This window comes from Corvus hawaiiensis, chromosome 27 (assembly GCF_020740725.1).
Source record: "Corvus hawaiiensis isolate bCorHaw1 chromosome 27, bCorHaw1.pri.cur, whole genome shotgun sequence".
In the NCBI taxonomy this organism is placed as follows: domain Eukaryota; kingdom Metazoa; phylum Chordata; class Aves; order Passeriformes; family Corvidae; genus Corvus; species Corvus hawaiiensis.
The window spans coordinates 874,037-944,422 of record NC_063239.1 but is presented as its reverse complement, the minus strand read 5'-3'; the positions used below and the strand labels follow the sequence as shown (position 1 = coordinate 944,422).

The following is a 70,386-nucleotide window of genomic DNA, read 5'->3' as shown; positions in this document are numbered from 1 at the left end:
GAGAGACTTTCCAAGGGCCTGGAGGGACAGGACAAGGGGGAATGGCTTCCCACTGCCAGATATTGGGAAGGAATTCTTCCCTGGGAGGGTGGTGGAGGGCTGGGATGGAATTCCCAGAGAAGCTGTGGCTGCTCTTGGATCCCTGGAAGTGCCCAAGGCCAGGGGCTTGGAGCAACTTGGGATAGTGGAAGGTGTCTCTGTAGGGGCACTGGATGATTTTCAATGTCCTTTCCAACCCAAACAATTCTGTAATTCCATGATGCAAATGGACACAAGTCCATAGCCCGGGCCAGGAATAAAGTGCTGCCAAACTGAATTTGGGCTGGAGGTGGGTGTGGGCAGTGGGTAATGCCAGAGGCCAGTAACTCCCTAAGAAAGCCACCCCAATCCCCATCCTCCCAACTCAGTGCCCAGCAGAGCCCTGCCTGGTGCAGCACAGACCAAATGGGAGCTGGATCTCAAATCCTCTTGGCAAAGCTTTGTCTGGATTGTCAGGAATTGGGGTTGGCAGCCTGTTGTCAACCTTTTGTAGAGATTGGGACCACTCCTGATGGAACTGATGGACTGCAGGTTATTTTAGTGTGCAGGGTGGCTCAGTGGGCTCTTCCCCCATCGACATCCATGCTCTGCAGTAGAGAACCATTGACTTAATGCAGTGCTGAAAGGTAATTTTGCTATTCAGGGTGATGGATACAGCCCAGAAACAAGGGTAGAAAATGGTGTCTATTTACAGGCCTCTCATCAAGATGTATGAACTATAGAATGAAACATTTTCCCAGCGACAAAGCTGAGTGTGAGAACTGCTGACAGCTTGGAGCAGGGCCTGTGGTGGGGCATGGAGAGGCAGGAAAGATGGATACAGCAATTATGATGAAGGCAAAATCCGCTGACAAATTGGCTGGTTCCCTTTTTTTCCTTCAGTTAGGAGTGACAAATGGTTTAATTTATATTACTTCCTGCATTAAACAACAGCATGGCCAACTGCCTGGAGATCCATCTATGGATGGATTTTAATGTGTTTTCTTTTTAGAGGTTCCCAGTGAATTTTGCTTTTGGTTCTAGTCTGTTAGGTCCCTGCAATGTGGTGTTTGCAAGAAGGAAGGATTACAGTGCAATTAAAATTCCTTGTCCTTTTTCTTTCTCCTTTCTGGCATTCCCATGTGAGGAGTGGATTGTTTCTGTCTGGAAGATCCAATTAAGATTCAACACTGAAAGACTTAGAGGTGGCCTGTGCAACTCAACACAGGTGGAGCAGGAGCGCTGCAGGATATCTTATTTATTTCACATTCTTAAATAATTTTCACTTGATGTGACAATTAGAAATATCATAAACATAGATAGGAATAACTCTTTGGTTTACAGTGCTGAAAATGCTGCCTGTACTTTCCAAAAATGGGATTAACCAAATCTAACTTGCTCTCTATGCAGAAGAATGCAGTGACCTTTCTCAGTAAGTATTAGCATTTTAGTGGGCTCTGATTCAGTTCTCCCAGACAGTGCTGAAAATATTAATCAGGTATTATTTTTAACTGTGGCTACAGAAAATAGCTAATTTCTAGGAACAGGAGTATAGTGAACAGAAACTGTGAGCGCTGCTTTTGTTGGGTTTGGCTTTGTTTTCTTCTTTGGATTTACCCACTGACACATCCAAGTTTTTCTCAATGTGCCTGTTTATCAAAAGCAGCCCCCGATGAATCTCCGTGTACAATTTTGGTCTGGGCTGTGTTGATGAGTGTTCAGCACCCTGAACCCACCCTGGCGTGAGTCCCTGTGCCAAACCCCCCAACCCTTGCCAGGGACCTGCTTGTAACCCTCAAATCTGACAACCCTGAAAATCCTGCTGTTCCCCCTCTGTAAAATGGGCACAAAGGGATTTATTTCCTCCCTTGCCTTCTTTGGACTGTGGAGATTTGGGCTTTGGGGCAGGGGCAGCTGAGAGCTTTGGGCACAGGCGGCACCAGTGATGCCCCAGTTTCAGTTCTGTCTCACCACCAATGGACAGCAGAGTTGTGTCAGCTCCAGCTCCTTGGGATACAGGCTGAGCCTAGAGTGCTCTGAAGCCTACTTTGTGGCCAAACCAATACAGCAGTGCATCCTCTGCCACTGGTTTTGTTGTTTCTCACTGGGATTTGTACAAGAATTCACAAATTATGCACATCCAAGGGCGTTTCCCTCAGGTTTTTTATTTATTTAATTGATTCATTTAAGTCCAGCTATCTGAGAGAGGGAATCCCTCAGTAACACAGAAAACAGGACAAATCCAAGGCAAAGGCAGATTTCAGGAGAGGCTTGGCAATGGGTAACCAAGGCAACGAGGTCCCTTTTGAAATCAGTGCTTGCTGCAGCCCCCCCTTTCGTGTGCAGAATGGTCAGCATTAAAAATTAGGGAAGACAAGGTGAGATATGTGAGGCAGACAAAAGCATCAGGCAGGGGGTCAGTGGTGCTGTGTGGAAGCAGGACCAGGTGGGGATGGATGATCACTGCTGGTGGAGTCATTGCCTCTCAAGTGGTGAAAGAGGCTGGTTCTGCTAATCCAGAAACAAAAATAGAGATTGCAAGATTTTTGGCAAAAGTCTGCTCTGTTTTTACACTGTGAATCTGTGGTAGAGCTCAGACAGCAACTGTTTATTCATAGATGGGGGGAAATGTAGCCCAAAGCCTTCACTGAATGGGGAAATTCCTCTGGGTCTGATTTTAATCGCTCAATTTGACATGCGGATAAATGGGAGGGAGACACAGGGAGTGTTTTAGGCCACTTTTGTGCTCCCATCATCTGTTAAAAGCCCCAGGGGGTGAACAGGTATTGTGGCTGCTTTAATTTACATTCACACTGTGATGTTCTTTGGCTGATCATGTCTTTCTTTTCACTGGATATCCCTTCAGCATCTCTCCTGGTCAATATCGAAGTTGTGATTTTAGGCTTTTAGGGAATGATCTGTGGGATCGGGAGAGGATCTTGTATGGATGTATCTGAACCAGACCTTAGCTTTGAGGTTCCTTACAGTTGCAGGGGGCTGCTCTCTGTCCCAGTCAGTCCTTCTGGACCAGCATTCCCCAGGGCTTTCCCGTATTTCTGTGGGGACAATCGGACCTGCTGGGAGATGGGCTCAGTTTTGCCCCAGCACATATGGAAACTGTGACCCCTGGAGCCGAACCAACCACACCGAATTGATTTCACACGAGCCCCGTCCAGGTGCTGCTGAAGTTGTGTCAAACCCAGGCACAGGAGCTGAGTCAGAGACTGAGTCCAGCTCTGCAGGAACCTCATGGCCAGGCTTGGAGCTGGTCCTGGACACCTGAGAACCCCTTGTCACCCCCTTGTCACACTGCTGGCCAGTGGGATCACAGCCCACCACCAGCACAGCTTTAACCTGCTGGAAGTGGACAAATCCACAGCTGAAAAACTGCCTGGAAAAAGGCATTAGGGGAGGGGTATGTACCCACAGATGGTTTTATTGCCCAGTGCTTTTTGTCATATAAAGTCAGCCCAATCTTTTTATTGTGCAGCCAGGGGTGACTTTTTGGCTGCTTCAGCACCTGGAGAGTGAGGGGGTGGATGGTTGTGCTTTGTCTTCAGCTGGGCCTCGTTTCTGGGTGGTTTAAGCTAAAATTCAGTGATCTCCAGCGAGAATTCCATGGCGAGGAGGGGATGTTGGTGCAGTGGAGCTGATGGGAGCTCGCAGCCCTGCAGGGCGAGGCCGCAGAGCCCCGATGTCTGCAGGAGCTCTCTGCCCTCTGGAGAGCTGCATTCTGCTGCCATTGCTATAGTAACTTTCTGCCTCCTGATTTTGTTATGAATGGCAGTGGGAAAGCCTCCGTGCAGGCTCCAGCTGATGCCCTGCTGTTCCAAACATCCTCACGGCTCGCTTTCCTTTTTAACCCCTGAGTGCACGGCGCTTTTTAGCCGGTGGTTCCTTTGTGAGCTTGTGCTTTCTTCCTTTGTCTCTGCGCACTCCACAAAGAGCCGTATGTCCATGGCACACAAAGACGGGGATTTTGGAAGCTTTGTACAGTTGGGTCTTCGCAGGAGGGAATGCTGGTGGGCATTCTGGGGAGGTAGCAGCTTACAGTGGTGTTTTTGCAGGATGAACTAGAGCCGGTGGGTTCAGCAGCTGCTCTGAAGGCTGACTTTGTGCTCCTTTATCACGGTCCAGGCGTCCCCTCTCCAGACACAATGCAGCTCTTTTCCTTCTGCCAGCACTGCTCTCCCTCTGGGAGTTGCTGCTGCCATGGAAAGCATCCGAGAGCAGGGGTGGCTGTGTCCGGTGGGAGCAGAGGGCCGATGTGATCAGTGCCATTTAACAGAGCTGTCCCACCGAACGGACGAGGCTTGTTCAGGTTAAAGGAGGAGAGACTCCCCCAGAAGTGGGGAAGGAGCTCAGGAATTTGCCGTTGCTGTCACATTAATGGTCTTTGTTTAGGACAGGACTCAAATAAGCTTGAAAATGGCCCAGTGCTAAAGGCTGCACACACACAGGGACTCCCAGAAGAACTCCCAAAGTCACAGGTGAGAGAGACTGAATCATCTCCAAGGAGGGGACAGGTTTCCAGTGACCACAGTGACCACATTCCAGTGTTCTCATAAGGAATCAAACCCAGCTTCCCAACTTAATTATTCCTAGAGATAGTGGTGACTGTTTCCTCCCAGCACCCTGCACTTTATCCTCAGTCAGAGCATCTTTTCTATCAGACCTGATCATTTATTCCCCCCAGGTGCTGGTGAAGCATTCTTCAATATTTGCCTTTAGCTGGCTTCTGCTGCTGTTTATTAAAGCTAGAGAGTAGAAATATATTTTAGGCTCAGGGAATGTGTCCTGCCTTGAGTTGAAAGAGAGAGATACACTGAAAATGATGTGCTTTAAAATCCTACTCCTCCAAAGTGACTGGACTTTGATGAATTTTCTGATGTTGATGATGTTTCAGGTAATTCTGTTGGTGCTGAGTTGTGTACGTGTTCTTATTAGCAAGTAACTCCTTGCCTTAACACTAATATTTCTCAAACATTATTTTTGAGATGCTGATTAATTAGTACCTAATGCAGTAGACATCATAAGTAATTTCATTTTGTTATTATGTCTTTTTGTCTTTAATCCCCACATCTCATTTTCTAACCACTAAAGAATTAATGAATTTTAAAAATCGAAGTATCCATTTATTCAAGTTATCCAAATATTTATAAAAAATTTATTCAAGTTATCTTTACAGGTAATTAAGTGATTCTTAAACTGCAGCTCCTCATTTTGAAGTCAGAACTTTCTCTGCAAACATTTCCTTTGATCCTACAAAAGTACAACTCAACCTGCTTGGCCTCCAGAGGAGATGCTCCCTATCGGATGGAAACCTGAAATTTTACATTTTGATTCACTCAATTTTATTTAAAAAATTGTTTCATGTTGATCTCAGATCTTTAAAACAAAATCCCAGCACACCAGGGCAGGAAAGCTTGTTTTGCACAGAATGTAACAGAAATGCTGCACCTCCTGGTACTGCTCCCCTCCAAGAGTTAGTGATACCCTGTGTTTTCATTCCAACGGGGGTTTTTGGGTGATTTTAAACAAATACTTCCATGTATAAAGCAAATATTGAAGGGAATGCAACTTGTACTCTTTTTGAAACACTGGTACCAAGTTTATGGGATGCTAAAGCAGCATCCTGGGTGCTCCCATCCTCCCTGTGGCCCATTCCAAGTGCTCCAAGCTTGGGAGCAATGGGATCATGGGGAGGTCTGGTTTGTCAGGAGTGCCTTCTGCAAGGCTATGGAGTGGAAAAGCAGAGTCCAGGCAGGAGTTAACTCTCTGGGTGATCTGTAAGGCACACAGATTTATGAAATAAAAGCTTGTAATGCAGTTTAATAAGATTAGATTTATTTAATAAGTGCAACATGAGGACATTGGTTCATGGCAGCAGCAACTGCAATGCCCCAGACTTACTGGGTGCTGCAGAGCAGCACAAAGAGATCTGGGGCTTCGGGCCTGTTACTCTGTTCAGTCCCTTTTCTTACTACTGATGCTATTCCTGCCTGGAATGGGGGCTGGAAACTGTGAGGGCAGAGCAGTGGCAGAGGAGGATCCCCAAACAGGGCTGGCTGCACACAACAAGAGCCTGGCCAAGGGTCTCGCCTGTCTCAGGCTGTTGCTGTGGTTGGAGTTGAATTTGAATTTCTATGCCTCATTTCCCATGTGTACAGTGAGGCCAATAATGCTGCCTTTGTCTGTGGGACTGTTTAAAATGTAATGAGATGAAATTTTCAGAAATGACAAATGGTTTTCAGGGCCATGTGCGAGTGCTGGGCTGAAGGCTCTTCAGAGGGGCCTGGGGTCTCCTGCTGGGCAGCGTGGCCTGCTTGGGTTTTCAAGCTGTGTCAGCAAAATGAAGAACCTGAGCAGTGCAGAGACAGCCCAGGGCACATCGCTGCTTGAGACTGAAGCTTGAAGCTTCTTCTTAGCTTTATATTAAAATTCAGTGACACTACATGTCTTTCCAGTTAGCACTGGCTCTCCCAGACATCACACGAGGAGAGGAGAGGAGAGGAGAGGAGAGGAGAGGAGAGGAGAGGAGAGGAGAGGAGAGGAGAGGAGAGGAGAGGAGAGGAGAGGAGAGGAGAGGAGAGGAGAGGAGAGGAGAGGAGAGGAGAGGAGAGGAGAGGAGAGGAGAGGAGAGGAGAGGAGAGGAGAGGAGAGGAGAGGAGAGGAGAGGAACCTTCATGAAAACAAAAGAGAAAAGGGAAGTTTTCCTTTCATGGAGTTTAATGACTTGGTTTGATTTTTGCTTTGAAATTTTCCGCATGAAGTTTTTGTTTAATTGTTTGTCCTCCCTGTTCTTCTTTCTGATATTGAACCAAATCCCAGTTCCCTGGGAACACTGATCATCAAGAAAATCTTGCTTGAGACCTTTGGAAAAGGCTGCTGCTTCTGTGTATGTTTATAATATTATACAGCTCATGGCCTGCTGCAATAATAATGTGAAGCATATATGAACCTTTAGTTCTTTCTGTTTCACTTGAAAGTTTTGCACTGCTTGGAAATCTTTTTTGTGCGGTTATTTCCCGTTTCCCCATTTTTTCCAGTTGGAAATGATACCAACCTGACACTATGGCCCAGCTTAGCCATAGTGTCCACTGGATTTCCAGGGTAGCAGTTATGTCTTCTCTATTACTGTCTCTGGTTGGCATTTTTATTGCAGAATAAAGCAGGATAGTCTGTTTATTTCTATCAGTGGACTCAAGACATTTTCCCTCTCCTTGGGTTCACGAGGTCAGTGATTGTGTGCATGTAAACACGACCAGCAGTGCATTCAGAGCTGTTTTTCAGAGCCTACCTGTGCAGACAGGTGCCCTGTGTTTAAAATAGGCTCTAAAGCCATCCCCAAACATGAGGTGAAGCTGCTTAATGCAGATTAAGGGTAAGATGCTTTTGTGCTATGAACTGGCAGAGATTCCAGCCAGTGAAGCTGATAAACAGAACCATCAGCACAAGCAACACCTTCTGAACTCACCTGGGCGTTTTCATCCAGCATCCCTTCCTCCCTGGGGCCTGGATGGGCCCTCTCCCTCTTTTCTTTCAACTTGCAGAGCTCAGATATCCACAGTGAATCTCTTGACAAGGGAGAGGGGAAGGATTTCTGTGCTGGTGGGATGTGCCTGTGTGAATGTGTGATGAATATTCTCAGCTCTGATCCAAGTGTGGATTCTGTCGCTGCCTCTGGGTGCTCAAAAGTGGCTCCAGTGCCCAAGGAAGCCTTCCCTGAGCCCAGCATCCTGTACTGTTAGTGTCACCTGGCAGGTGATGTCCCAGGATGTCATTATATGATATTTAAGTATTTCCATTCCAGTAAAAGGGGAGGCAGTTTCACTGAACGGGAAGTGCTGTAAGAATTGCCAGGGAAGAGCAGGGACAGGAGAGAGCAATTCTAGAGCAGCTGAAAGGGAAGGTGAGGCTGGGCTTCACCCTTGATGCAGTTGCTGTATGTTCATCCAAGTAGAAATTGTTTTTGGTGAGCCTGGGCTCCTTCTCATGTTGAATTTACAGCTGACTTTTATTTTTAGTGCTGTTGTGCCCTGACTCAGAGGAACCCAGGGAGCTGCAGCACTCAAAGTCAAGTGGGTGAATCACTCACAGACCGAGCTCTGCTTTATGACCCTTGCTATTATTTTTGTCATCATTATTTATTAACGTAGCGCTTGGAAGGTGTGTGAAGCCACGTGGATCATAGCTCTGGCATGTCTGCAACGGGAAGATCTTATCTGGGGAGGTGGGGAGCAGCCAGGAGATCCCAGTGACAGGACATAAACTGATATTCACTCATTTTGCTTTTTGGCCAGCACTCCCAGCCTTGGAAGGTCAGATTTTAAGCCGTGTTCCAATAGTAAAGGTTGCCATTATTCATTTTGGGTCCTTTTGGGACAATGCTGGCAAAATTTTAGATAACTTCTTGTCCCCAAATCAATGGCTATTTCCTGCCCAGTCTCAGCTCCACACGGATGTCAGTGGTGGTGAGCCAGGAGCTGTCATATTCTGAGAGAGGTGTTCAGCGGAAATGTTAATATTTAATGCTGCCTTTTTGTGGTTAGATGATGAGTTCTCTTAATGACACTGTCTGGAAGAAGCATAACTCAGTCATCAGCTGTAATTCAGCTGTGGTGGGGCTTCCAAATGTCACAGGACACTTACGGATCTCAAGGAAATCAACAATTTTGGAAATTCTGTCTTAAATACTCAACACTTCGGAGAGATTCCTGTTGCTTCTGTCCATTATCACCCTGGGAATAGCTGAGAAAAATCTGATTTCAGGGCAGGCTGGTGCCTTTCACACGCTGAATTAGTGAGGAGAGGTTTTGATTGCAGTGAGGGTGTCCACTCCCTCTGGAAGTCACTGGGAATTGTGGGCCTCATTTCCATTTGGGCCTTTGGAAAATCCTCTGGTAATCGACTCAATATTTGTACTATTGGCTGTGGGCAGGGTGTTTGCATGGACTAAAACCCACTGGCAACAAAATTTGAGTGGCAGAAGTTTGCCAGGGCTACTTTATGTTAGCTGAGGTCGCTGAGGACAAAACCGAAAGAAAAGTGAGGCATAGGATAAACAGAAATAAAAAGGACATAGAAGAAAAATTATCTTTGTCTCAGCATTTTAATTGACTTTATTCATTTATCAAAATACTTTCTGCTGGTCTTTAATGTTCCTGAAATTATGTGTCTCGTCTTTGAGTGCTCACTGCCAAGAAAAGCTGTCAGCCACTCCAGCAATTATCATATTCCAAAGGGAAGTTGGTTAATGATTTCTCTGTGACAACTTGGTCTTTCAGTTTTTGTGCTCTGCCAGAACAATTTCCAACCCAATGAAGCATTTTAGGATTTGGTTGGATTCTTAATACTCAAGGAATATTCTGGAAATAGCAGTTATTCAGTGCCACCTCTTGATCCTGAGCCTGTGCCTTAGAAAATTCAAATGCCAGGGAGGGATGCAGGGAGCAGCAATGGGTAAGGCAACACCCAGAAAGAGGGAAGGCAGCTTTCCCAGCTTCTGGCCAGGCAGGGAAATTAAGATTGTTCCAGTGGCACATGCAGCAAGTTCATGTTTTTAAGGGCTGCACGCTTTTGTAAGCAATGCTGGTTGCAGAGTTCAGCACAGCCTAAAACAGATCCTTGCTCTCAGCATCCCTAAAATGTTGTTGATTTATATTCAAGCTTTGTTCAGCCTCTCTTTGAGAATCAGAGTGGTTTGGGTTGGAAGGGACCTTAAAGATCCAGGCTGGAGGTCTCTAAGCCATCCCTTAAATTGGCACAGTGGCTTGTGCCAGGCCTTCTTTGTTCATTTTCACTGGAGAATTGACTCAGTGGAGTTCTGCTTCTGCAAATACCCAAATTTCACTGGGATCCTGCCTTGCATGGTAAATCTTGCACCCACTGGAAGTATTAATAATCAATTATTTGCAATAGGAAGAGCCCCAGATTTGGAAGTAGTTGCTGCCATTTAGTTTAATAATGGCAATTTAATGGTGGAACATACTGCTGTACTTTCTGTCTGGGTTTTAATTGTTAAATAATGAAGAAAATTCTGGATTTGCAGCAATTATCTCACCTAAGGATGGAAGGCAAATAAAGCAACATCGAGCTTATATTGCCTTGTTTTTAATTCAAATCAAGTTTGATTGTTCAGCCTTGGAAGTAACTGTGAGAATGAAATGGAATAAAGCAGCATTAGACATTTCATTCATGAGAAGTGGAATCAGAGAATCCCAGAATGGACTGGGTGGGAAGAGACCTTAAATCCCATCGAATCCCACTTCCTGCCATGGGCAGGGACACCTTCCACTATTCTAGGTTGCTCCAAGACCTGTCCAACCTGGCCTTGGACTTCCAGGGATCTAGAAGCAGCCACAGTGTCTCTGGAATTCCATCTTAGCTGCTCACCACCCTCACAGAGAGGATTTTTTTTCCTAATATCCAATCTAAAACTGCTCTCTGTCAGTTTAAAGCCATTCCCCCTTGTCCTGTCACTCCAGACTCTTGTAAAAGCTGGGATTTCTTGGCCAGATGGAACAGGAAATCAGAAATCACTGGTCACCATTGGTGCGACAGGGGGATCAATCCTGTGCTCCTGAGTTTTTCCAGTCAGATTCCAGGGCTCTGTACATGAAGGGAGTCTCGGTATGAGAGTAAAGAGACCAAATTTTCCCCTTGTTTGACAAGGAGCTAGCCCACTGCCCATCTTTGTGCTCACATTTCCTTTCTATCAGTGTAAAGTTCTTTTTGCAAAAGAAATTTGTGCAATCCAGGCTCTTCCTGCCATCCTTCTCCTTGTCTCTGCCAAGGCCAATCCCCAGGCAGGAATTGTCTCCTCTCATGGGGTGCTGAGTGCTGAAGGCAGGGAGTACTTACAGCACTCAGCACTTTTGTGCAAGAGCATAAAAGGATCTTAAATTAGGCCAATTCTGCCACTCTCCTCTGCAGTTTCAGGTAAGCTCTCTATTCATCACTTCACTTTTCCGGGGTGTTATTCCTGCTGCAAGTCACTTGCTCAGAGGTGTCCAGAGTTTTAAGATGTTAAAATCTGAAGATGTGTTTCTACTGAGTTTCTCTCTTTTGTTCTTTTTATCAATTAATATTATCCACACACCATATTACAAATTTAACCCATTTTCATGTGTTATTAAATAGTTTATCTGCAAATAAGTGTTCAGCTTATTCTGCTCTGCACACCCCTATAACTGATAGAGCAAGATCTAATTAATGCTCATTACAGGAGCAGAATATAAAGCTGCTGCATGGAGACTGAAGCTGCCAGTGTGATTCCAACTGCCCTGATTCACTTCTAAGGTTGTGTTTAGGTTTCTCCAGTGTTTTCCCACTTTCGTAGGGCCAAGTATGAGCTGTTTTCTGAGGAATTTTCATATCGATGCAGGGTTTATGAAATTCAGATGAGGGTCAGTGTCATTCTCAAAGTAATTTATGTGGTTCTCAGTGAAAATAGACACCCTGTGGGATTATTAAACACATGGATTATCAGATCCCAGTGATTTTTCAGGAAAATTTTGTTATTTCCATGCTTAGAGCATGGGCATATCCAGTTGCTGGCTTAATATGTTACCACTCAGGAATTGTTCTGTTATTTAGCTGTGAACTCAAATTGAAATATAAATTCCATCATCCCATATTCTCTTTATGATAACAAATTTGATGGGAATCTGATATACCTGACTGGGAATTCTGGAATCTTGAACAAGGCTTGTGTGTCAGGCATTATAGAGGTTCAGTGGGACTCATGCAGGCAATAAATTTCTATGTCTGGTCCCAAATTCAGAGTGATTTTGGGGGTCTGAGTTCTCACAGAACTGGCTGGTGCACCTTTACTCATGCTATGACTCTTCCTGGAGGAAGAAATATTTGAGGAATAAAGCTGTGGAATCATATAGGCACATTTAAGTGTTTCGGTTCAAGTGTAACAGAATGAATAGAATTTGCTACAGCTGGGAGTTTTGCAAGATCTGATATTTGGGTTTCAGAGGTGGAAATAAAAACTTTTTAAAATTGCCTCCTTTTTATTCACTGTCCATTAAAGGACCATAAAACCAGAATTAATATACAGACACTGTGAAATACCCAAAAAGGAGAATACGGACAAAGGAGGATATCTTTTAGCAGTTCAGTCATTTTTTGGAGTGCCTGAATTTCCTCTGGGTGACTGAAATCATCTTTGGTTTGATACGAGAGACCAGCCACAGTCTCAGCAGATCAGCAGACACAGGTGAGGTCTTTGACAGACTTCCCATGAGCCCAGCTGGAAATACAAACCCAAAATAACTGAAATGCTGCTGAGTGTGTCCTCGAGTGCCTGTGGAAAGGGGAACCATTTGGAGATGGATGTTCAGTGTGTGGTTGTCTGTGTTTTGTGGGGTTATTGTAGAAGAGTCAGATCCGTACAGCAGGAAAACAGCCTTTGGGAGTGACCTTTATCAGCTCTGAGACATTTGGAGGTTTAGTCCTGTCTGCAGGATTTCATTCCCGTCTGGATCCCTACACAGCCTCCAGCTTTCCTGGCAGATCCGCCCCACCCCTCCACAGAGCCTGTGCCTGTGACCATCTGAGCATCCTGCAGGGCTGTGCCAAGGGATGAATGAGCTGGATTCCAGGCTGGCCCTGAAAGCCACTGCCTTCGTCTCAGCAAACTGCAGAACGTGTCAGCACAATCACTCCAAGGCTTTCCTCTTGCTGGAGCCTCCGCCAGCACTCGCTGCAGCTCCGGCACTGCCTGATCAGCAGTGCTGTGGCAATTAATATTTATAAACCCTAAATAAAACAGCACTTGTGTGTACCTGAGAGACCATCTGTTGGGCTCCAGTCCCCAACCACGCACCTGAGATCAGCGTGGCTGCAACCCTGCTGGATCCTTGGGGATGGCCCCAGGAGGGGAAGAAGGTGGGGCTGTTTCCCTGGAGAGTCCCTGTCTTTGGATTCCTCCCTCCTTCATTAGTTACCAGAGCACATCATCCTCATCCTTCAGGGCCAAGCTGCAGGCTTATTTTTTTCCTTTTAGTCTGGAGTCCTTTATCACTGTGCTGCGCATTTATTACATGGCTTTGCTCAGTTGTGACCTTGGCTTTGGTGGTTTTCCACCCTTTGGTACAAATGCCTTGATTTGGGTGTGGTTTGCAGGGAGAGATGGCTCTGTGATGATTTTTAAATACCTCGATTTATTTCTTTTAGTGTTTTTTGGGGTTTTTTTTTTGAATCTTGCGAAGGTGCTTCATAGCGATTTGGACACAGATGCCTCTCAATTAACAATTAATGTATGCACGTGCAAAGATGCCTATCAATGAATAATGCATGGCAATAACCAGCCTGGCCATTGGGTTTGGCCCGCACGAATATTGCATCTGGATTATCCTGAGGGCCCCAAATCACACGTGAAAAACATATTATCAGGTGGAGACAGACACGCTCGACCGATTGTGTGCCGCACTTCCTACCTTTGTGACCAGGCTGGCTCTGCTCCCACGTCCCCAGGGTCTCCCAGGCTCGCAGGGTCTGGTGGACTCTGCCCGAACCAACCCTTTGGGAATGACCCCAGCCCTCCCTCCACCCCGCCGGCCCTGGAGCGGCTCGTTTAGGTACAAACCCCGGGGAATAAGTCCCAGAGGATGCCAGACAGGCGGAGCAGGCGCTGGGTCGGAGCCCAGCAGCGAAGGGGCTGCACTGGGCAGCGAGAGCCCGGCGGGCTCTGACCCGCCCCGGGCCGGGCGCGGCTGGTGCTGAAGGGACAGCGCCGGTGGCCGGCCCGGGCCCAGCCGGGGCCCCGTCTCCCCCTTGACCTCGTCCCCTCTCTGCGCCCCATCTTCCCTCTTCCCCATCTCCTCTGCGCCCCATCTCTCCTCGCACTCTATCTCCGCTCTGCTCCCCACCCTCGCTCTGCCCCCATCTGCTCTCCGTCCCCCACTTCTTCTTTGCCCCCCTATCTCCTCTCTGCCCCCACCTCTCCTTGCCCCCATCTCCCCTTTGCCTTCCATCTCCCCCATCTCCCCTTTGCCCATCTCCCCCCTGCCCCCATCTTCTCTCTACCCCCATCTTTCCTCTCCTCCCCATCCTCCCTCTGCCCCCACCTCCCTTCCGCCACCATCTCCCCTTTGCCCCCATCTCCCCCACCTCCCCTCGCCCCCGTCGCAGGGTCGCTGTCACCACGGGCAGGAGCGCACGGGGCTGCTCTGTCTCCTCCTCTAGAAACCTGCTCTCAGCCGGAGCCGCCTTTGGCTGCCTCCCCTCATCCCCCGCAGGGAGAAACCGGGGTCTCCTGGCGCTGCAGAGGCTTAATTGACTCGCAAGGTCACTAATTTCAGCTCCTGGAGGTAAGTCCTTGTTGCCAGCTCGTTTTCATCTCTCCCCCGTTTCTCACACCCCTCACCCATCTGTCTCTCTTTCTCATCCTCTCTCCAGTGCCATCAATCAGCCCTTTTCCCCCCTGAAGAGGGTCTGCACCAACGATGCCCCAAACCCCAGGAAGCTGAGTCAGCGTTCTGCTCCTGCAGCCCCACTGACCCAGCCGCGATCCCAGCTGCTCCCGCCCTCCGGCTCCGCGGTGTTGGGAAAAGTGAGGAACAATGGGATTCCGGGAGCACTCCACCATTGCTAGGCTGGGGGAGGCAGGGGACAGGCTGGTGGGAGGAAGGGAGGCACGGAGGCAGAGCCCCTTTCTGCCCTGCCCGGGGAAGGGGAGCAGCCGGAGGGGAGGAGGTGCCCGGACCCCATCAGCCTCCCTGGAACAGCGAGAGCCGCACGCCGGGGAAGGGGAGGGGGAGAGGGTGGGTGTGATGGGGGCTGTTGCTCCAACCTGATCGAGTCCATTTGCCAATTCACCACTCGCATCACTTCCGGAGCAGTCCTCAGTTTCTGCTGCAGAGTGAGCTTTCTTTTTTTTTTTTTTTTTTAATTATTTTTTAATTTTTTTTTCCTCTCCTTCCCTCTTCTTTTCCCTCCCTCCCCATCTGGATGCTGGGAACTTGAAGCCTCCTCCCTTAATTGCAGCAGGATCTGCCCCATCCTTGCCTCAACTTTGCGCTGCATCAAAGAGACAGAGCGAGCCACAGGCTGGCTGGTGCCGATGGGGGCAGGGGACCTGCCGGGCACAGCCCTTTGCAGTTGATGTTGCCGTATCTCTAGGACCCAGATCCATCTCCTTCCTATCGCTTTCCTTTTTTTTCCCCCACCTCTCCTCTCCCCGCGTGTGTGTGTGTCTGTGTGTGTGTGTGCAGGATCCTCCTGGTTACCGCTGTTGTTATTCCCCCTTAGCAGGGAGACCACCCCAGCCATGGCTGAGAGGAAGCAGAACGGGCGGCAGGGAGAGGAGGAAGAAGTGCCAGCCTTCTTCAAAAACCTGGGCTCGGGCAGTCCCAAGCCCCGGCAGAAATTCTGTGGCATGTTCTGCCCGGTGGAAGGCTCCCTGGAGAACAAGACCATCGACTTCGACTCGCTCTCGGTGGGCCGCGGATGTAACAAAGTCGTGGCAAAGCAGAAGGATGTTGCCCACCTGGGTCCGGATGCTCCGTCCGTCTATTCCAGGCAGAGCGGGAAGGGAGGGGAACCATCTGTTGAATTCGGGAGGAAGGTGGAGATCAGGAGTGCCACGGGGAAGGAGGCGCTGCAGAACCTGAATGACAAGGTGGGTGCATATATAGAGATATATATAGATATATATTGTGTGAGGTGAACTCGAGCAGGCGATAGGCTGCAGAGAGGACGGATCCTCTCCACCTGCAGCCGCTGGCTTTTATGTCCCCTGCATCCGTGTGGCAGCCCGTGCCTTCCCCTCGGCAGCAGCATCTCTGGCAGAACCTCCCCTCCAGAGCTCGAATGCTGTCCGTGTGCTCTCTGCAGGTGTGCGAGAGGGGGGCACAAGAAAAAAGGCGGCCCCCCCTCGGCACCCACAAACACCCCGCCCTGCCCTCCTGTTTTGGGAGAAACAGCGACTTTTTTGTTTCTTAGGCGATTCCCCAAGCACGAGGGCAGGGAAATGCCCCACCCAGGCAGGGAATGCAGCTCACGGAACAGAAACGCGATTGTGAGCAGAAGAGCATCGATGAGCTTGCACCTACCGGGATCAAACCCCTGCAGGCTTCTTCCAGGGGGGTGCTCCTACCCCTGCTGCCAGGGGAGGACAGGCGCCGGAGTGACCCCTGAGAGCTGCATTTCAATGCCAATTTTCAGCAGGGCCGCTGGCTTTAGTGGGAATTTTTGACTCGGGAAGATCTGGGACTTTCACAGGAATGTGGCATCCTCATAGCAACCCAGGTTTTTAAGACTCTTGCAGATATTTCTCATTCTCTGGGTTTGTCGGGGTGTAATAAAGCCCATCCTCTTCCAGAGGCAAAACCCACTAAACCCATGGGTCTGGCTGACCATGCCCATCTGCTTTCCTCTATAAATCAATTTGAACCAGCTTTATTCAGCTGTGAGCCAGGAAATACTCAGTGAACGCCTCTGACAATGCTGGCTCCTGTGCAGAGGCTGGAAGAGCAGAAATTAATGAATGAAGTACCCACCAGCAGCCTGCTAAACTCCTGGCATAGGGCAGGAGTTTCTCTGAGTAGTCTCCCAGTGGGTTTAGAGCAGCCCTTTCTTCTGTAAGCTGTTTCTAGGATGTGCCTTCTGATTTTTAATACTGATATGGATTGTGTACGCTGGGCAGAAGTCTGCCTGGAATTCAGAATATGGGCTTGTTCACCACTTTCTCCTGCTTTCAGAAACATGAAGTGTTACTGGAGGTAATATAGAAATAGGAATTAATAAAATTTATTGGTTATAAAATAGGGGCTCATCCACCCCAAATCAGCCCCTGCTGCAGTGACCAGCCATATTTCCACATGTGAACCACTGCTGTCAGAAAGAGCTCACAAAGGCAGGCCCAGATTTTCAGAATTCCCACACACCAGCCCCAATGAGGAGGAGGAGGAGGATGTGCTCCATGCTGCTCCAAACCTAGCTTCCCAAACCCAAACAAAAGTTTGCCACTACAGATGCCTGAGGTTTGCTCTGACCATGCTGGAGTGGCTACTAATGGAGTAACTTTCCATGATTTATTTGTCTTGTTGGACAAATCAAGGTGCATTTCAAGAATAAAGGGCTTTTTCACCCTGGGGAGTCAAAGGTTCTGCAATTCAGGACACTTTAAGAGCTAATTTTGGACAATTTGATGTCCTGTGGGACATAAGTATAAGCAGGATATACATTAAAGAGATCGATTATTTTCTGATTAAGAAAAAAAGTATAATAAAAACTTTAAGTACACCATTGTGAAAAATCAGAATCCACCAACAATATTAATAACATTTTTTTAAAGTGTGGTTTTTGGTTCTATTTTTTAATATTATTGTCTAAATGTTAACTGAGGGGATGAAATAATGGGATGGTACAAAACATTTAAGTTGTTTCTCATTAGCTTTACTTAACACTGATGCCAATGGATCGTGTTGTGAGGGGTGGTAAGCATTGGGGTAAGTGCAATCTCTTGGGATAAATGTTATACTGTGGATTGGGAATTTATTGCAGGAATGTTTTAGCTTTGGCTTTCCAGCTGACTGCACCCATAGCTTGAATCAATGGTTAAATCCTCAGCAGTTAAAATCGGTTTTATGGATTTAAAACACAGTCATCCTTTCTGTCACTTATAGAAAGATCTTGTCTTAATCCCCTTTGAAATAGTTAACAAAGCAACATGGACAAGCTATTTTTTATATTTTTCTTTGAGGTCTCAACTGTCAAGAGGATAAAAAAGGGGATGTAATTATTCTACATTAAATAGCAATATATTGTTCTGTGGGACAAGATAAGGGCAATCAAATCTCTCAGTGTCTGTCCTGCCTGGGACATTCTGTAGCCATCTATCATGTGTTGCCCCTGGGCTGTGCTGCCTCATAATTCAGTGTTAAGATCATCTCTGGAGGCACCAGGAAGGTTCGGCCTCAGTTCCAGCAGCGTTTGCAGCTCTATCTCCGGCGGCCAATTCAACAGGTCTGCAGCTCAGCTTGGAGCCAAGCTCTGCTGCTTCCAGCTGCCAGGCCTTGGAGAACTGACTGTGCTTCTATTTCCCATCTGAACTTTCTCATCTTCCCTGTTTGGGCTGTTCCTGGCTGGTTCTGGAGCTGCTGGTTCAGTGCTCTGAGGCCCTGACCCCAGCACTGGGGTGTGCCAAGAACGGCGTCTTCAGATACGGGATTCCTTAAATGAGGCACGAGATCCTTGGCCTAGCTCTCAGGAGCTGCTGTGCACCTGCAAGATCATTTCCTGCAGTGGGATTTACCCACAGGATGATCCAGGTTGTAAAATCCCTCTCAGACCATCGAGTCCGACCGGTGCCCGATGCCCACCTTGTCCCCAGCCAAGAGCCCTGAGTGCCACCTCCAGCCCTTCCTTGGTCACCTCCAGGGATGGGCACTCCAAACCTCCCTGGGCAATTCCAAGGCCTGGCCACCCTTTCCATGAGGAAATTCCCGCTGCTGTCCACCCTGAGCCTCCCCTGGCCCAGCCTGAGGCCGTTCCCTCTCCTCCTGTCCCTGTTCCCTGCGAGCAGAGCCCGACCCCCCCGGCTGCCCCCTCCTGTCAGGGACTTGTGCAGAGCCACAAGGTCCCCCCTGATCCCCCTTTGCTCCAGGCTGAGCCCCTTTCCCAGCTCCCTCAGCCGCTCCTGGGGCTCCAGCCCCTTCCCCAGCTCTGTTGCCCATCAGCTCTGCTTTGTAGTCAGGGCAGAAGCTGGAAAGTTCCTGGTCCCAGAGCTGGAATGGCATCCCAGGGCAATATTTCCCTTTTCCTTACATGACCAGTCTTGAGAGAGAGGCATTTATCTAGGGTTTGAAAAACTTTGGCCATTGATTGCTTGAGCTGGGTCATTCCTGCTAGTGTATTTCCCAGACTTTCTCATATCTGTAATTGCTATTCTTTCTGTCTTTCTCACCTGTTGACATTTTTGGGACAGAGACAGTATTTTAGGGAACATCTATAGAGAAAAGCAAGGTTTAATTGCGAGAGAGATCACAAGGGCTTTAATCCAGTTTGTAGAGAGAGCCTGAGTAGCTGCTCAGACTCTTCAACACCAGTACAAGCCCTGGGATCCCAGATCTCTCCTTCATTTGCCATCTTGTTCTTACTCCAGTAGTTCAGGTCTTTCCCTGTGTGCCTTTACATCCCTTTTTTACCTCTCTTAAAACAGTTCCTGGCCCTCTGGGAAGCACAGAGCACTGTGTGTAAACTGCTGGTCTGAACCAACAAAGCCTATTGTAACAAATAACAAAAATGAAAAAACAGAGAGTAGGAAAATGTTTTTATTTTAGAATTGACAGGAGAGGACTCACTTGCAAAACACTGTCATGAAGCTTGGGACATGACTGGACTTTCTCCTAAAACCTCAAAGCTCTCAGGATCATGGTTGTTCATTCCTGGAGAGAAATAATGAAAACAGGATATTGTTGAGAGCTCAAATAATCACAGACTCTGGAACATTAATGGAACTGTTGTCTAAAACAAAGGAGCTGTTCCAGACAGCTGGAAATGCAGTCCTGAGTTTAATTTGTTACAATGCCTGCAATTTTTCTAGCCTTGTTTCGATAATCATTGCTCACAAAATAATCAGGGAGGATGGCTTGCATGCTCTTCCAGTGGGTCAGGATGGTTTGTGGAAAAAAAACTAACAGTGAGGAGCAGAAATGCCAAAGTCCTCTCAACTTCTTCTCAAAGCCATCATTCTGCACAGCTGATGTTCCATACATCCAGTGGGTGTCTTGTGGAGTGGTTTTATGTGCAGAATTTACCAATACCACATTTTCATGCAGGAATGAGCAAGGGGCCTTGATACAGGGCCAATGTATTATCTGGGTCAAAGATTTGAGGGGAAAATTTAAACACTTGGAGCCAGGACTCCCTGCTCAGCTTAGAGCTGATACAGGTTTTACCCTAAGGCATAAATGCAATTCCTGGCACATGGGAGTGGCAGTTTGGTGTGCCGCCCTTACATCACCGCCCTGGCCATCATTTAACAGGCCCCATCTGGTTAGTAGGTGCTGGGCAGTCATTTAGGGTCTGCCTGAAGTCTTTTACCTGCAGGGCTTTGACTCCCTGTAGCACCCATCTGTCTTGTGGCACATCAAGTCTGGGTGTATCTGCTGGGATGTTGTTGTAAAGTTGGGAAATGACGTTGTCAGCAAAGCTCAGATGGGGTTGGGGGTGGGTGTTCTCATGAACTCTCTTAGCTTAAAAGCATTTGGGAGCAGGAAACCACCCAAACCCAAACCTCTTTGCATTTGTGTGTGATTATCAATGTCCTGTTCTGTGATCCCCTACCAGAGTGCAGGAATGAATCTCAGGGTGGGAGAAGAGAGGTCAAAATTCCATTTTTTCCCTGAGTCATGATCATCCTCCATCTCAGAGGAAGGCAAAGCTGGCTGGCACAAGCAGGGATAGCAGTGGCTGAGAGCCTGATGCTTTGCCCTATAGGTTTTTGGGGAAGGAAAAGGGATTATAATGGTAAAAAACTGTGCAAATCACTGAAAATAGGCATTTCTTAGCCCTTACCCATGATTCCCACAGGCCTGGAGGTGCCAGAGGATGAAAGGGAGAGGCAGTGACAGCGAGGCCTGAATGTCCCATGCCTTTGTTCCAGAAGTTCTGCATTTAGCTGTAGTGCAGGTCAGGGCAGGATGTGGCTGTGAGCAGTTTGGAGAGAACAGCACATTTTTTCTGTGAATTGTACAACCCCTGACAGAGCAATCCCTGTCTAGAACCCTGAAGAGAGCCTGGCTCATTCCCGGGTACATGATGGGGAATTATCTCTGCTGGGCTTGTTTAAGGACAATTCATATCATGGTGCTCAGGACATTTCCTCTAAGAAACACACTCCAACACTAACAGCTTTCTTAAAATGATGTTTTTGAACCTCCTAAAGGGTTCTCGGGCTATTAAAAGAAGCAAAATCAATTGGAAGGTTAATTTTAATTTGCAGATCGAATGTACATTTTGATCGACCTGTTTGTGTGGCTAGAAAGTGAATCTTCCCCTCACAAAATAGTCTGTGTAGTCTGTATGCAAAAAAAATCAGGCTGTTTCTCTGAGAAGCTCTATGATTTTTACCTCCTCATAGTAACATGTTTGACCCTCATGGTCATTTCTTAATTTTAATTTTCTCCTGTAAGATAATAAAACAAGAGATGCCCGTGGTCAAGTATAACAGTAATTTAATTTATAGTGATTAATAATGGACAGTTCTTTCACCATCTTTTGGGGAGGACAGATATATAACTCATCCTGCCATGTATCAGCCTGGATTTAATCCTTCCAACACTTCCTAGGATGCAGGAGGTTGCTGGATCCATGGAAAACTCCTTCAAAATCGTTGAGAGTCGGAGCTGATGCAACAATTAGCATTGGCAGGATCATGACTGAAAATTAGGGCCTGATGGGTGAACTCCTAAAAGCTCTTTTGGCCCAGTTTATTTAAATCCATCTCTGATCTCTCTTTTCATTAAGTTTTAAAATGGATGCTTCCATTTGCAGGGTTTTTAATTTCATGGCAAAATGCCCTTGTGGACACACCTTTAAGTATTGGAGTGAAAGCAACTGGGTGTTGCAGAAATTCTGTGGGCTTTGTTGCCATTACACTAAAATTCCACAGAGGAAGAAAATCTTTTTAATACTTCTTTTCCCAACCATTCAGTAACTCCACAGTGGGAATAAAATTCTTTGCCAAGTGCTTTATGGTAGTTCACAGAATCTGTGAGTTAAGATTCAGAGCTGGTATAAGTTGATTTCCACTGATGCTTGTGCTGATTTATTTCAGCATAGATTTATTTTGATGATTTTAGCATAGATTATCACTGCACAGAGATTCTCATATTCCGGTGCCATTTTCCCTCCAGACCTTTCCAGGATATAAATTTAGACATGTATTTGCTCCTTTAACATGAAATAAGTTTTTGCTGCCAAGAGCCTCACAAGAAATGCTGCAGCAGCTGGGCAGGAATGGCTGAGGATGATCCTGGCCAATATTTCCCCCAAATATCTGAAGCCTGAGGATGGGTCAGGGATACTCTTGTCCTTCCCTTTATTAGCATTGATTAGGCAGTGCTCATTAATGTGGCACCTTTAACTGTAGCCTGCTCAGCCCCCTGTGTGCATTAGTAGACCTGTGGAAGACAAAGTGCATCAGCATTATCCAGAATCCCGTCACTTCCCACAATATCCTGGCACTGCTGTAGGGCAGCTGGGCTGGATCCAGCTCTGCCAGGATTTAAGGAGGAAGTTCAATTCTCTTCTTTTAACAAAGGACCCAACTCCTGCCCCTGACATTTCATACATAGTTACTTTTCTTCATTCAACTTGTGGGGGAATTTATGCAGAAACTAGAGATTTTCCCAGGGAATTACTTAGAGAATCATGGAATGGTTTGGGTTGGAAAGAACCTTAAAGCTCATCCAGTTCCAACCTCTGCCATGGGCAGGGACACCTTCCACTGGACCAGATTGCTCCAAGCTCTATCAGAACCGTCCAAAAAGAGCAGGATGCACCTCAGTAATTCCAGACTGTTTCCCGCTTGTTCTCATCCCAACATTGTCCTTAGCTCTTCTCCTCCCCTCCTGATCACCTGCCCTCGTGTGTGTTTATACAACAGGCAATTTCCATTCCTCACCTGTCTTTAGGCAGGCTAAATAAGCCAGTTTGCAACTACATTAATTTTTAAATTACGTATTTTGACAACCTTTTAGCTCATTGCTAAAAGCAAAGAAAATCGGGGCATATTGGTGTGGTGTAATGCTGCTAAAGGACACATTTGGGAGCTCAGTTCGGGTCCTAAACCATGGAAGCTTTAAAGTTTTGGTGCTCTGTAGATGTTGCCTCTTCAACAACTGTGGCTTTCCAGCCCTTGAATCTTTGTATTTATTTCATTCTGTACTACTTAGGTTCTTGCAACAAGGTGATGAGAAAGACAAGCTAAGTGTCACCTGGAGATTGGTTATTGCTTTCTGACCCTAGTCACTGCTGGATCCAAGTTATGGAATATATGATTATTGAATAATTAACATTCAAGAACTGCTGCTCTGAATTAAGCCCACATGCAGTAAGGAGCCTCATAAAAAAAAAAAAAAATTGCAATACTTGTGTTTGGGCAGATGAGATGGGCTCTAGGTGTGTTAGTGATCCACTGCCCAAGGCCTGGGTGCCAGCTCCCAACCCTTGGCCAGTGTGTGATTCCTCTCTGGTACTCTGCTACGTGCAAAAAAAGACATGGAACCATTCAGATACGAAACCGAGGAGGAAAACGAGCATCAAAGAGAAAGAAAAGGAACAGTTGCACTGTCTAAATTTAGAGACCTGATGTAGATTCTTGCTGCCATGTTCTGAACAAAAATATGCTGAGGTTTCAAAACTTCTTCCAGCACACATCAGAGGGTCAGGATAACTCATTTAGGGTTGTCTATTCTAATCATTAAATCAAAATAAAGCCCTACAGTCTGAGAAATTAACCATTTTGCCACTGTCATAATGAGCCACTTTTTCATTTGTGGCTAATTGGATATTAACTGATTCACATATCAGCTCTTTAAGTGTTGTGTGATGTCCTACCTATACCCAGGAAAAACTCCTTCGCTATTTTCCTTAGAGCTTCCTGTGAAGAAATGAACATAAAAGGTCCTGATAGGGGTCTGTTTGAACAGATGTTGTCTTTTTAATGATTTATTGCTCTCCCAGAGCAAAGGTTTCATTTCTTTACTGGCTCTGCACAGTGTGTTTGGGTATGTAGAGATCACAATTTCGTGGCAGGCAAAGCTGCAGTTTGTGCGATGTGGAATTCCTCATGAGTGAGGGAAGAAGGTAAGTCTTTGGTTGTTAATTATCAGTTATAACCTTGAAGCAGAAGTTATTTTGTGGCATTGAGTTAATTGATTTGCGAAGGTAATTCATGGCTTCGAGTTCTCCAAGAAATGTGTTGTACACACACAGCACAGCTGATGTCAGAGGAACCTGCCTGGCCAGGGATCCCACCTCCCTTCCCTGCACTGGGACAAGTGCACTGTAAACAATGAGGAGATATTTATGCCATTTAATGCATTTCTTTCCTTGAAGTACCAGCTTATGGAGTTCAGGGACTGAGAAATTAAGACTGCAAGTGTGACTGAAACATGGAACACAGAGTTGGCAGCACTGGAGTAGTAAGGAATGGCCCGAGGGACCAGAGAGGATCCCCACGCCCGCGTGCGTAGTTCTGAGCCCACATTTCCCTGGCACTAAAGCTCCAGGTTAGTGACCAGAGGTGTCTCTGGGGCTTGCATCCGGGCTGGATTTTCTGGACGAGGTGTGAGAGAAGGCAGACTAGGAAACCAAAGCGTCGGGAGCGGCTTCAAATCTTCATTTCCACACCCCCGCCTCCTCCCAGTTAGCTAACTGGGAGCGCCAGAAAGGGTGGGGTGGGACAAAGAAGATCGAAAGCAGCGACTTCCCCATCGGGCATCCTCCGTTCTGCCGGTGGGGGGCTCGGATGGTGGGGTGTCCGCAGCCCCGGAAATGGGGGGGGTCGTTCCCGGGGGCTGCAGACCCGGCGGGGGATGGATGGGGGTGTCCGCAACCCCGGCAATAGGGAGGTCCTTTTCGCTCCTCCGGGGGGCTCGCAGCTCCAGCAGGGCATGGATGGGGGTGTCCGCATCCCCAGGGATGGAGGGGGCGTTCCCGCTCCTCCCGGGATGGGGTGCAGCCTCAGCGGAGGATGCATGGGAGTGCCCGCACCCCCGGCAATAGTGGGGTCGTCCCCTCTCCCCCCGGGGGTGCAGCCCCGGCGGTGGATACAGGGGAGTGTCCGCACCCCCAGGGATGGAGGGATCATTCCCGCTCCTCCCAGGGAATCTCGCAGCCCCGGCGGGGAATAAAACGGGGTGTGCTCATTTCGCAGAGCCCCGCGGCTGCCCCGCCCAACGCTGCAGCTTCGGGGCCTCCAGGAAGCGGTTGGGTGGGAGCGGGGGGCCGGGTGGGCGGTGCCTGGCGTGTCCCGATGTATTCCGGTCCGTCTGTCCCGATGTATCTCTCCCTGTCTATCCCGGTGCCTCGCGGTGCTCCCGATCCGCGCTCCCGCGCCTGGCCGCCGGGAGCGCGCGCGCCCCTCCCACCCCTTATTTGCATTCCGGCGCGTCCCCTGCTCTCCCATTGGGCGGAGGCCGCCGCTGATTTGCATCCCCGCGGGCGCTCAGCCAATGGCGCCGCGCGCCGGGCGGGCGGGGCCGGGGGGCGGCGGGGCCGCATGCGCAGCTCCCGCCCCGCCGCCGCTCGGGGCTGGGCCGGGCTTGGCTGGGCTGGGCTGGGCCGGGCTTTGCCGGGGCTGGGCCGGGCTGGGCTTCAGGCGTAGGGAAGAAAGGGAAACGCGCAGGGCTGGCTGCTTCTCCCGTTCCTGCCATTGCGGAGAGCACGGTTCGCCTCCCGCGCCGCGCCGCGCCGCGCCCCCCCCCCCTCCCCCCCGCTACCCTGCCCCGGGATCGCAGTGATTTGGCCTCGGGGGATTTATTTTTATTCTGTTTTATTATAATTTTTTTTTTTTTTTTTTTTTTTTTTTTTTTGATCTACGCACCGGTGGAGGGGAGGTCGTGGAGCAGTTGCTGCGCGGGAGACAATAGCGGTGCAGCAGCCGCCGCGCTTCTCTTTAAAAAATATATAACATTATTGAATAAATACATCGGGGGTTGATTTCCCAAGATGTCTTATCAGGGGAAGAAAAATATTCCGCGGATCACGGTGAGTGGAGCGCAGGGAAACAGCGGCGGGGAAGGGGGAGGGGTGCGCGGGGATGGAGCCCTTTGTGTGCCGGAGCGATGCGGGGCTGGGGCAGGATAATGGGATCAGGGATAATGCGGCGCTTCCTGTGCTGCAGCGTCGGGGGGGCTCGGGGGGGCCGGGGTCGGCAGAGCCGGGAGATGCTGAGCCCCGGCCGGAGGCGGATTCAGCGGCATCGCCCCGCGGCAGCGCAGCCCCGGCCCCGGAGAGCATCGGGGACCCCCGCGCGGGGGGCTCGGCGCCCTCGGGCTGTGCCCGGGGAGGGGTCCCTGCCCTCGAGCTGTGCCCTGGGAGGGGTCCCTGCCCTCGGGCTGTGCCCGGGGGGCTCTCCCAGCCCTCGTTGTGTGCCTGGGAGGGGCTCGGTGCCTGCCCGGGGGCTCCATCCCCGCCCGCCCCAGCCCGGCGAAGGGCGGCTCCGGGCGGGGGGGATAAGCCCGAGACCCCAGTCTCCGCCGGGCTGGCGCTGGGGATTTTCCAGGATCGCCTTTTCTTCGCCAGGAAGCTTCTGGCAAGGCGCAGGTTTCGGTGCGATCCTGGGGGAGCAGGGAAGGAGCCGTTATATAAACCCCTCCGTCGCTCTCCTTGTTGTGGGAGCCGATTTAGGGCAGGTATTGCAGGTCCAAGGGTACCAACTTTTGGTTACGTAAGTTATCCCCGTCTAACGGGCTGCTGGAGCTGCTTATTTTTTTTGACACGAGTTTTTCATCCTTGGCAGCCGCTCCTCACCATCCCCACGGACACACCCATCCCTTCATCCTCGGGGGCAGGAAAAGGAGCTCTGAAACGGGGCTTTGACGTGTCGGGTTTGGGCAGGAGTCGCTGGGTTGTACAATTGCGGTGCTTAAGGAATTCAGGGGATGTGCAAAATGGTTATTGATAAATGGAGCATCCTTTTTTTTTTAAATTATTTTTCTTTGCGAAGGAGGGTCAGTTTTGCTCCGAGAGTCCAGTGGTAAGGAGTTCAAAAAGCTGCCTCTGTTTAAAGGGCGATGGAGGTTCCTACTGTATCCCTGTCACGGCCCAGGAGTAGCATGACGCATTTTTCTTCTGGCTGAACGCTCTGATTTATGTTGTGTGCACCCAATCCTCCTGCAAAGGGGGTAGGAAAAATCAGATTTTGCTCCTATTTGCTGTTGTGCAAATCTGGAATTATCAACCGAGGCTAATGCTGGAAGAAGGAGGATAATGGATGTGTGGCTGCCCTGATTTTGCTGCTGAATAGACACAGATTTGGTGGCAGGCCCTCGAAGGGATGCGAGCTGTGTGTGCTTTTGTCTCCAAGGTGGTTGAGATGAGCAGAAGGATTCGCCCTGATCTCAGAGCCCTCTCAAGAGCCCAGCAGCAGCCCTGGTTACTGCCAGAAGCATCATTAAAATGCTCCAGGCTGCGTTTTTGTGGCCACTTTATGTATGTTTTTTCCCTTCTTCTTCCCTAATTGATGCCCAGTGTGTTAGGACTCAGGCTGTCGGTCACATCCATGACCAGGCTTTCCCTTTTTAATGGCACAAGGAGCCTGCACTGGAGGTGGGTATCAACACTGCAGTGTTTCTGGAAACGGTAAACATGTAGGACAGTTTGCTGGAGAGGCTGGCATTGAAAGACAAGTGGGTTTTTCACACCCCACGTTAATTCACTCAGGCTTATTGGCATTTGCAGCAGCTCCTAAATTTAAATTTTGGGGGTTTCTTTGTATTTGAAATCGGTGGCATTGTCCGGGGGAGTTCTCCATTGCAGCAGGAAGAGGAAGGAGAAGGAGGAGGGAGATGGACTTCACATCTCCTAGATGCTAAGCAGTGATATAAAAGATGGGTATTATGGTATAAATCAGTATCTGATGCAATTCGTGGAATTTGGTGTTAAAAGAGCCGTGTCAGTTGAGAATTGGGTACTCCAACTCTTCAGCTTTATTATGAGGAATTTGGGAAAACATCTGATTGTTCCTTCTGTTTGTTGACCAGTGGAGTTGGCACCTCAAAACCAGGGCCCTGAGCATCCCTGTCACTGTTTTACATGTATTTTTCTATAAGTTCATATATATTTTTTTCTGTAAGTCCATGGCACCTCTGAGTTAAAAGTCCAGCTTTTGGTTTCCCCAGCCTTTGGCTGTGCTGGTATGGCTTTGTTCTCTTCCAAAGGCGTTTTTAGGAGGAGGGAAAAAAGAATCAGAGTAAGTACAAGTGCATGTCTGAGGGCCAAAGGTGTGGTTTAAACCAAACACTCACAGCATGTATGTGCTTTGCTTTAAATATTCATCTGCTGTAAAAATGCATCTGTGATGTGTGGATGAGGGAACCAGGGGGATGTAGCAGCCACTTTTAACTGTCCTCCCAGTCAGGAGCTCTGCAGTGGGTTTCACTCTTGTTTATGAGTACTGCAAAAAAAAGAAAACCAACATTTGTTTTTGACCTAAGATCTTGAAGAAGCAAGCTGTAACCTGGGCTGGGATGAAATCATGCTGCCTGATAGCTGCCTTTTTGTAATTACTTTCCTGTTCCTGCCAAACTGTCTTCTAATTTCAGGAAATCTTAATAACCATTTTGTAAATCCTTCCCTTAACCCTAATTTGCTAAATACATGCTTATTTCCATCTGGTTCTGCAGTGGTGCTCTGAAAAGGCAAGGAAAGGATCCTCTGCATCGAAACATCACTAAATTGGACCAAAGGAGCTTGTTTGTGTTGCGTAACCCCTGGCAACAGACTTTTGGGCCGTTTTCCTGACAGCAGTTGACTCACGTTGAGCCAAGTAGTGACTCCACTGTGTGGGTGCATATAGGAAATTTTGCATACAACCAAGGCAGAAAAAAATAAGAGGTGTGGATCTAACACGTCCCTCCAAGTGTTATTTAGTGCTGCTGCTGCTGCAGATGATGGTGGCAGGCTGCAGGTAGGAGTGAAGCTGCCAGAGCAGACGAGACCACTGGAACCCACCTCCTTCCCCGTTCTGATTTTTTTTTTTTGAATTTTTTTTTTGATCGTCAGTGTGATGAAAGGCCTTCCAGATGAAATAAAACATTTTATCTTTCCAGTTGAAAGTGCAGCAGTTGACTTGTGTTTTGACGTGGGCTGGTGAATAATGCAGAGGTTGTTGCCTTCCATCCTCTTTCATCTCTGGAGTGACACTGCAGACTGTCAGCTCTCCCACTGAATAATTGTGTCTTGTGTTGTGCTTCTTTTGTTGCAGAGTGATCGTCTTTTGATCAAAGGTGGTAAAATAGTTAATGATGACCAGTCCTTCTATGCAGACATTTACATGGAGGACGGGTTGATAAAGTAAGTGAAGCCTCATGGTGGGATTGGGGATGCATGGAAATGCACTGCAGATTGGCTGGAGTAGTTTAATCTCAGAGAGCTCTATTAAATTGCAATGAAAAATTAATATTTCCACCTCTGTCGTGGTGTTTAATGAAGGAGCTTTAAAAGCAGGGTGTTGAATTAAATAAACAACTGGGCCGAAACCTCACTGGCTCCAAGGAGGTACTTACATGCACTTAATTTTAGCCATGTGAGCAGCCCCATGCTGAGATGACACATGTGTTTGAAGTTATCTGTGCTGTAACATTTCACTGAGTTATGACTTCAGATATTTTGAATCCAGAGTTCAGCATCCTAACACAGTTAATTCTCTTTTAGGCTTGGAGGCTGGACTTAGGTGACCTCTGGAAGTCTCTTGCAGTGCTGACTTCTCTCGGTCTGTGATGCAAGGATCACTCCAGCCCTCCTTCTTCAAGTTAAAAATGACCCTGTAGTGGAAGAGGTTCAGACCTCTTTCTGTGTTTTCAGGCCTGAAACATGCGTTCCTGGCACATTAAATGTGTTACAGATTTCTTTGGAAAATTACTCTTAGGAAAAAATGGACAAGACGGAGGTTACAAACAAGGAATTTTCCTGTTCTGGCTAAACAGCCAGCACATGTGCTTTTTTAATCAAGGTTAGAAGTTAAAGGAGCCAGCCAGAGACAGCTAATTAATTGCAGTGTGTCATCCACTACTGCACTGCTAAAAATAGGTCTGTGAAGAGCTGGACTGGAGAGACCTCTGAGGGTCTCACCAGGAATTTGGTAACCAATATCTGCTTGAATTTATGTTTGTGCAGGGATTCTGTAATACTTACACATGAGAGGAAGGTAGAAAATATAGAAGCAAAAACTCTTCAGTGCTCCCAAACCAATGGTAACATCGAAATTGCTGTTAGAGAGCTTGAATCAAAGTGTTGAGCTGCCAGTTAAAAAAAGCCCCAGTAAAGCTGTGTTTGGTGCAGTGATCGTCCATGACCTGCACAGCCCCTTCTGGAGGGGCTCTGTCTTTTCCTTCCTTTAATATTGCCCCAAAATCCTGAAGGAATTGCATGCTTCACTCGCTGTTATGCAACTGCTTCCAGGGGAAGAATGAAACACCCTCAGCCCTGTGTGTGCTGATCCTGTGCCCTGCTTTATATGGAAAAAGACAACTGCAGCCAGGCTAAGTAGCACTGGGGTGTTTGTTTACATGCTGCTCACCTGGGTGTGCCTGACCTGCTCCTTGAAACCTCTTTCCCCAGGCAAATAGGGGAGAACCTGATTGTGCCAGGGGGAGTGAAAACCATCGAGGCCCATGGCAGGATGGTGATTCCTGGCGGGATCGACGTCCACACCCGGTTCCAGATGCCAGAGCAGGGGATGACATCTGCTGATGATTTCTTCCAGGGGACCAAGGCTGCACTGGCTGGCGGCACCACCATGATCAGTAAGTGCCTGCTTTCCTCTTCCAGCAAAGCTGGGCTTTTCTATTTCCCCGATAAGAACAGGAGCTGTGGGAGTCACCTTGTTCTGGACCAGTGGGTGATGTCTGGCCAGGTTGCTGGGGAAAGCTTGTGGGAATAAGGGTGGAAAAGCAGGACCCCAGGATTTCCCCATCTTGCAGTTGTCACTCGTTTCACTTGTCTTCCCTTGCTGGTGATGTGACTTCAGCAGGTTTTTGGGTCTGCTTGTGCTGGAACCAGTGTTACTGTGACCTCTGGCTCCAGAGCGAGGAGCAGATCCCCCACATTCCTGTGCTTTGGTCCCTTGTCTGTGGAAAGATGTCCATTGTATTTCTCACACCCAGAAGCCTGATGCCAGTGTTCTGTGTGTCTTTGAAAACTGAGCCACTTATTTCAGGATCTGCACATGCCCACTTCAGCTTTAGCACCAGGATTTTTGTTAACGTAGCTCTGTTTGTACTCATCTCCTCCTCTGGAGAAAGAGAGGAATTGGAAAGTGAAAATACCTCAAAATAAAACAGACAGACTGACTGACTGTTGTGCTGACAGCAGGATCAGACATGCCTGGTGTTCCCTTCTGCCTCTAAAACACCTCAGGAATGGCTTCCAGGCTATCTGTCCCTGCTTGTGTTAGCCACTGGATCTTAAAACTCCACAAGCAAGTCATTGTTGGTAACCTTGTTTGAGCCAGAGGAAAAAAACCAAACCCTTCTGTTGCAGAGCAGCTGATCAGGTGTAAAACTCTACCACGGTGTCCCAGGCTCTGTTGCTGCATGTGGGAATGAGGGATAAAGGTGTGAAGTGATCCAAAATCTGAGCATCTCGCAGTCTTTCATGTACTCTGAGGTGCTGCCATTCCACAGGAGGGGAGTTCAGGCACAGAGGAATAAAAGAATCTGGTTCAGAACAGGTATTAGTGTCTATTGTCCAGTTCATGGATATAAAGAGATCTTAGGCACAGCCAGGAACCAGCTTAACTCTCCTCAGTTCAAACCAAGCTCCGCACGGACTGGAACATCCTCATCTCCCAGAGCTTGGTTGTGAGCAGTCCTTGATCCCTGGCCTGGTGGGTGGACTTGGATTGATTGACAGGAGGCTGGAGGTTATGTCTTGGTCTGATGCTTCAAAGAAACAATCTTAAAATTACCTGGGAAATTACTTTTCATAACATTATCACTTCAGGCTGTGAGGTTTGTGGCTGAAGATAAGCTCACACACACCGGGGATGTGGCTGTGGATGGTGCCTTTGTGCACACTAATACCCACTTCTCCTTCAAATCTTTGCTGTCACTTTGAATCAATAGCACTGAAATGGTTTTTTATTTTCAGCCTCAGTTCATTGACTTCGTTTTGTTGGTTGTTCCTTCATTAGGAGTACACCTGGTTCACACAAATTATTGTTTTGTTCTTCCTTGTTAAGTCGAATTAGATCAAAATAACATTCTCTGTCATCTGCATGTGACCTTCCAGCAGCACTATTCCCCTCAGTGGCACTTCTTGAAAGCAGAAATTGCTTTGGCAAAATTTTTTCTGGAGTAGCCCTTTACTTTGGTTGCCTAATTTTACCTCTGCAGAGCCTCCTGTTTCAGAAATGCTTTATGTGTGTAAATATTTATTGCCTTCATGGCTGTAGTACCTGAATATCTCACTAATGGTGAGATACCACTTTTCTGAGTTAGGGAGGTGGGAGGAGAATCCCCCATTTTACAGTTTCTCCTTTTACAGCTGTGAAAATGAGCATAATTTGGATTATGACCATGGGCAAACCATTCAGAGGAGGCTGGTGATTAAACTTGACCATCCTAAGTATCTCAGATTAAGACACCAAAATACAAAATCATCTCTGAACAACAAAAAAAATCTTCCTGTGACTGCAGCAAGGACTAATTGGGTGATGGAGAAGCATTTCTGATTGGGCGGGAATCTGCAACTGGAGCAGTGGAAAGCAGGATGAATGATCCAGAGTAGACTTCAAAGCTTTGGAGCCTCTGCCCTGTGTCAGCTCAGCTGTTCCTCTGAGCAAAATTACAGCATTTGCAAAAGTTTTTCCACAGTGAAGCCCTGGTGAACACTCTCTTGGTGGGTGGCCCTTGGGCTTCCCCACAGCAGGTGGGAGTTGTGGTGGATAGCAGCATTGTTTTTTCTTACGATAAATGGGGCAATATTTAGTGAACTGGATTAATGGTATCACAAATTGCAGCCTGAAAATGACACTCTTATCTCACTGTATATTTTAAATGCTGGGATTTTTCAATCTGATCCTCCTGTGGACTTGTATGTCTTTGTTCTTCAGTCTTTTTTAGGAAAAAGCACTTCTTTTTGGATGTGAGATTTGTGGAAAAAACCACCCAATTTCCTCATTAGTGCTTTAAGCAAACTTTGTGTGGTTGATTTACAAATACCTTTACTCCATCTGTTTCTCTGCTTTGTGCATAACCCTCACTTTGGGCACACAAAACAGCTTCCTCAGCTTCATGCTTCAATTTGTTTCACATTTTTGTGCAGGAGGGCATTTTAAGGCTGTTTACTTTACAATTGTTGTAGGGAAATACTTGTTTTACACACAGTTTTCAGTGAAATCGAAACAAGAACCTTGGATACGTTTCCCCTGATGGTTGGTTTATAAAAATTGTGGGTGAAATTCTGGCTTTGGTGAGTTTTGGCATCGACCTGCAGTGCCAGGAATTCACCTGGGGGATCTGCTTTGGTGAACCTCATTTTCAGCTCAGATCAAATTCAATGTTGCTCCTTTAATTCTCATGGCAGACACATCCAAGGGAAGCACAGGCATGTAACCTACTGTTTCCAAGCCCTGTCCTCATTTGCTTGCTCCCCTCTGAATTCATCCCTGCAGCATCACGGGGGGAATCAGATGGGTCCTGCTGTCAAATGGAGCAATTGTGGGGTTTTTGTGGCACCAGGGGAGATTTATCCTGGTGGGAAACAGATGTAGTTCCATTCCAGGGCTTCCCAGCCCATCAGGAAAAAGGGGCTGGGGGTGATGGTCCAAACCTGCTCTTTTGTCTCTCTGTCGCTTGCTTTCCTGAGCCCTCCTTAGGTTGCTCCACTCAGGAGTTAGGGCTGATTTATTTTTCTGCTGGCTCCCCTGAGGCCATCTGAGCAGGAATTCCAGCTATGATCCTTCTGTCTCTCCCTTCTGCAGTGCCAAAGGCTCCAGCTGACTTTGCTAGCAGAGGAACAAACAGAGTTGGTTTTGCCTGAAATTACGTACTGTGATATCTTTGTTTTTCTGCAGTGACAATTTGCATGGTCCTTTTCTCTGTCCCCACCGTAAAGCAGTGTTGGTGTGGGTATGTCAGCTGAACAGCCCTCCCTGTGGGTTTTAGGATAACGTTGCTCCAGGAAAAAAACTTGGATTCTCGCCCTTTTGAAATGTCAGAATGCAGTGTTTGGGCATTAAGTTGAAAGGAGAATTCCAGAACACTCCACAGAGAATTTTGAAGGAGAGAGGAGTATTAGATGTGCTCCAACCTCTTCTGGTCGCTTCCCTAAACTCCCCTGTATTCCGTGCACAGAGAACAGTCCTCCCAGAGTTTTGGAAAAGGGCACTGTCTGAAGTTGCCCTTTACAAGAGGCTAAAATTTTGGTGAGCTAAAAATGGCGTTTTTCATAGAATCACAGAATATCCTGAGTTGGAAGGGACCCCCAAGGATCATCAAAGTCCAATGCCTGCACAAGACACCCTATTTTTCCCAACTTGAGCTAGGTTAATACCCCAGGGTATAACCCAGTCCCTGGAGCTGTTAGAGGGGGAAGAATCCCTGCTAGGAACGGAGTGGCCTCTCGGAGCCCGGTGATGGTTTGGTTGCTGATTAACTGTGATGAGTGAAATCCCCATCAAACTCAGTGGAAAAACTCCCCCTGATGTGAGCAGGGGCAGGATTGCCTCTCTCTGCTGCCAGCCCTGCAGGAGGGTTGAAGAAGTTAAGCTCTGTGTATTTACTGGCTCTCTGATCCCCAAGCCTGTTTAATGTCCCAGTGAGAACTTCATCCATCCAGGCCTGCTTCCGCACACATTTGAGCCCCTCCTCCCAGACTCTGCTTCTTCCCTGGTATCTGCTGTCCTTGGGTGAAATCTCTGGCTGACATTGCCTCTGTTGACTCAGTCAACCACTGTTGTAATCAAAGAGAGAAATTACAGTGAGAGAAATTATAGCTTTTTCTGGCCTGGTGGCTTGGAAGCCAGCAGCCTTTTGAACTCGAGCAGCAGTTATCCTAATGACATGGGGAGGGAAGGCTGGGGAGGGAAGCCTGTGTATCTTGGGAGGTTCAGGAGATGAAGGGGAGCTTCACATGGGCTGCTGTTGGCTCCCTAATTCCTGACCCTGCTATTAAAGAGCTCCCGTGGGCAGCATTGCAGGGATTTGAGCTGCCCAGCCCCAATCAAACTCACAGTGAGGTGACACCAGGTCTCCCAGGTCATCCTGAATATCACCTCCTTGCTGGAAGGAGATGTTTCCAGTCAGAAATGATTCCTTTCCTCTTGGTTTTTGATCTGAGTGTGACAGAGAATGGAGCTGCCCCAAAGGAGATCAGAGTCTCTGATAGTCTCAGCTTAAAGTGGGCTTTAGACAAGGTGAGGGTGTGGGGTGGTATTAAAACCCACCAGTGGAGATCAGATCATATTCTACCTGACTGGGTGCATTTATTTTATATTATCAGGGTTAGTCCTGTGCTGGTCTAGAGTGTAAATGATGAAAGGAGGAGGAGGGAAGCAGAGACAGAAGGAGGTGACAGCAGTGATCAGGCAGGGACTTGTGGCTGAGCTGGAATTATAAAACCAAGTGTTTTGCATCCAAGAGCAGCGACCACAGAGCTGCAGTGTCTCCCCAAGTCCCTGGCTGTGTGTACACAGCACTGCATTGTTCCACAGGAACCAGCCCGTTTTGTTTCTCTTTGCACCCAGAGATGAAAGAGGAACTGTGTGCTGGGACCAGCCCTGCAGACAGGCTGCCCTGGCTCTGGAGCTTGTTTCTCTTCCTGGCAGTGGTTCTTCTGCCCCAAAGAAGTGTTTAATTCTCTAGAAACGCAGTGAGAATGTCCACAGATTATTGGGGATTTCTCTGGGTGGGAATCCTGGCTCTCTGTGACTGGAATAGTGGCATCACCACGCAGGAGTGCAGAGTCCCTCCTGCCCTGTCCCTCCTCTCCCCAGCTTCCTTTGGTCCTTTTTACACCCCCAAAACCAGCCTTGGCCCTGATTCACTCTAAATCTCTTTGCTTCACCAGCTCCCAGCTTCCTGCTGCTGTGTTTGTGCCTTACATTCAGGGCAGGCTTAAAATCCTTAATGAGAAAGTGGGGCTGTAAGCAGAGCTGGGCAGTTCCCTGGTGTGAGCTCCTCTTCCCGAGCTTTTAAACCCCTCTAAGTCCATTAGGCTCTGCCTGCAGCGGGTTGTGCAGCCTGTGTCCTGGGGCTTGCTCTGCTCCCAGCATCCCAGCAGTGCTGGATGGGATCCCCCATTGTTCTGCTGGGGATTCCAGCAGGGGCTCACAGGGATCTGCCAAGCCCTTGATGTCCCTTGCCAGAGAGCACAGGAGGAAACAGCTGTGCAGACCTCAGATGTGTTGTGTGTTTCTGTGTGTTCTGAGGGGGGTTTTTTTGACCCTTTGGGCTGCAGCTATTGTTTGCCACCTCTCTGTGCTGGGAGAACAGGCTCCTGTGAGGAGCAGGGCCCTGTGAGGAGCACACAAGGACTCGGGAGCTGGGTGGCTGTGCCTGGGGTGATGCAGGAGGTCTGTGGGGTGGTGAGGTGTTTAACCCTGGCTGTCACATACTCAGCTGGGCCATCGTCCTGCCTCAGTGCTGAAAGGTGAAATCACTGGCCCTGGTGTTGGGCTGGAGCCCTGTGAAACCTCTGCAGTCCAGCCTGGCTTGTTTTTGAGTCAATCAGGAGATTTTTCTTGATTTTCCCACCTTTTCCTTCCCCAGAGCTGCTGGGGATCCTGCCCCTTGTTCCTCTGCCATCCTTCTGCCTCCTCTGCCATCCTTCTGCCTCTTGGCAGCACGGATTTTTTAAAGAGCAGGCGAGGGGTCCCTTTCTCTGTTTTGCCCCATTCTGCTCCAGCCCCTCCCTGTGCAGGAAGGAGGGGATGGAGGCAATTCCACACGTGCTGGAGCCTGGTTTAGTTCTGAACACACGAGTGCTGGAGTGGCAGCAGCTCTGACAGTGCAGATGTGGCTGACCTATATTTTTCCGTGCGTCCAAAAAGCGGGATTTATTTCAGGAGAAATTAACCCATGTTGTCTGTTGATGCAATAGCACTTAATGCCTCTTACTCTGTTTAATGCTGGGGCTCAGAGGTGCTGCTTTCCCACTGTGTGGGGAAGAGTTCTTTTGTTTGAAGAGCTGCTTTTAAGTGCTTTTCTTAGAGAATCAGAATGGTTTGGGTTGGAAGGGACCTTAAAGATCATCTTGTTCCAACCTCTGCCGTGGGCAGGGCACCTTCCACTATCCCAGGTTGTTCCAAGCCCTGTCCAGCCTGTCCTTAAACACTTCCAGGGATGGGGAACCTGAGCCAGGGCCTCACCACCCTTATAATAAAGAATTTCTTCCTAATATCTCATTTAAACCTGCCTTCCTTCAGCTTAAGGCTACCTCCCTTGTCCTATGACTACATGCCCTTGTTAAAAGTCCCCAAAATCCCCAAATTCTTGCTTTCTGTGTCCAGTGCTCCCATCCCCAAGTTCCAGGCCTTAGAGATGACACAAAAGAGAAGTAAAGAGCCAGTGGATCTCTCTGATGTGCTGTGTCTCACCCAGCCACTTACATCAGTGGAAAATGTACATGATGTTTTCAAGGGTGCAGTTGTAAAAACTGGCTCCTCCAGGTCTGCTGTGGATGGAAAAAAAAATCTTTAAAACTAAATTATTCACCTCCCTTCATATAACATCATTAGCTGCCTGTGATAGGTTTTCAGGGCATGTGTGTTAAACCTTGCTAGATAAAGTATATTAATCACCTTCAAGCCTTGACAAGGTCTTCAAAGAAGCAGCAGAAAATAGTGCCTCCAGCTCTTTTCTCTGCCTGTTTTTCTGAGCAGGGAATTTTTGTCTCCCTACCAGTGTTCAACCCCTTGGCTGCTTTTGCCTTCCTGTGAGCTTGACTCAGCAGAAAATGCCCTGGTCAGGCAGGACCTTTCAGCTCTCCACGTTGGGAATTAGCTCCATGTGCCATGGGAGGAATGCAAGTGGAGCCTGAAAGAAGCAAAGGCTAAAACCAACTGCAGGATTCCCCAGTCGGGATGGATTTGGAGTGCTGTCTGTGGAATGGGATTTGATGTCTTCGATCAGCAGAGCCTCTTTTCCCTCTTTCCTTCAGCCCCTGTGCCTTCAGAGCTCATAGATCCCATCTGTTTCTTAGAAACCAGATTTTTTTTTTTTTTTTAATCTTTCTGGTGAGAGGGAGAAATGTTTGAGGAATACAAATGAGCTCCTCCTGTCTGGCACACTTCTGTCACACTCAGGAGCTGCCAGTTGTTACCAGCTTGGGGCTGTGCTTGCATCTTTTCACAGCCCTCACTCCCATGGAAGCCCTGTGCATTTGCAGGGAACGCAGGGGTGGACATTTAGGAGTTAAGGCTTCTGGGAGAACTCTTTTTCCCCCCTTGGTTCACTGCAGTTGGTGTTGGTACCGCCTTTGCAACAATGGGAATGTCATTCCATTTCTCCGTGCTGGTTGCTGGCTGTCCATAATGGGAGGTGGCTTTGTTGCTGAGGGGTTATGGCTTTAATTCAAATTAATTAAGCTCACCTAGAGCCTCATATCATAAGTAAAAAGTGATTATTTTTATGAAGAGCTGTCTGAGAAGCTGATGTGGGCAACACGAAGCAAGGAGATAATCCCTGTCCCTCCCACTTGTCATCTGCAGATCCTGAGGAAAGTGGTTTTGGCTTCCTATTCTAAGTATCAGAAGGAACTTTTTGACTTCACATACGAATATTAACTGGGAAATGCTTTGGTTGGTTTTCAGAGCCCACCAGAAAGGGCTCAGCTTCTGGAAGCTTCCCTTTCGGCCACTTCTCTGGGTGTGTTTGCACCAGATTGCTTTTGTCCCTAGAAGCAGCTACATATGTGCAGCGTGGATATTTTTGGAATCTAGGGGACTCACTGGTGGTGTTTTACATATGAATGAAGTTCCCTGGTGCAGCCTCCAGGCAGCAGGAGCTGGGAAGGAGTTCCTGGAGAACCCTCCCAAATTATGGCACGGCACTGAGTTGGTGCAGAGAAGGGGGGAAGCTCCCAAGCTACAACACACTGAGGGGTTTGTGCTCCCAAACTGGGGTTCTTCATGGGACTGGCAAGATTCCAGACTCCTTGAAAAGCCAGGCAGGGCCAGTTCAGCAGCCAGGGGCTGTGTTACAGGATCTCTGTTCCAATATCCCGATATTGCTTAAAAAAATCTCTCTTTCTGGAGTGGGTGTCAGTTAATGATACTTCCCAGCAGGCTTTTCTTTACTTCAGATTAGATTTCTCGGGATTAGTATCAGTGTCCCAAGAGAAGAGTTCAGCTACTGATGGGCTTTACAAAGGACTTTTCAGCCTGATGGGCAGAGGCTGTTTTCCCACCGTGAATGGAAAAAGTTTTGGAAAGTCTTCATAGCACAGCTGAGAAAAATGTAGATGTGCAGGGTGTTCTTAGAAGTAGAATAAGGCCATGGAACCAGGACCAGAGTTCAGGTCTCTGAACCAGTCAGTCCTTCTGCCATACAAGCACTCTATAATAAAGGGAAGGGTGGCAACTGTATGGAACAACTCCCACTGAGCCATCCTGCTCAGATCCAGGGGCAATTCCAGCTGTTCCTGGAATCCCAGAATGGTTTGGGTTGGAAGGGACCTTAAACCCCATCCAGTCCCACCCCCTGCCATGGGCGGGGACAGCTCCCACTATCCCAGGTTGCTCCAAGCCCTGTCCAGCCTGTCCTTGTGCCAGGGTCTCCCCACCCTTACAGTAAAGAGTTTCCTTCTAATACCATGTTTGAGACAGGAAATTAAGCTGAGGTGTAGAAAGCAACGGTTGCCCCTAAAAACTGGGTGCATGGAAAAAACAAAAGTCAGATCTTGTGTGTAGGAGTTTCCCAAACCAGTTTGCCACAGGCTGGGTGTCTCTCTTTGGGTGGGCCCAGGAGTGGTGCTTTGTGCCCCAAACCTTGGATTGTTCACAGATATAGGAAGACACCAGACAGCTTGTGAGGCCAGGCTGGGCTGGCTCAAAGCTGGAGGAGGAAGTTCAGCAGCTGGGGAACATGCCATAGGAGTCTCTGTTTAAACTGGGGATAATCTAGTTAGGACCTCCTACAGGTTAATGGTTTCAGCAAGCACAAGAGCTAATTTGCAGGCAGTATCAGTGCCACAAAGTGGAGAGGACACCTGCAGATGGGCAGGTGCGGTCAGGAAATTGCTGTTTGAATTATCTTATCTTATTCTTATGTTTGAAGAGCTGCTTTTAAGTGCTTTTCTTAGAGAATCAGAATGGTTTGGGTTGGAAGGGACCTAAAAGATCATCTTATTCCACCCCCTGCCATGGGCAGGGCACCTTCCACTATTCCAGGTTGTTCCAAGCCCTGTCCTTTGGTAGAAAACAGGTTCTTATCTTTGTCCTTTGGTAGAAAACAGGTTCTGCTGCCCCTCCACGCCACAGCCCAGCACATTTTCTCTATAAACACGAGAATGTTTAGGTCTGATTCAGCCCTCACTTCCATGCCTGCAGCTGTGTGTGACAGTTGTCAGTGGTTTGAGTGGGAACAGGATGGGGACTCCCGGTGTCGTAGCAGAAGTGGCAGTGGTTTGGTGGTGATGGGTGACAACTTCTTCCTCAGAACATGATGTCACCTTGTCACAGACATGAGGAGAGGAAGTGTCTGCTCCTCATCCAGCCATGGGAGATGTTTATTTGACAAATACAGGGTTTTTCTTTTCCCCATTTCTCTCACAAGCTGTAGTAATAAAAAGTGCTTGTATAGAATCAGAGGTCTTCATATTTAGTTTATTTTTGCAGGGGGAGAAAACCCAACTTTTCTAATCCCAAGCACACAAAGCCCTCTCAAAACCATCACGAATTTCCATTGTAAAAACTGGCATTCTGCAGTCACATTCCTCTTTATGTGCAACACTCCTGAGACAAGTCCAGGCCATGAAATTGAAGCGAGGAGCCGAAACTTGGTGATAACAATGCAAATCCAGAACTGTTCCAGCTTCCCAGTGAGTGGAAAAAGCCTGAGGGGCAGGACACATCTCCAGTGACCTGAGAGGGACAGAGCTGGCTCACGGCAAGTGATCTTTTGTCCTCCTGTGTCTGATCCAGCTCTTGCCCCTTGGATGTGTTGTTAATTCCTGTGTTTTGTCTTGACTTGAAATCCATGGCTACAAACCGAGTTTTTTCTCCATCCCAGTCCCTCAAGGTTTACAGACCAATTCATATGGAAGCCTTTGAAGTCCTGTGTGCTCTTGTCATGGCCTTCAAGTGTGGAGTAATGCCTAAAAGAAAGAATAAATCTTGGAACCACTTAAATGTCTCTTTTGAACTTGGTCCCCCCCCCCCCCCGCCATGGTGACCTCCTGAGATACAAAAAATGCACAATAAACCTGTACTGGGAAGAGATGGAGCCTTTTTTTTGATCTGACCTTAATATGCTGCCATTCCAGCTGCAGGGGAAGGTTATTAATTATTGTTGAATTCTTTATGTTTGGGTCCAGCTGGCCTCAAATTGTTAATTGTATTTTGGATGTAATCAGCCAAAAGGACAAGAGAAATATCTGTATAACATCAGTGAGGGAATAAGAGAATGTTGCAGTCTGAAAATGTAATCAGTGGAGCACGGATGTGTCTGATTCTTCTGAGCCTGGTCCAGCTTCTGATTTCTCTGCATCAGGTCTCATAAACTGGATCTGAACTGACAGAAAACAACATGTGATGTCATTTAGACTGCCTTTTCTACGAGTTTGGCAGGCATGTACAGGAGAACAGTCCTTGGGTAGCTGTATTAGCACCATAAATGCTGTTCTGTGCAGGGCTGTAACTCTTCAGAATAATCTCTTTATTCCGGTGTCTTTTCTTGGGGGGGAAACAAGAGTAAAATACTGTGGGAATAAATCTAACAAATACACAGAGCTAAAATCTGGTTGCCAGAGCCAGGATGTGAAGAAAATCCTTCATTTGATATCTCATCAGCTGAGGTGCATCAGATCCATGGAGCAGTTCCCTTCAAAGCAATTTTGTCACTGTCTTTCCTTTTCCCAGATCAAACCCATGCGGAGTGTGGTTTAGAGGAAGAATTGGGATGGAATCAGAAGATAGGAGGTGTAAGGCTGTTCTGGATGACTTGATTTGGGATTTTGAGCTCAGAGAAGGGCTGAGGTCTCTCTAGCCTGGATGGGTGCAGGGCTGCTGAGCTGGAAATTGGGGTTTAATACTTAAATCAGAATTTTTGCTGCTGAAAGGTTTGACTTTGGAATAGCTTTGTTACTGGATGAGGCAGCTTTTGGTAGCTCAATTCCTTGACACATAAAAGGGTCATGATACATAAAGATAGAAGGGATTGTGATATTTCACCAGCTGAGAATTTGAAGCCACTGGATCAAATAAGGTCTGTGATTATGGGATAATCTTCTGTGGGTCAGTTGAGGGCCTGACTTTCAGTTCACGGAGATTGATTTTATTCCTCTTGCTTTCACAGAATTACTCCCAGTTCACACCAGTGCTAGGAGAATATTCCTGCAGCACAGCCTGACAACTCCAGACTTCTAAGCAGGGAGCTGTGCAGTTACCAGGGCTGAATTTAATTACAACCTCTCAATAAATGGCTTGTGACAGAATGTACAACTCAATAAATTCACCAGATTTCATCACATGCAGTTGCTGTGGGGATTAAGTAGTATTAAACAGGCAGATGTGTTTATAGTGATCAAGCTGCTATTTAAAGTTTTGGGTAGGGGAGATCTGCCTGCTAACAGTTAAGCTTAAATGTTAAGGCTTTTCACCTTATAAACTCCTCTTAAACAATAGGCACATTTAATGCTGGTAGGAGCAGGAAATAATGTGTAAAACTGCAGTTTATAATAGCAACTGGAACCCTGAATACATGGTTTTTATTACATACACAATTTTTGTATCATCTGACCCTAATTCATGTTTATATTGTCCATTTCAAACAGTTTTTCTCCTTCCTGGTAGTGGCATTCATTAGCTGAAGCCCCAAAAAAAATTTTCATGCACACTTTGGATGACACTTAATTAAAGCAGTTGAAAAAAATCCTTTCCAGGGGAAAGCTGGAAGCAAGGGCTATTAATAGAAGCTCCACGAAGGGGTTGTTTGCAAGCCAAGGCCTGCTCAGCTGAGGCAGGATGCAAAAAAGAAAAAAAAAAGTGCATGCCACAATGCCAGGAAGCTATAAAACCCGTTAACCCCCACCTATGAGCACATCCATCCCAAAAGCAGAGCTTTGTTTTCAAGGAGAGGCAAAGAGCTGGATCCAGCGTTCCCTCTGAAGCAATAATTTCTCTGGATCTTAGCAAGGGGTCAAAAATATAAAGGCGTTGCTCTTCATCTGCTTTTTTTTTTTTTTTTTTTTTTTTTTAATTTGAGAGAGATTCCAAGTGTTAGAAAGAGATTATATGGGTTTTTTTCTGGCTCTGGTCTCGGAGCATCTTGCAGGCTGTTGGGTAATTCCCCAGCCTTCTGATGAAGACAAGGAGATGTTTTAGGCCAGCCTTAACTGTGGTTCAGCTTTTAGGCTGCCCTTTGTGGTTGGACTTGATCTGTGTGGGTCGCTTCCAGCTCAGGGTATTCCATGATTCTGTGAATTGTGTAAAAAAGCAGTAGGAATGATCTGAGCTTCAAAATTACTTGTGTGTGTATGGGATTGTGCTGGGATCTGATTTTAGTACAGGTTTTACGTTAATATATGATAAGAACGTGTTAATAATTGGTGATGCTAGCAGTCTAAAGTGCTGCCAGCACTTCTACCCTGTGTAGATTTTTCCATACTTACGTTAAAACAGCACTGCTTTATTTTCCCTGTCCTTGGAACATTTCATCCATTCCCCTAAGTCTTTGCCTTCCGCTTCCATTTCACACTCAAATCTCTCCCCACCACCATCCAACCAGTTTGGCTCATGAGATACAGAATATTCCAGCGTGGCTGGATGCCAGCTCTGGTGCAGGAGAGCCACATGGATCACCCAGTGTTGCTGTCTCACTTCAGCTCGTTGTGTGCCTTTAATCCTGAGCCGATTAATCTCGCCGAGGAGGAGCGAGGAATCCTGAGCTGAGCCAGGCAAGCAGGAAAACAGCCCTGGCTGGTGGTGGGTGGCAGCTGGAACAGCAGGAAGCAGGAGCAGATGCACCTTGTAAGCCGTGTGTAATGACAGGAGAGCCAAACCAGGCATGGGAAGGGTAATTAAGAGTCTGGGTGATTAGGGCTGGAGCATGTGGGTCCGCAGGTGCTCAAATCCCACTGCCCTCAGAGGGAGGTGAGTGCTTGGGTTGTCTGGGAGAAAGATAGACTGTCTAGGCTTTTTGGAATCCTGCCAGCATTTTAACAAGGGGAAAAAACTAGATTCTTTGTAATGTATAGAATAGTTTTTCTTACAGTTGTTTTTAAGAAGTTCCTTTGCTGGTGTAACAGCCTTGTTTGCTCTCAGCCCTGGGCTGCTGCATTTTGGGTTCTGCAGCTCAGAAGGTTAAAAGATAAATCTACAGAATGTTTTCTGCTCATAGCTGAGAAACCACTGTAACCCTGAGCTTGGCTTTGCCCTGTGCCTTGCTGAGAGTGTGTTAAATAAAGAGAAACATTAGGATTTGGCCTGAATTTCACTCAGATTCAGGGAGCCACTACAAGGCCCACTAACCCTTTAATTCCTCCTTTGAAGATTTCGTCACTAATGAAGTGATTCTTAAATTATCTTTTCCTTTTCTGTTTTTTGTTTCCTCTCCGTTTTTTTTTCTGTTTCTGGAACAAGCTTTGAGTTTAAAAATGAGCTGGCAACTTCCTTCTCAGACCTCAAGCAGTTGAATTCATTTGCACAGCAAAAAAAAAAATTAACAACAGGAAGAAAACATCTGGGCTGGGGAGCATGACCAGATCAAGGCTGTGGTGGTGGAGGGAATAAAGGGGTGACAGCAGCCTGTGTCGCAACAGTTTGTCCGGAGTGTGCCCTGCAGGCGTGGGGCCACCCCAGGGATTGAACATTCCTGGTTCCTGCTGTGTTGGAAGGAAAGATGGGGCAGTGGGATGGGATCCCCAGGGAGAAGGAGCTCTGTGGGGTCAGCACAGCACTGCTTTTCCCATGGGAAGCCTCCTGGGAATTCTCCATGGAGGGATTTGCTGTGAGCTGGGGTGGGTCAGCCCTTGTGTCTGTGGTCCTGGGGCAGATCATCCCCAGGGATAATCCTGGGAGCCTGGGGCTGTGGGAATGAGGTGGGATGGAGCCTCCATCAGCTGCATGTGCTGCTGAAAGGGACCTGAAAGAAAAAGATTTCTGTTTTACTCTGAGCTCTTGAGCTGTGCCTGAGGGCTGGAAGAAGCTTCTGTGAGCTGCATGTGGGTGATTCCTGCCCATGCCAACAGGCAGGAGCAGTTCCAGAGCTCAGTCCTTTTAAGAGCAGATGAAGAGTCAGCCTTGACTCCTCTCCTTTCCTGGATCTGGGCTCATTTTTACTTATTTAGTCCCCCCAAAACCCCACCCTTGCATGAAGGGATGTAGGCCATGATCTTGCAATGTGTTTGGCCCCTCCCATTGTACAGAGGATGGAAGAATCAAGGAGACTCTGCCATTTGTGTCTGAATTGCCTCCAGACCAGGATTTGGGATTACATCTACCTTCTCCACGCCTTTTGTGCAGCATGCACTGCTCCTGCTGCCTGCACAGCTTCCATCCTGCCCCAGGGTCAGGTACAGGACCCCAGCTCTTGGGCCCCTCTCCAGGGATGTCCCTGTCACTGTGACTATCCCTTGGTGTGCTCTGCTGGGTCCTCTCTCTTTGGACCAGTTCAGTTGCAGGATGTGAAGGCTGTTGCTTACCTCGCACACTCAGGCTGCCTTCCTGCTGAGTTCTTCATGTGGATGTGGGGAAGAGGTGCTTCGCTGGTGTTTGCCTGGCAGAGCTGCTTTGGAGAGAAAGTGTGCTGTGTTTTGAGGGGGCTGGAGGGTGATTTGGCTCTCAGGGAGCTCAGGGGAGCTGCCACAGGAGATACTCCCAACCCCTGGAGTTGGCTTCCCTGCACATTTTGCACCACCGCCTCCATCCCTGACCCTTCTTGCAGCCAGCTGTGGTTTGGCTTTGTCAGAGAGCTGATAGAGCTCCCTTACCCTCATCCCACTGCCCCCACAAACTCCCCTTAGTCATCCTTGGGCAGTGCATGAAGTGAGCTGGTGATAAAGCCATTCCTGGGGGCTCCAGAGCCATTCCCAGGGGCTCAGTGCTGGGCTCTGAGGACTCTGTGTTAACCCCTTGGAGCCCTCAGGGGGATTTCCCAGTGCCCACAAGCCATCCATCATCTTGGGGCTGACAGAGCTCTGAGGGCACCTTTAGTCTTGAGCGGAGATGGATTTATTCCTGTGATGTGTTAGAGATTAAATGGGCTTTTTTTTGGCTTTTTAATTAGCCATTTGTGTAAATGTGGGCTTTCTCCATGTCCCATTGGAAAAGCAAAGGGAATGCTATTTTTCTCCTTGTTGCTCATTCTACTTAAGCTAAAGATTAACTTTGGCAGAGCGACAGGGGCTCTGTACTGGCCAAGAAGCAATTCAGGCTGGAAGTTAGCGGAAGGTTTCTGACCACTAGGGAGAAGCAGATCATGGAACAGAAATGGGATGATTTTTTAACAAAACAGGTCAGTTTATTGTCTGGTTATATTTGGTCTGCTTTTCCCAATGGTGGTGAAAAGCACATCCTTGATGTGGTGCCAGACAGGAGGCAAATTTCCAAGTTTTTACTCCTAGCATGGATTTCTGTGATGGGCAGGGAGGGAGCAGAGACAGAGACTACCAGCCACTCCTGGGGCTCCGAGCTGATCAAAGCTGCAGCTGCACTGCCGAGGCAGTAAGGATGTGCATATCCTTCCCTTGGTGTGATGCTTCCAGGGGAAAAGCCTTTTGGAAAAGCACAAATATCCTAAGCTGTCTCCCTTTGCAAAGGGGAGAGGGTGGGCAGAGTTTTGCAGCAGGGATGGTTGTTTTGGGTGAGCTCTTGGCTTTCTGCAGTGTGTGCACAGCTCAGGCAGCTGAGATGTCTCTGCTGACTCGGGTGGCTGAGGCTCATGTCTGTTCAGGAGAGCTGGGCTGGCTTTCCCAGTGTGAATCTGGTTCTTTAGGCAGTGCAAAACCATTTATAAATCTTGGCTGCTGTGTCTGCATGGGGGTGAAGCAAAGCTTAGTTCTGCCCTGAGGGTGAGGAGGACCCATGGGCTCTGTCTCTCATCCCAGCTGTGATTTAGAGCAGACCTGATCCTCACCATAAAGTTAAAAATAAACTGCTGGGATTTCACTGCTGATAATTGAAGCAATTTTTTCTTTTTCTGTGTGTTTTAATGTAGAATCAAGCTAGGTCCTCTCCTCCTCCCCAGCAGTGCCTGCCCAGTTTGTGACCCCTGAAATCCCACAGGCTTTTCCTACTCTCACAATTCAGCACTGGAGATGCTGACTTGCTTCTTTTGTTTCACTGTGTCTTTTGAAGATCTCAGAGACTCCATGTGCTCAAATAAAAACCAGGAGCACTGTACCTTCAGATCCAGGTCCCTTGTGTCACCCTCTGAGGCTGTCCTGCAGTTGCAGTTGCCTGTGAATCCAGTTGCTGCTGGATTCGGTGTGAGGATCAAACTGAGCAGGTGCCAGAGGCAGTAGGACCTTCTCAGTGTCAGAGAGATCTCTCCAACCACAAATTGTTGGTCCTGCTTCCTCCAGTCCTCTGGTAGGTGCTCCTGGTTGGGATGTGTAGCACCAACAGTTGTAATAAACAGGTTATAGTAACCACTCATTTTCCTTCAGCTGCTGCTCCATAATCGACTTCCCTGGCTGCTTCCCTGGCTGTTTCTGTGGAAACCACTGAGAAATTTCAAATTAGAAATATTTTAAGGGGAAAGAGGGTGCCTTGATTTTGCAGCAGCCTCTGCACAGCTGTGCTTGCTGTCCTGGGTACCCAGGAAAGCTCCTGCATCAGCCATTTACCAGTGTTTTGGTTGTCATTCCCAGTTGACCATGTGGTTCCCGAGCCTGGGACCAGTTTGCTGACGGCGTTCGACCAGTGGCGAGAGTGGGCAGACAGCAAATCCTGCTGTGACTACTCCCTGCATGTGGACATCACTGAGTGGCATAAAGGTGTCCAGGAGGAGATGGAAGCTCTGGTTAAAGATCATGGTAAGATCAGGGAAGCCTTCCCCCTCCTTGTTTTTCAGGATCCCCTGTTTTTTGGGGCTGTCTCTCATGCAGTATTTTACTTTTGTATCCCAATGAAGCTGTTTTGGGCCCATTCTGGCTCCTTGGGAAGATTTGGGCAGTTGGGATTGCAGAGAGCTTAGGGGTTGGGGCACACTGGTGTTGCAGCACTGATTTTCCAGAGGTGAATCTCCTGCTTTTCCTGTGCAGAGCAGCTCCTGTGTCCAGTGGAGGCCCTTTGGGTTCATCAGTGCCCTTGGTGATACCTGCAGCCACTAAAGTGCTGTAAACAAGGGAAGTATCAGCCCCAGGAGAAACAGCCCAGCTCTGGCTGCTAAAAGTGAAGAGCTGAGTAAAATAACCTCATAAGTTTTCCCCCTCTTTAATTTCCTTGGCGTTTCATCCTCAGGCTGGAGTAATTTTCCATCCTGTTTGCAGTTTCAAAATCCATCATTTTATGTGCCCTAATGGGAGCTTCCCACATGTGCTGGGTGAGAGTTTTTACTGATTCCAAAAGCTGGAGAGGGAAAGCCAGCTTAGGATCAGTGGGTCAGTTTGGACACATCACAGACACAGATTTCCCATTGTTCTCCCTGGAGGGTGAGGGGGATCAGCCAGCCAGGCCCAGTCTCTGCTTTTGTGTGAGATGCATTTTTGCTTTTATTTTGTTACTCAACCTCTTACAGTGCTGAATCCATGGAATTATTGCTGGGGGGCTGATTTAGGGGCTGCATTCCATGGCTTTACCTGCAACGTGCTCTCTTTCCACCAGGTGTGAACTCCTTCTTGGTGTACATGGCTTTCAAAGATCGCTTTCAGCTCAGTGATTCTCAGGTAGGAAGGAAGGCTTCATGTTCAGTTTGTCACAAAAAAGTGTTTAAATTCAATATCCTGGGATCTGACACACTCTCCCATCTTTATGTGTGTAACAGTACCTAAGATTGGCAACAGCAGCCACAGCTCTGGTTTGAAGATTATATTTTTAATTAAAAATAAAACCCAACCAACAGCAAACCCCGAAAGGCTTGGCTGAGGGAAGCAATGGTAAAACCCTCAGTTTGAGAGCTCTGAGGTTTTATTCCAGCTCCTGTGGGGTAGAAGCAGTGGCAGTTCTACGAATTGCTGCTTTATGCCTCTGCACAGGGCAGGACAGGGAGATCTCTGGGGTAATTACTCTGTTTAGAAGCTAAAACTGATCCTGCTCCAGAGGTGGTTTTCAGTGGTAGAATCGCTGGGACCTTAAAAAAGAATTAGTTACCCTCCCGTTTGCTGTTCTGGTGGGCATGTTTGGGCACATTTAGCTGTTGAGAGGGGCAGTTTATGTTTCTGAAGGTGTGGGAGGAGAGGAATGCCTGGGAGTGTTGGTGTGTGGGTTATCTCTGAGGGCTCTGGAAGCATTTTGATGAGGGACCATTGACGGCGCCAGTTGGGGGTTACTGGACCTGAGACCTCTCAGACTGGTTGCTGGAGTGGGAAATCACACTGCTCCTACCTCCAAATACTAGATTTCCATGGAGAACCTGCCCCTAGCACTCAGATATGAGGGATGTTTTTCATGCCAGGCACCAGTAAATGAGACATGAAACAGGTACAACTCTTCAAGTCCTTTAAAATCATCCAGCTACGGAGCTTGTGTTGTCGTTTCTTCCTCCTGTGTGGTAAATACTCCAGACCTGCTGCTGGGTAATCCTCCTTTGCCACATCAGCAGCATCCAACTGTAGAACTGGGAAGTTCAGTGACAGGCATGAAAACGCCTTGCATCTCTCCAGCAAACCACATCTTACATTGCTTAATGCTTCCCTTCCTCTTTTCCCTCCTGCAAAATTCTGGTTTCTGAGGGGATCTGGAGTGTGGCCTTCCCAACAGGTGTGTTCCTGTTGTGATGTGTGTTGTCTGTCCCCCAGATTTACGAGGTCCTGAGTGTGATCCGGGACATCGGTGCCACAGCCCAAGTGCATGCTGAGAACGGTGACATCATTGCCGAGGTATGGCCTGTTTGTTCTCTGAGTTACTGGCTGCAAAATGCTGGGAGGGGTTTAAATTCTGACTCCTTCTTTGCAAATAGAAAGCCACACAGGCTGTTGAGAGCATGGCATGGCTGTGTGGCACACACAGGGAGGGTGTGAGCAGGGCTGTACAGCAGAATTTATCCCCTTTGACACTGATAAAGCAGGTTTTTGTGGCAGCTTTCAGTTTGGGGTGGATATTGGGCTTCTCTGCCTCTCTCCCCAAAAGTGAAAAGCTGGGTGTGACTGTCACTGTGTGCAACAAAATGTTCTTCAGGAAATAAGAAGAGGGGGAGTGGAAAGGGATGCAGATCCGTACAGTGCGTGAGGTGCTGATGTTTGGGGTCTGTTTATCTTTCAAACAGCAGCAAGGGAGAAATGTTAATAATGTATTCAATTTAATCTTATCTCCAGCTCATTTTGTACACTGTGTCTCAAGCACTCAGAAGATTTCTGTGTTCTCTGGCCGGGCAAGAGCCCACCCCAGTCCTTGAGCCCAGCTGCAGGATGATTTTTTTCTATGAGATCTCATTTTGCCACATCTTAGAGATGATTTTATAGACACAAATGAGTGCTGAAAGTCGAGGGGCAATGAACCCCGTGTGAAGCAACTCCAAATAAAAGGTTTGCTTGAGCTCCTGTGAACAAATCAGCAAGGTTTTATGAGCTCTGATTATTCTCAGCAAGGGGAGTTGGACAGGATTCTCTTGCAGGACCCTTATGCAAAGCCCCCCTGTGATTTTTAGCCAGCACAGATGCTCAGGATCTCACTCGTGCCCCTTTTCAACAGCTGTGTGTGCTGCAAGAAAAATGCCCTGTTGCTTTAAATTTCATCCCTGCTCTTTTTTCCTCCCTGCCTTAGGAGCAGCAAAGGATCCTGGAGCTGGGGATCACAGGCCCTGAAGGGCATGTGTTGAGCAGACCTGAAGAGGTGAGAAACCCCCTGCCTTTGCATTTACTCCACTCTCCAATTTATAGCATCTCTGCATTGCCATCAAGTACTTCATGTAAGGATGAATGTGTCTGGAAGGAGGATTTTTCTGCATTTGGGGTTATGTTGGTGGAATTCTGCCACTGTCTTTTCTAGTCTTTCCAGTCTCTTGGGCTTCTCTCTTGGTCATTGTTTTATCAGACTTCAGTGAATCAGCAGAATTTTTTAATATATGCCCAAATCCTGACGTGGTCTTAGGTACTTCCATAGCTTCCATTACTGTGATATTTGATATTTTGATGAAATTTTACCAGTGGGGTGGGGCTTTTTATACCAATGGATTAAGTGGTTTGCTGAAGGCACAGAAAATACGTACCAGAGAGGGGAGCTCATGCTCAGGCCTTAGTCCAGCACTTCAGTATAGTTACCCTTCATATTTCCCCATGGATTTCTCCAGGGATGAGCACCCCAATCTCTCTAAGCCTTTGAAATAAATCCCAAAATAGGAAAGAGCCTTAAAACTTTGCCTTTGAGGTTGGTTCCCATTGCATTCTTCACTGCCAGTCCTTCAGTGTCTCTAAGCTGGACACCTCACCGTGGCATTCTGGGTTTGTGGAGTCCATCTGTTCTGTACAAGCAGCTCTTTTTGTTCCTCCAAGATCCCAGGGCTTTGCTGCCTGCCAGATGTGGCAGCTGGGAGCTGGGGCTGTGAGATCATCCACACGTGCCCCTCATGCTCCCTCTCTATTTCCTCCCCTTGGTTCAGACAAGCAGCATCCAGAGGCATTTCAGTGGGAACATAAATCATTCTGTTGCTTAGGGAAAAAAAAAAATGCTCCACTTGGACAGTAAGTGAATCCTCACAGAATTTGTGTGTGGCTCCAGGAGCTGGGATCTCTTGCTTCCTGAAATTGTGAGCAAACACTTTGCACTGAGCTTTCCAGTAAGCCATCCAATTTGTGTTTTTTTAACATATATTTTGGCCTGCATCAGGAGAGTGGGAACAGATGCTGGTGTGACACTTCAGGGAGTTCAGTTTGGGTTGTTTTCAAAGGAAGGCTGCTCTTACCTTAAAGGATCTGGACATCAAACCAGCCAAGCTGTGTCTGGCTGTTCCAGAGTTCATCCTTCATGGAGCAGGAGCTTTAAAGTGTGAGTTGTGTGGTTCCCAGGTGTGGATGGGTTGTTAATCTGTGCAGGACTGTGCTCTGCCTCAGTGCAGGGAGGAAAAAGGCAGCCTGAGGACACGTGGCTGCCGCAGATGAGGCTCAGTGAAGCCTCTCCCTGATGTCACACAGGGCAGCCTCTGTGCAGCTGAGCTCAGCTGTGCTCTGCCCAAGCTTGGGAAGCATTTGGTCCAACATTCTCCTCCTTGAAAGTCATAGGAAACAGAGCAGGAAACGATGTCATCTGGTTCCCTCCCCTCCCTTTCTGCAGCATGGGGGTGACTCTGTGCTTTTAAAAACATCCAGCTCCCCTTAGGATGGCTGGTGATAGAAGCCAGATTCCAAGGGTGGCAGCAAATCCCTAATTCCTGTTGACTTCGGCAGAAGTGGATGTTTGTTGTATCCCTCTGGGGTGCTGTTTACACTAGAATTGGTTTTTCCTGCTGTCCCTTAGGGAGTGCAAAGCCCATCCTAAGGATGGTTGGCATCTGACTGGAGAGCTCCTTAATTCAGACCTCCATCTACAGCAAACCAGCAGGAGTTGCTGAGCAAGTCTAAAACATTTATTAACTTAAAACTCCCACTCATTTCAGGGCGAATTACATCAGAGTGAAGCATTCAGGGGCTGGCCACGTGTATTTGTGTCTTGGAGTGCACACATCTGAATTCCCAGGCTGACAGGAGGCTCAAATTGAGGCTTAAGTTTCACTGCTGACTCAGGGGTTTAGCTTTGCTCACGTCTGTCACCTGGGCTGAGCCAAGGTGACAGTGTCCAGTACATTATTCCAGCCAGAAAACAGGGCCTGGATTAAGAAAGCACCATCCCAACTCAGCCTCACCCATCACTTTCTGGAAAACTCTCCCCCTCACAGCTCATTCTGTGATGACTTTTCGGAGTGATCCATCATTTTTTTGTTTTTATTTCAGCCACAAAAACGCTGGAAGCACAAGCAGTCCAAGTGCTCCAGGAAATGTCTGTCTTTTTTTTGGTTTGTTTTGTTTTTTTTCCAAGAGAACTGCTGTGCTAGGGCTTCTAATGCATCCTGGTAATTGCAAACATTCCCCTTTGGACTACTCATTGGGTTATTGTTACGTGCCTGTCACCATAGCATCTGGGCACGAGGCAGGAATTCAGCAGCCTTGTTCAGAAAATATTATCCTGCTGCTTCACAGTTGCTCAAACGCCTTCTGCCCAAAAGTCTGGGGGTGTGTGTTGTTTTATCCCTGCTTTGCCTGCAGGGAAACTGAGGCATGGAGTGGAAACGTGGTTCCCACATGCTGCAGAGGCAGAGCCGTGTACAGACCTGCTCTAGTGGGGAGTTTGCAAAGGGAGGCCACAGCCTGGAAGCTTTGGCCTGTCTGAGTCCTCCCCTTGTCTCTCAGAAGGGAGAGCTGGGCTTTTCTTGGCTCTTCCTTTCAGCCCCTGTGAGTGCTGCTGGCTGTGACACTTCAGGTCCAACACCCTGGAACAAACCCCTCCCTCACAGCCTTTCCCATTTGTCTGGGGCAGCTGGGCCAGAAAATACCCCTTTGTGAGCATCCCCTGCGTGGGACTGTAACCCTTTGGGCCCCAGAGACCACCCTGCTGGCTCTTGGGGGGCTGGTTTGCTGTAAAAATTCCTGGCTGTTGTTTTCCTGGAGCATTCCAGCTGCAAACAGGGCATGGGTGCAAGCAGTGGCTTCGTTGGCACGAGCAGAGCTCTTCAGGACACTTGGACATCAGCCTGGCCACAGTTTCCTAAGCTGGTGGTTCTTTTCTAGGTGGTTCTTTTCCTCCAAGCACATTGCTGGGAGCCAGCAGTCACAGAATCCCAGAGTGGTTTGGGTTTGAAGGGACCTCAAAGCCCACTCAGTCCCACCCCTCCCATGGGCAGGGACACCTTCCACTATCCCAGGCTGCTCCAAGCCCTGTCCAGCCTGGCCCTGGGCACTTGCAGGGATGAGGGAGCCCGCAACCTGTCTGGGCAATGTGTTTGGGACAGGTGATGATGATTTGTGGTACTTGGGCTGTGAGCAGTTACTGCAGAGCAGGTTTTCCCAAGTGCTGAGTGTGTGCTAACCCCACCAGGAGTCCGTGGGAGAGGTTCTAGGTGCCTCTCACATTGGGGAATCAGCTGGGAGATTGCTCTGGGTTTGTTTCTGCTGTTGTTTGCTTGGAAAATATCCATGGCATTGCAGGCAGCAGCCACTGTGTGCATCACCCAGCTGTTCAATCTGGATCCTTTGATTAAGACATGTGATCCATAAAATCAGAGTGATGCCTGTCATCCCGAGGCTGCAGTTACAGCGTGACCCTCAGCTTGGCTGAGGTTAATTCTCTGTACACATGCAAGGAAAAGCAGTTGATTTATGGGGTGGTTCACACTCTGTCAGATCCCAAGCCAGAGACTGTAGTGGAGGGTACAATTTAGGAGGCTTGTTTGCAAACGTGGCCTACCAGAGTCTGTGGTGCAGCATCTCCTTTCTGCGTGGGCTGGAGCAGGAGCAGTTTTGTTGAGTCAACATTTAGTTGCTTATTTTTGTCTAGGTTAAAAAAGGGGCTTAATCATTCTGACCCTGAGCACCTGCCTGTTTTAGTTCAGGCAGAGAGACTCTGAAGCAGCCTGGGAGAAGAGGTGGTAATGAGAGAGGACTGCAGCTTGCAGTCATTTAATTGCTGTGATTACACTGTGCCTTTTCTGGCTCAGAGGTGGGAAATGCCTCGTCACTCTCGGTTTTCTGGGAGAACAGGGTCTGGGACCTCGGAGGGTAATTGGGGTGCTGTGGGGTGTCCCTGACCTGCTGCCGCCTCTGTTCCTCAGGTGGAGGCAGAGGCTGTGAACCGGGCAATAACCATTGCCAACCAGACCAACTGCCCCCTGTACATCACCAAGGTGATGAGCAAAAGTGCTGCTGATGTCATTGCTCAAGCCAGGAAAAAGGGTAAGTTATTTCCTCCTTAGCTCATGCACTTCAGCTCCTGCCAACATCAGCTTCATCCCTACAAGAAGGGTTTCTTTTTCCAGTGTTATTGTCCAGGCTCCTTTTATAAAGGTCCCCAGCAGCTCCTTCTGCCTCATCTCCCACAGACAAGGATTCAGTGGTTGTGTCAGAGCCAGGAGCTGCTTATTTCTGCTCAGCCCTGAACTTGTCTCCTTCACATTCATCCTCCCACACCGAGCCATGTGCCTCCATGATATCACAGAGTCGTTCCATGCTCCTTCCACATAGTGAATCCCCTTGGAGACTGCAGCTGGGTCCTCCTTCCAGCTGCTGTGGTTCTCCCTTGGTGCTTTCTGCTGAGCTTCCTGGGGGTCAGCAGTGTTCCTGACAGAGTTCTTGACTCACAGGCCCTGTTGGATTTAATTGGAGTAGCCAAAGAGGCCACCAGTTCCAGCTGCCTGCTGTGCTTCTTGCTTGTGGAATAGATGCTCTCCATGTGCTGTAACTCACAGCCTGACATCCGTGCAGGGATTGGGATCAGCAGGCTGGGTTAGGTTTGGGAATTGCGACTGCTTCTGATAACTCTGCTTGGGGATGCTGCAAGAAGCAAGACTCAGACCTGCTGTGGATGCTGCTGCCTATGTCTGTCCTCTCTGACTGAGGCTTGTGAGGGAACTGAGCTGCTGTGAGGGATGCAGAAACTTCCCCCAAGCCCTGCCCCTGCTGCCTGGCCCTCCAAGGATCCAGGGTTGCCTGCAGAGTGAGTGCTGTCTGCTGCTTTATCCTGTGACTAAACCCTTCACTTCTATTTAAAGCTGCTCAGGATGGGTGAGTAACTGGGAGGGATGATTTACCCTCTTCTTTCCTCACAAGGCTTGGATTTAATTTTCTGCAGCCTAAATAAGCCTGGATGGGTATACAAATGACATCACTTTCCATCTGGGTGTTTGGTGCGAGAGGAGCTGATTTCCAGCAAACAGATTGGTGTTTGTGCATTGGCTCAGGAGTATTTTGGTCCCGTGATTCCTGTTAAAGGAGTTGGTGAGGAGGACTGATTTCCACGGTTGTTTGTGGAAGCAGCTGGAGCCGTTTGGGATAAACCTTCCTTTCCCAGCTCTGTCAGAGGGGATTATCCTGGAGGAAGATGCATTGACCCAGCAAAGTGGCTGCATGTTGCATCCCTGCAGAAATGAACTTGGTGTTGTGGTGCAGCTGTATCCTGAGAGCCAGGGAAGCCTCCCTTCCCTTTTCCAGATAAAATACTGAAGGCATGTGCACCACAAAGGTGGAGCATCAACAGAAACACCTTCTTGCTACACTCAGTGTCCTGAGACCACCAGCTGCAAGTGGAGTGGGGCGTTGGGATGAGGGACCACACACTTGGATCACAGAAAGCCATAAAACACAACTTGGCTTGGGTGGATGTTACCCTGCCTGCAAAAGGTGCTGGGATTGTCCCAGAGGAATGATCCACAGGGCTCACTTCACTCAGCCTCCTGAGTGAGCCAGAACACGTGGTTTTCATTCAAAGTGCGTTTTCTCCTTATTAGGAGAATTTGGGGTATAAATGGTGCCCCATCACTTGGTTCCTTTATTCAAATAACTCAATTTAAATGCTGTGCAGTAACCCAGGAGGGCCACACACACTGGTCTTGCCCTCCCAAACAACAGAGGAAGCATAACCGAAGACTATCCAAGGCGAAAACAAACGAGGATTGATTTGCTAAATGGAAAAGAGCAGACGTTATTTAAAGCCAGATGTTCCCAGTGGCTTTTGTATGGAGGAGACTCTGCAGACTCTGTTGCTGGCAGATCTGGGGCCCGAAAGCATCACTCCCTGCAGAACAATCCCCCCAATGTGCTGGCCCACAAGAGGCCTCCCGTTAATAGGCAGCGTGTGTTTGGCCTTGTTGTGATTTCAGAACCCTATTTGTGGTCAGTGATGTCAGGGAGCCTCTTCCTCTGCTGCTGGAAACCCTCTGGCAAAGGCTGTTCCTGCACCTCCTGTGTCAGCAGGGTCCTGGGAGCAGCATGGAGCCAGTTAATCATCATCCTGCCTCAGCTAGCGGGCTCTTTCCCAGCTGTCTTGAGACCCCAGAGACACAACAGTAGCTCTGAATACAGTGAAAGAAATGTTCTGTCTTTTCACTCTGCATGGTGAGGTGTGAGACCCTGCCGACCAGCTCTGGTTGTCCCTCTCCCCATCATTCCTGACTGAAGTATTTAGGGTTGGCATCTCAGCCACCCACATCTTTGGCAGGCAGATCCAAACCCGTGAAGTGCCTGGGCTGGGGAGGCAGGTGGGTGGGCACAAAGCAGATTTTGGGGAAGTTGCATTTGGTGAGCAGATCCCTGGGACTGCCAGCTTGTGCTGCTTTTGAAGTTGCAGCATCTGCTTGGTGTGCAGATGGTGCTGGTGCGTTCCAGCTTGCAGAGTATCCTGGCCTTAAGGATCTGCTGTCCCTTCATGTGGTTCCAAAAATGTTAATGAGGGGGAAGGATGCACTGGTGGTGAGCGCACTGGACAGCCAGGAGATGCGGTTCCATTTCCCAGTTCTGCCACAGATTTGCTGTGTGCTTCGGGGGGATCACAGGGTTCCCCTGAGCTGCATTTGTGAACCAGGAACTCTGGTATTTCCCCTGTGATGGGCTTTCTTTGTATGCAGAAAATCTTTCTGGTAGGAGTTTTCTCCTACCTGGTCTATGCACAGACCCTGCTCCGAAGCTCTTTAATTCATACTAATTTATAAAAACATGGCAGGCCTGGTTTTTTGGGTTTTTTTTTTTCTTGCACATCTCTTCTAGATCAGACTGGATCTCCTCACGCCCTTGCACTTGCCCTCGTCCTCTTCCACAAAGTTCTTGGCCCGGGGTAAATAAATAATAAAATGACTATAAAATGAATCTTTACAGTAACCATTTCAAGGACAATCAGTGCCAACTTCTGCAGTTGTGTGAAGGATTGTGCACATTCTGCTGCTCCCAGCTCTGGTCAGTAGCAGTATCTTTATTTAATACTTCAGAGGAAGTACCAGGCAGCCCTGCAGTGTGTGTCCTTTCCCAGGAGGATGCTTTCTGCCAGGAAGCCAGGCTGGAAGTGCACATTCCTTGGTGCTTACAGAGGGTTTGTGTGTGTGTCCCTGTCCCACAGGCACTGTGGTGTATGGAGAGCCCATCACAGCCAGCCTGGGCACCGATGGATCCCATTACTGGAGCAAGAACTGGGCAAAGGCCGCAGCTTTTGTTACATCCCCACCACTGAGTCCTGACCCGACCACTCCTGATTTTCTCAACTCACTACTGTCCTGGTGAGTAGAGCTCTCTGTGTTCAAACAACGTGGGATTCATCATGAGAACATGGGTGATAAAATAAGGGATGTTGCTGCCAGCAAGCAAAAAGCTGTTTTACTTTCAGGAACAAACCTGTGACAACAAAACACTTCAAATACCTTTTGTTTCTTTTCCAGTGGAGACCTCCAAGTGACTGGCAGTGCCCACTGCACCTTCAACACTGCTCAGAAAGCTGTTGGGAAGGACAACTTCACCCTGATCCCTGAAGGAACCAATGGCACTGAGGAGAGGATGTCCATCATCTGGGATAAGGCTGTGGTAGGTGACACGTGTCACGGGTTTAGGTTTCAGCTGGACATTCAGAGGGGAAGGAGCTGCAGGAATGTGTTATTTTCTTGCCACAGTCCTTCCAGTTGGGGTTTTTACCCCTGTGAGATCCTTGGGAATCTGCTGGGCTGCCAGCTCTTTGCTGGCTCACGCAGTGACTCCTGTGGTGTCCCCCCAGGTGACTGGCAAGATGGACGAGAACCAGTTTGTGGCTGTGACCAGCACAAATGCAGCCAAAATCTTCAACCTGTACCCGCGGAAGGGCCGCATTGCCGTGGGCTCGGACGCCGACCTGGTGATCTGGGATCCCGACAGCGTCAAGACAATCTCTGCCAAGACTCACAACATAGTAAGGATGTTCCCTACCATTTCCTACTTCCTTTCCTGCTCTCTTCCTCAGTGCCAGGCTGTGCTGCCAGCAACGGGAGCTTGTGACAACTCAGGGCTTGTTTTCCCTGTGCCTGAAGCCCTCTCTGGTCTCACACTCTGGAGCTCAGCTGTGTGAGCAGGATGAGTCCATCTGAAGTCATGTGGGTTCCCCTCGGAGCAGGGAGTGCGTCTGCTGTTCCTGAGTGTTGGGTGCTTGGATCTGAGCACACAGAAAGCTCTTTAAATCCTCTAAAATACCAAAAGGCCTCTTAGGGGACAGTGTGTTGTTGATGACATCCAGGCTTGCCAGTGGTGGGAATGGGAACTGCCCCTTTTCACTGAAGCTTTATCAGTGGACACTTTTGCTGGAAATCTGGCCCAGATCCAGGGTCTGAGTGGATTTACACCACCTACTGATCTGGCACATGTGTGTGGAGTCAGGATTTTCCTGGTGATCATCCCCACATTAGTGGGCACAGGGCAGCACCCAAACCAACCAGAGCTTCCCCTTAGCTCTTCTGCAGCTTTGTGGTGGCACTCTTAGGGACACCTTTGCGGTGTCCCATGCCTTACACCTGGCCCTGCAGTGACAAAGCCTGTGGGAATCTGCAGAATGGTCCCAGTGCAGAGGGCTGGTTGGAGTCTCCCCGTGACATTCGAGCCCTGTCTCAGAGAAAGCAGCCACTGTTTGCATTTGTTGACAACTTGTTTCGCTACTGGCCATGAACCTATGGAATCTTTCCCTGGAAAAAAACTCCTTGTTCCTTTTTCCCATGAATGCTTTCATTCACTCTGGAGCTGAAGGAGCAAAATTTTCTTCCACAGTTGGATCCCTGGGCACATTCACAAAGAAACTATTTTTTTTTTTAAAGGTTTGGTTCACTTCCCTGTGACTTAACTGTTTGTCAGAATTGGTCACAGACGGCCTGGCTTCATCCTGCCTCTGCGTAGGCTTCTGGCAGAGGAATTCCAGGAGTCTGGTCACTTCAATCACCTTAGAGGTGCTTCCCAACTCCTTCTAGTCTGGAGAGGAATGACTTGAGAAGAGGGAACCCAGGGACTCACTGCTTTTAGGTGTCAGATTTCATGGTCTGAACCTGGGCTTGTGCTTATGAATGGCTCAGAGAGCTGGAAGTAGTTTGGGTGGAGTGCTTGAATGTCCTTGCTATTTAATGGCTGTTGTCTTTAGGAAATGAACTGGGCTCTTTATATTTCGTGACACAGAGCTGACAGACTTTCTCTTTTGTGGATGTGCCCCAGTGCAGTCACGATTGGCTCAGCAATTTTGCTGTGGATCTGGGCAAGGCAAAGGAGAGCCAGCTCCATTCAGAAATATTTTTGTCTGCTGAGAGCTGCAGATCCCCCGAAACCCTGACACTGTGTAAAAGGCATCAGCACTCAGCTGTGGCCAAAGGCTGCATCCTTAAGCTGTGCCAAGAGCATGGAGGATGAAGGGCTCTCATTCCCAAGAGTTTGAAAGGCTGAGCAATCACAGCTTGTTTGCTTACAAATACATCTCTGATCTCCTCCCCTGTCATCACTTCACCTGTTGTACCTGGCATCACACCTGAAGGCTCTGGAGAGGTTTAGGTTGGACATCAGGAGGAATTTCTCCATGGAAAGGGTGATTAGACATTGGAAGGGGCTGCCCAGGGAGGTTTGGAGTGCCCATCCCTGGAGGTGTCCAGGGAAGGCAGTTTGGACATGGCACTCAGTGCTCTGGGCTGGGGACAAGGTGGAAATCGGGCACGGCTTGGACTTGGTGACCTTGGAGCTCTTTTCCAACCTTAATGATTCTGAAATTCTGTATTTTTTCGGGTCTCAAACTGCACGGTGCTTTGTGTTAGAGGAGAAACTGATACAAGTGATGCCCTTGGAGCCCAGGCATCCTGGTTTGGCCAAGCAGAAAACAAAAGGCCTTTGACAGTCAGGCACAGGGACACCCTCTGATTATGTGGCCTTGGATGATTGTTACTTTTTGAAATGTTCGAGCAACTTACGGATATTTTCCAAGAATTCACACTGCTCTTGCCACTCTCTGGTAAGGAAACATCAGGAGCTGGAGAGGGAGGTGGTGTTGTTCTTGGAAGCAGCCTAATCCATTAGCTCCTGACCCAGCCTCCTCCTTTGTCACCACAGTTCTTTTCAGGTTGGACCCGGTTCAGGCTCCGTTTAGCCACTGGCCTGGCTAATTGCAAAGCTGCACTCAGGCCTGCCCATACTTACAACACACTTCAAGGGCAAACTCCATCATTAACTCAGTAAAAAAGACCTGCATTTGACTCAGAGATGGTCATTAGAGTAACAGTCCCCAAATAACATGGTTGCAGTGCAGTTCATTCCAGGATGCTTCACATTTGCAGTGATTCCTTTCAAACTTGCCTTTTTTCCACGGTGTGATGTTTCCAATCCTGTTAATTGAGGATGAGCAATCCCATTAGAGTAAAACAAGATTGTCCTGGTCCCTGACCCATCATCCAAAATACTGGTTTGAAATAGAGATTCTTCAGAATTATTATTTTTAGTAGGAAACTCACATAAAGCTTTCTTTGGCTCCTAAATCCGCCCCTAGCTCAGCAGAGATAGGTGCCTAAAGGTATTTAAACAGGGAGGCTCTGAGATGTTCTCATTTGAAACTGTTTTTTCTCTTGCTCAGAGAAGCTGGAGGCTTCATCCCTGGAAGTGCCCAAGGCCAGGTTGGACAGGGCTTGGAGCAATTGAGTCTAGTGGAAGGTGTTCCTGCCCATGGCAGGGGGTGGAATGGGATGAACTCTAAGGTCCCTCACAGCCCAAACCATTCTGGGATTCTTTATGAACCTTATTTCAATGGAAATTTTGCATTAATAAACTCTTAAACTTAGACTGATAATTAAGAGCAGCCTGTATTAAATCACAGCAAATCCAGCTCAGGTAAACACTTGTTGAGTTTGCTTCCATCTGCCCTTAAAATTTTGGCAATTAGCATGGCCTGTGATTGCTGATTAAAGCCCAGCAGGCTCTGCTGGGTGAATATGTTTACCTTATGTGCTGTTTTTGCTCACTGCAGTCTCTGGAGTACAATATCTTCGAGGGCATGGAGTGCCGTGGGTCTCCCCTGGTGGTGATCAGCCAGGGCAAGATTGTGCTGGAGGATGGGAATCTCCACGTCACCGAGGGCTCTGGGAGGTACATCCCCAGGAAACCCTTCCCTGACTTCGTTTACAAGCGCATCAAAGCCAGGAGCAGGGTGAGTGTTGATGGTTTGGCTGCACATTTGTTCTCTCCCTCTGATAACCCTGAGTTAAAGTGGCTGGGAAACATTGCTGTCCCCTGGCTCAGGCCACACTGCTGTTCCCTGGATGGGAGCCACATTTGTCTCATTCCTCTTTCATTTTTGCTGTTCACTCAAGTCTTTGCAGGAATATGCTTTGGGTTGAGCTCGGGTTTTCTGCAGGTTTTATTTTTCGGGTCTTTAATTTTTCTCTGTCTGAGGACACCCGAACAGAAAATCTGTCCAGGAGCCCTCCAGTCTGGCCATGAGTCAAACTGCAGAGGACTCACCAGGTTTCTCCTGTCACAGAGGTCCCAGGAGTAGTTATCATTAGCATTTATATATCAAATCTCTCAGCAGCAGTTTAGAATTGTAATTTATTGTTACAGGTATGTTATGCTGCTTTCGCTTCTGCCAGATACGATCAGATGCTCTTGTCTGGTGACTGGTGAGTCACAGGCACAGCCTACAGACTGCTTAAAAGGGAGAATGTTCTATTTTTAAGAGGTTAAAATAGTTGGAAAGTGATTCTGTAAAATGCACCCATTCAAAACTGAACCTGTCTTTTGATACGCCTGAATTTGCCTGACAAGGGAGATGACACTGAACTCAGTTGCTGAGAATTTAAGAAGTTTATTTATAGATGAAATCATTTCTGAGAAATTATTTTGCTGTTTGAAGTGTTGCCCTCTCCTGGACAACTCCTGGGCTGCGTTGGTTCTGCTGGCCGCGAGTGATCCTCCCACTCCTTGCAAATCATCTTTCCTTGATTGTTCTTTTGAAGAAATTGCAAGTTATCAAAATTACAACCTGGCGTAATTTAGCCCCATGGAGAACAGATCCCTCGTTTTTGCTGTGTCCTCCCACAGAAATACACGTCTGACCTATAAATCCAATTGGGCAGCATCTCAGCTGGAATAATTGCATTTATCCCAATCTACAGCTCCAGGGCTGGCAGTTGAAGCCAGCCTGGCTCCTCTAGGCAGCCCTGCCTGTCTCAGCACTGCATGGCTTTTTGGGAATGAGTAATAAGGTGCATTTGAGACCTGTCAGGAGCCTTTAATCCTGTGGCAGGTAGGTTAAGATCATTAAAGGACAGCACCTGCGGGGCACGGGGCAGACTGGCTGGAGCCACAGCACATTCCGTGTCACATACTAATTAGTAGGAATTTATCCTGTACAAAAATCTAGAGCCAAAATAGAAACATACCCTGTTCCCAACCCACAGTACCCCACACCATGGATGATCCAACAGTGGGGTTTTTGGGAGTGCAGAGCAGCCAAGTCCATATTGCCAAGGAGCCTTGGGGCACTCATGGACTCAGAGCCCCTCAGGTCTCCATGGTGGAAGGTGATGAACTGCACAAACACTGGTTTTCACTTGTAGGAAAATAGTGCAAATTTACCTTTTTTGCTGCAAAACTGGTTGTGTTGGACAGAGACGCAGACATGTTTTATATAGATATGGATATAAAATAGAAATAGGTATAGATATAGATAAGATATAGATACATATATATATAGACATAAAATAGAAATATTAATGATATAGATACAGGACTAGATATAAAATAGAAATAGTTGTAGATGTGATACAGATACAGATATAGATACAGATATAGATAGATATAGATATAATAGAGATAGAAAATAGATATAGATATAATACAGATACAGATACAGAACTAGATACTGAGTAGAAATAGAAATAGGTATAGACAGGATATAGATATAGGTATAATACAGATATAAATATGTTACAGATATAAAGATGTAGATATATAGATAAAGATATGGATATAATGTAGATGTAAAATTGATACAGATAAAGATGTAGATACAGATATAAAATAAATACAGATAGAGAGCAACTCCCCAGGGATGTGCACAGCGGAGATGCTGCGCACTTCCAAATCCTCTTACCAACAGCCAGTCCCAAAATGTGTGTCACTGGCTGAGCCACATCTGGGCAGCTGTTGGGCTGTGCTGTGGCTGTGCTTTAAGGCTGTGTTGCCCTCTCTCTCTGCAGCTGGCTGAGCTGCGGGGGGTGCCCCGAGGCCTCTACGACGGCCCCGTCTGCGAGGTGTCGGTGACGCCCAAGACGGTCACACCAGCGTCCTCAGCAAAGACCTCTCCTGCCAAACAGCAGGCACCCCCCGTGAGGAACCTGCACCAGTCTGGGTTCAGCTTGTCTGGTACGTGATTCTGGGAATGATTTATTGCTGAGTGGTTTATTGCACTGAGATCACAACTGGTTTGTGCTCCCATGCTCTTGAGTTAATTCTGCTGGGATAGGGGTGCAATGGGAGAGGCTGTGGGGGGTTTTTAGCTGGGAGGTTTTCCCTTTAGGGATGATGAAGAGCAGCAGTACAGGAGCTGTCCTAAATTCCTGCTTCTTCTCATGATGTCTCATGCATGCTGAGCACTCCAGTGTGTTCTGGGCTCAGTCCTCAGCTGGGTGTTGGAGAGGGCAGATCATGGAATCGTTTGAGGTGTGAGGGACCTTAAAGCCCATCCAGTCCCACCCTCTGCCATGGGCAGGGACACCTTCCACTAGACCCAGCTGCTCCAAGCCCTGTCCAGCCTGGCCTTGGATACTTCCAGGGATCCAGGGGCAGCCACAGCTCCTCTGGGAATTCCATCCCAGCCCTTCCCTACCCTCACAGGGAGGAATTGCCTCCCAATATCTCATCCAACCCTGCCCTCCTCCAGCTTAAGACCATTCCAATTGTGTTTAGAAGTGGGAATTTTCTGGTTTTAAGAGGCTATAGCAGAAAAGCCTTTTTTTTTTAAGATGGCACAAACTTCAGGAGAACTTTGCCAGCTGAGACTAGCTGTGGATCTGGGATGGGGCAGATTTGATTTTTCAGCTGGTGTTCCAGCGCAAGAAGGGCTGACTGTAAAAAGGGATAGGAAGGCTGGCTAAGGGATAATCATTCAGCCAACTCTTACCTGTGCTTGGCTGGGTGCTTCAGGTGCTCAGGGCAGAGATTATTAATGCAGAACAGCTTTCAGGAGAATTAAGGCAGTGGGTACCACTGAAGGCTTTTCCTTCAAATACAGAATCACAGAATGGTTTAGGCTGGAAAAGCCCTCTAAAATCAAATCCAGCCATCAAGGCAGCACCGAAGGGCCACACCCACACAGATTTTAAAGCCTGGCAGAGTTGGTGATGACTCCTCTCTCTCCCACAGGGGCACAGATCGATGACAACATCCCACGCCGCACGACCCAGCGCATCGTGGCCCCGCCGGGTGGCCGTGCCAACATCACCAGCTTGGGCTAAGGACCGAGCTGTGCCCACCGGGCACATCCAGAGGGGCTGGGGCACCTGGAGACCCTTCTTGATTCTTTTAGAGCCTGTGACAGTTACTGCGGGCACCCAGTGCGGGGGGGCTGAAGTAAAAGCACCTCTTTCAGCCCCCTCAGGTTCCCTCCTCATCTTCACCAACCCCTCTCACTCCCTCTCCCCTCAGCCCCTTACACATTTAAAGAAATAAACCCTGTTTTGACACCTCTGACATGCAAGAGTAAATGTAAAGAGGGTATTTGAGATATGTGGCCTCTGTCCCATTCAGCATCTTTCTTTTAATAAAGGAAGGATAAAGTGAATTTCCCGGGAGCTGCCTTTAAGACACACACACACACACACACAAAAAAAAAAAGAAAGAAATAAAAATAAATGTATAAAAAAAGCTTTTTTTTTTTAATGTCAAGCAGAAGAGTAGTTCAAGGGTTTTAAACTGGATATTCTGTAGGGTTCTGTGTTCCAGCAGAATTAGCTAGGCAAGCACAGAGGGACAGGAATCCCAGCCTGTCTGTGGCCATTCCCCACCACCCGCTCTGAGGTCACTGGATGCTGCCAGGAGAGAGGAACAGGACCCAGCACTAGGAATGACAGAGAGCATCACCCCAGCCACCGGGTGAGCCAGAATCCTTGGGGACTTCCATTCTGTTGGGTTGGTTTTTCCTTGGTTTCTTTTTTCTTCTGGATTTTTGCTGCAAATTAGGTCCTTGAGGAAACTTTTTTCTTAAATGTTTATGTGTGTGTTTTTAATATGTTTGTATCATTGTGTTTATGAAGCCTTATCTGAGAACTGGGAATATGATTCCCTGTTCTTCCTGAACCTCATCCAAGTCACAGACTCCCACCAGTGTCACTGCCACTGCCACCCTGGTACTTCAGGTGTCCCTTGGTTGCATTTTCCAGCCATTTCTTGCCACATAGCTGCAGTAAGGGCATGGAGCAGGTCCATAGGGTGGGATCTTCAGTCCATCAGGTCTTGAGCTGGTGCAAATAGAGGAGCTGGACACCATCTGAGCTGCTGGGATGGAGTATCTGGAAGTTCGTAGCAGTTTGTCTTCTGTCCCTGGAGATGGGTATGGACAGGCAGGGGGCTGTGGGCAAAGAGCAACATGTTGCTTAGAAGGTTTCTGTAGCAGAAACTCCTTCCCTGGCCATCAAGGAGAGGTTATTTAAAGCTTTGAGGGCTTATCTTTAGCTCTCAAAGGGCAGTCAGGGAGTGTGTGCTGAGCACCTGTGGCAATTCCAGTCCAGGTCCAGCTGCTGTAGCTGGGAGATGGGTGGGTCCCCAGCAGCTGAGAATCTCTTGTACAAATGTCACAGCTGCCCAGCTCTGCAGGAATCCTGCACGTACCCATGGCAGGGCCTGGCTGTTCCCCACCCAGCCTCACACGCCTCAGCTTTGAGACACAGTCCGTGGTCCTTAAAGGAATGGAGGAGTCCCAGCTTTGGGTCAGCCAACAGGATCTGGGTGTTTAACCATCCTCTGGGACTGAAGGTCTGGTAGCCCTGGGACTGGAGGCTTGTTCTTGGGACGTGGAGTATAAATTTGCACCATCAGATCCCCACTAAGGCATAGCTGGAGGGCTCAGCAGTCCCAAGGACTTGTCTTAGCACAGAGAGCTTTTCTTACCGCGGCGTTGCCTCCACTGTCTGCCTGCCCTGGCACTTGGCTGCATCTTCTGCTTCCTCTTCCCTTTGTGCTTTGCCATCTCCATCAAACTTGTTTTTCCACAGTTGTATTTTCTTAAATGCTGTTTACAGGTTCTTTTAGGAAAAAACCTATACATATGAAGGCTTTCAAGAAACGAGTACCAAATTTCGTTGTTATGAAGTATCAATGCTGGGATTTGCAAAGGATCTGGAAGCTACTTAGGTACCCAAACCCTCCCAGCTGCAGCACCTAAACCCTTTAGGCCCCTTTGAACACAAAAGTTAAGAAAAACTTTGCCATATTCCTCCATGCATTTTACATTCAGGTTCAACTCCTGGGTCTTTTAGTTTTTCATAAAGAGTTTGCACTTTGTTTGTTAAGTAATTCGTGAACTTAATATATATTGCAGCTATTTTCTTTTTCTTTTTTTTTTTTTCTTTGTCACCTGTATGTTAAAATCAATTTGAACGAGTTGGGGAGAAAAAAAAAAGAATTGTGGATCCGTTTCAATTCTACGAAACACTTGCGGCTCTTCAGTATTCACTTAAGTCTTCCTTTTTTTTTTCCTTCACTGACTCATGATAACTCTTTAAGTTTTAATTTGTTCTTAAAAAGGAAAGAAAAAAAAAATCACAAAAAAAAAGAGATTTTTGCAGGCTATGTAAGCATGTTTTTTCCTGTGAGAGCTCGTCCGCTTTGTGTCTGTTTAATGAATGTCATATGTAAATGCTTAAAGAAAAAAAAGATGATGACTTAATTAATTAATTAACCGCAGTGACTTGAAGCTCTAAAAATAATAAAAGAAAAAGTAGGATTTAATACTAGCTGGATTTAACCCTTGGATTTGTGATTGTGAACCATGAGTGGAGGAGCTGTAAGTGCTAAAGCTGATCATGTGTGTAGACAAAGAGGAGTACTGGTATTTGACCATTGTCTGAATGGCAAAAACACCCCCTGCCCCCCAACCCCAAGTCTCGTGTTTTATTCCTTAAGAACTCTGTGTTACATTACCATGGGAACTCCTAATAAAGACAAAATGTTGTTGTTTCAGTAGGTGCATCTGTGTCTCAAGGTGCTGCGTGTTGTGTGTCGCTGCGTTCTGGGCTGGTGCCTTCAGCAGGGACAAACAGCCCTGGAAACCAGCCTGGGGTGGGCTGATGTGGAGATGTGTAGGGGCAGAGCTGGAGAGGAACTCCTGTGGTGGTGGTGATAAAGAGGAATTGATGGGCCACAGAGTCACTTCCTCTGGAGAAAAGTGAGCTGCAACTCAGGGCACTTTGTTTAAAACGGCATTTGGCAAAGCAGAGACATTTGCCTGAAAAATCCTGGCTCTGCATTGCACGGATCACTGATGGAATGTGAGCAAAAGCCCCTAAAAGTATCGGCATAGCCCTCAGCCCGCCAGGGTGGTTCTGCTTGGACCCTCTGCCAGCCAAGGAATGGGGAAAAAAAGCACAGTCATAAATAGGAGCCACAGGCAGCAACTGGGTGGGGAGAGTTGGAGCTGGCTGGAAAAACTCCAGTGGAATTCCGGGTGGTGGTGCTTGGGATTTACAGGAGAAACACCAGTGGAACTTGGGGTGGTGGTGGTTGGATTTCACTGTCACAGGGACAGCCAAGCATCCCTGTCAGCTGCTCAGAGTGTTGGATGCTGCATCCCTACACCCACCAGCTCAGCTCTCTGAGGGATCTTCCCCCAAATCCGAGCATAGCTGGAGTTTGTGACTGACTTTGTGAGGAGGTTTAGTTCTTGTTCCTCATGTGAACAAATCCAAATGTTGGAGCACTCTGAAATGCATTGAGCTTCCTCTACACAGCTTTAAACCCGGCACCCCATAGAGTGGGAAGTTTTAAGAGGGTTTTTCCTTTTTACCTGCTGAGAAGGGTCAGTGGTCATTCCCTGGTAAAGAGACCTCCAGTTAACATGGGAATCCTGGCTCTGGCACCAGTGACATGCAGTTATTTGGCTACTGGCAGCTTAAATTAGATATTAGCATCTGTGCAATCAACTCCTGTGGAGCAGGGTTGGTGGGTAGCTGTACATAAGATTTATCAGCTAATCCCAACAATAATATCCCAGTGAAAAGATGCATTCAGCCTGAAGCACTGGTACTCAGTTAACACACACCTGCAGAGCCTCCATTTGGTTTTATTTTATCATTAATTTCTTCCTCCAGCACCTGAATTGGAATGAAAGAAACCTCTTCCTGAGGAAATAAATGTCCAGGACTCAGTGAAGCTGTTGGAACTGGCAGAGTAGAGAAGGTTTCGAGGTCAGGAAGAACTGCCAACAGCTAGATCTGAGGCCAACATGTGCTGAGGGACCAAGGCAGGGACAGAGCTCAGGAGGATATTGGGGTCACTGGGGCAGCCCTGGTTTGGTGCTGCACAGGAGCACAGGAATAGTTGTATTTGGTCAGCCCCTTAATCCAGGTAATTCCTGATCTGGCAGCCTACAACTCGTTAATAGGCACTAATTTGGTTCTCTGCCGGCCCATTGTGTAAGGCCCAAATTAGATCTAATCTGATCTTAACATCGGTGGAGAATTCTGTGGCTGAAAGGAGAAGAAATCAAGTAGGTGATGAATATGACTGTGACCTGGAACAGGAACTGTCAGCTCCTGAGGAGAGGGGTGGTTATCAGAGATGAGGACAATGCAGCCTTATTTATCCCTCAGATAAATGTCACTGTGCCTAGAAGCTTTAGAACCCGTTTTCCTCCTTTTTTTTAGCCCCAAAATCGCCGGTTTTGCTCAGTGCTATCAGGTGGCAGCAGGACATGGGGAAATGTAAAGGCCCATCTCCCTTGAGGCCCATGGATCATCTCGGGAATGATTTAGGATGTAATAAATGTGAAACATGCACAGGGCTTATGATGACTGTGACAGAGAGGTGACACGCACATACGTCCTCTCAGTTATATTAATATATTGGAGGGTATTTCAATGTTAAATATGAATCACCTGAGTGTGTTCTCTTCTTGTTAAAGCCTGGCAAGACACTTGTCTCAAATCAGATACAGAGCAAGTTATAAACTTTACCTGTCAATTTATTACATCAAAGAACCCCCAGACTTTCGAGAGAGCTGGAGAAGGACCTTTGACAAGGGCCTGGAGTTCCAGGACAAGGGGGAATGGTTTCCCATTGCCAGAGGGTAGGGTTAGATGGGATATTGGGAAGAAATTCCTCCCTGTGAGGGTGGTGAGGGGCCCTATGGAATTCCCAGAGAATCTGTTGTTGCCC

At 47.9% G+C, this 70,386-nt stretch overlaps 1 protein-coding gene across 2 annotated transcripts; it reads left to right on the top strand.

Moving 5' to 3' along the window:
- The first annotated feature begins 14,248 nt into the window (after positions 1-14,248).
- On the top strand, positions 14,249-68,193 carry DPYSL2 (dihydropyrimidinase like 2). Of its 2 annotated transcripts, XM_048287258.1 has the most exons (16): positions 14,249-14,342; positions 14,431-14,584; positions 15,283-15,652; positions 28,973-29,061; positions 30,328-30,512; positions 47,740-47,904; positions 48,695-48,756; positions 49,828-49,908; positions 50,792-50,860; positions 54,828-54,948; positions 58,100-58,256; positions 58,416-58,557; positions 58,745-58,915; positions 61,982-62,161; positions 64,215-64,380; positions 65,380-68,193. In XM_048287258.1, the coding sequence occupies exons 3-16, from the start codon at positions 15,302-15,304 to the stop codon at positions 65,469-65,471; spliced, it is 2,031 nt and encodes a 676-aa protein (XP_048143215.1). In that variant the 5' UTR covers positions 14,249-14,342; positions 14,431-14,584; positions 15,283-15,301; the 3' UTR covers positions 65,472-68,193. The 2 variants fall into 2 exon arrangements, with proteins under 2 accessions (XP_048143215.1, XP_048143216.1); XM_048287259.1 differs by lacking the exons at positions 14,249-14,342; positions 14,431-14,584; positions 15,283-15,652 and adding an exon at positions 25,357-25,752.
- Positions 68,194-70,386: the final 2,193 nt, after the last annotated feature.

Coding starts and splice junctions, on each gene's coding strand:
- DPYSL2 (XM_048287258.1), top strand. CDS start 15,302: ATGGCTGAGAGGAAGCAGAACGGGCGGCAGGGAGAGGAGGAAGAAGTG. Junction 49,909..50,791: donor ACGGTGACATCATTGCCGAG/GTATGGCCTGTT, acceptor TCCCTGCCTTAG/GAGCAGCAAAGGATCCTGGA. Junction 62,162..64,214: donor GCATCAAAGCCAGGAGCAGG/GTGAGTGTTGAT, acceptor CTCTCTCTGCAG/CTGGCTGAGCTGCGGGGGGT.